This window comes from Bidens hawaiensis, unplaced genomic scaffold (assembly GCF_021521415.1).
Source record: "Bidens hawaiensis isolate Kalapana, Puna unplaced genomic scaffold, B.hawaiensis_p1.1 tig00034712_1, whole genome shotgun sequence".
Taxonomy (NCBI): domain Eukaryota; kingdom Viridiplantae; phylum Streptophyta; class Magnoliopsida; order Asterales; family Asteraceae; genus Bidens; species Bidens hawaiensis.
The window spans coordinates 155055-217095 of record NW_027496031.1 but is presented as its reverse complement, the minus strand read 5'-3'; the positions used below and the strand labels follow the sequence as shown (position 1 = coordinate 217095).

Here is a 62041-nt window from a genome sequence, read left to right as displayed (position 1 = left end):
TTCAAAACTCACCTTTATGCAACACAATAAGAACCTGCGATTAAGACCATAAACAAATATAACAAAATCCACCTTTGATATGTACAAACTGACGTTTGAATGAACAATTTAACTAGAAAAAATCTAACCATCAATAATCATCATAGTAGCCTATTCAATAATCATCGGAACTTAATGAACTTTGTGACAAATCCAGTCACAATATAATGATAATGAACTTCCAAATTCATATCAATTACATAAGATTACATTGGGCAAAATCAAAAACCCTAAAACCGATTTGGGAGAATCAAAGCAAAATTAGGTTAACCCAAAATTAAGAAATGAGGGGAAACGCAGATGAGGAAGTAAATGTTCTTCAAAATTGCTCCTAAAGTAGTGAATGAAGGTGATATGGTGGGATTTTAAAGAGGGTTCAGGTTATGAGATGATAAAGGAAAACTGATAGATCTAAAGTTATAATCTAAACTCATCTATTTAGGGTTAGGGTTAGGGTTAGGGTTAGGGTTAGGGTTATGGACTGAGTAAGGAATAAAAAATCATAGTTATAGACGCGGTTGTTAAAAACCGCTGCTAAAGTTATAATCTCAACCTTTTGACGCAATTATAAACCTTCAAACGCAGTTTGTTGGCACCTGATTAACAATTTTAATGAGAAAGACATTTTTAGACGCGGTTTTAAAATAGCACCGCATCAAAAAAAGAAACCCAACCGCGTCAAAAGTTCGGTTTTCTACTAGTGGATATTGCAAATTTGTAGATGATGTAAGAAATAAATAAAGGTAGTTGGTTTGTTTCTAATAAACACTGGATTAAATGACAATGGCATTTATGATGATCAACCGTAATTAAATGACACCAGATGCAACTAATATTTTTTTAAAGCCATGCAACTCTAAATAAAAAGAAGGGGGAGGGGGGGATACTCTAAGTAAGTAACAAGGGCCCAAAGTATATCAAAGGAAAGAAAATACAAAAAATACAGGGGTTTTCAACTGTTTCCTCAACTTATTACGTCATTGTTGAAGAGGTATGTACCCGCCTTAACATCGAGCGGGGCGGGTCAACCCACAAGATATAGACAAGAGGCTTGAAATCAAGATATTATGAAGGCACAAAGCCAAAACCTATGCGCATGGCGCATATCACATATGCTCACGCATATCACATATGCTCATGCATCACATATGCTCACGCACCATATATGCTCACGCATATCACATCTGCGTGTGGCGCATCCGCGCGTGGCGCATATCACATGCTCACGCATCATACATGCTCACGCATATCACATCCGCGCGTGGCGCATCCGCGCGTGGCGCATATTACATATGCTTGTGCATATCACATCTGCGCATGAAACATCTGCGCGTGAGAATAAAGAGAAGACCCTCGCGCTTCCTCAGGATAGGCGCATATCACACATGCACATAATCAACCCCGTCCTTATCCAAATCAGGATAAGGACAACCTTGATTGTGCACGTCAGACAACCTTCCAGAAGGTATCCTTTTAAGGAATAAGAATATGCTGATGTTGACAGCTGCCAATGAAAGGTGGACAACTCAGCAAAACCCATGTGCTACCACGTGATTGCACATGGGTCAGGTGAAATACCTGGGTCAGAGAATAATCAATGAAAAAGCACCAGGTGTCCCAAGGACACGTGGCGCAAAGCAACAGGAGGAGGCCAAAAAGGCCCTAATGGGATCTGAGCCCAATCATTGGAAACCCTAGCACTATAAATACCACACCACCTCCACAAGGAGAGTGAAGCAATACTAGCAATACTAAGCAACAGTAAGCAAGAACAAGCTAGAAAATACATTCCAATTCCTTACTCACACTCAGATTATTATTATCTTCTCCTACAATCTCTTATTCTCACACCGGAGGGTTACCCCAAAGAGGACCCCTCTGTCCCTTTCTGAGGGGTGAGTTTACGGTGCTGTTCATTTTGTAGGTGGAAGAATTCAGTCTCCGGAGAACCATCGGTGAAATAGCATAATCATACCCGAGGAAAGTCGATCGTCTCCCAGTGTGCGATCCACGTTTCTTCAATTGTTTTCTCAATATTAAAGCCTCACCAACTTTGTCGATCCATTTTCAAACGTTTCTCTATGAGCAAGCACAAGAATGAACTTGCTTTGATTTCTCCTGCCAATTGAAAGAGTTTTATAAAATTATTTCATTTCTTGTCTTCTATATTATTTACAAAGTAACCAACAGTACTATTTGGATCAACTTCTCCTTTCTTTTTGTGAACCCTTACTTCTTCGGAATCTCTAGAAGCACCACCACCAAAAAAATATAAGCATTGATTTTAAATCTAGAGGTTAATTGTACTCTGACAACTTTACGTAAGACAGAGTTTGTTTGTTTAGGGTGATAGTGGCGGAATTTTAACTCATTCCAACGCCACAACATTAAATTATGGTGTGATTAGAAATTATTAGTCTAAGATACATTTTGAAAAACGCTAAATCCAATCACCAATTTTGTTGCAAACATAAGAGTATAAATAATGAAGGGTCGTTTCAATATATAAATTAGGAAAGAAGATCAATAAATATCCATGACTATTAATAATCATTAACGGAACCACAAAATAATAACGTTATAAGTATAAAACTTGGGATTTTATTATAACTTAAAATTTAAATATTTGATTTTTGGTAGTATTCACCGCCACCTTTACGCAACCATTACCCAAATTACCCCTTCCTTCCTATATATATATATATATATATACACCAGTAACCACCTATTAGCTTTAGTTTATTCATTCGTCTACATTCTACATACAATTCTCCTCTTTGTATTAATCTCAAAATCGAGTCTTGCGCTAGCTATGGGTTACGATAACTACCTGTAAGTTCCTGGTTTCTTGTTTTTACGGTGTTAATTCTAGGGTTAGATTATATTATTTGATGATCAAAGTGCGGCATTAACTAACCGTGTTAAATATTTTGTTAAACTTTTAGGTTTCGTGAGCCGTTGATGGATAACAACAACAACAACATTAATCATCATCAACTCCCTCTCAATGACAATAATAATAATATTGAAGATGAATTGAAAAGTACTGGCAAAGTCATGTTCAAGAACCCTTGACGCCTGTGGTTTTTAACGAATCCGATTCAAAAGCCAAGACTTGTACTAAAATTAGGTTGATCAAGAAGAGCACCGGCAATTCAGATAGTGGAGGCAGTGGAAAGAGGAAGAGGCTTTCCGGTGGTGACGGTCCCAAGAAGAGCGGCCGGTCCAAGAATAATAATAATAATAATAAACGGAGCGGCGATACTGCAGAATTGAAGGAGATGTGGGATGCTGTTGTTGGAGGCAATTTAATGGTATATATATAACATTACATTGATCACATTTATTTTGTTTTTATTTCAAATAATTAGGTTGCTATTTTATGATGATAACATTGTAAGTTTTTGATATGCAGGATGATGATAACTTCATAGACGACAGTGGTGTCGATCCAGTAGACTGTTATGTTGAAGAAGAAGAAGAAGAAGAAGATAACGAAATCAATGATCTTTTCAAGATGTGCAAGAAAAAGAAGAAAGCGGTGAAAAGTAGTATGGAGATTGCACTGCTTGTTGAAAATGTGATGGCTGAACTTGAACTCGTAGCAGAAGAAGATGCAAATCTAAATAGGCAGTCAAAGCCAGCAATTAACAAACTCATCAAGCTTCCTTTTCTAGTTCAAGTACTATCCAAGTAAGTTATATATGTTTTATTTGCATATATAAGTCTTAAATGTTTCATTATAATGTGCTTATTTAATTTGCTATATATATATAATGCAGGAAACCACTTCAACTTGAGTTCTTGGATCATGGAATTCTAACTCTTTTGAGAAAATGGCTTGAAGTCCTCCCGGATGGAAGCTTGCCCAATATTAACATTCGTTCGGCAATATTAAACATCCTAACCGAGGTATGCTATAAATATATAACCATGATTTATCTAAGTAACGGTTAATTATTATATGCTTTTATATATGTTCGTGTAATCAAATACTTTTTTTGATTTTATCATGCAGTTCCCAATTGATTTAGAGCAGTTTGATAGAAGAGAACAGTTGAAGAACAGTGGAATAGGAAAGGTTAGTCTTATTATTATTATTATTATTATTATTATTATTATTATTATTATTATTATTCTTTTTTGGTACCAGTTATTTTTTCCTTTTTGGTGGTATGGCTAAACATAACTTATATATTATTATTGTCTTTAATCAGGCTGTTATGTTCTTGTCAAAATTTGATGAAGAGACCCCATCCAATAGAAAGCTTGCTAGAGAGTTGATTTACAAATGTTAATTGATTGACACTAACATTTACATGTAAATAATACAGAGTCGACCGTTATTTAATATAAGCACAAGATTGAAGACCTGAAGAACCTCGAGGATGACAGAATCCTCATTCGCCCGCGGCCATCAATGAAAAAGTATGCATAAAAATATTGTTAACAGAATCAAGATTCAAATTAATTTATGTTTATTGTAAGTTTACTGATATGTTTTTTAATACTCACCAGGCCTATGAATAAAGCTATAGGGATGCAGTTTACAGATTATGACTTGGATTTGGCTGAATATTCTCAGTAAGTTATTTTATTTCTAATACATATTATAGTTGCTACACATGGCTTGCACTTGTTCCCTGTTTCTGATTATTTGGATGTAACTGCAGAAAAGCAAAGGCTGGAAATTCATTTCATGTACCGAGGCTCGAAGCCGTGCCACTTGATTTTATGGTGCGTCAGCAATCAAAGATTGATCCAGATGAAGTTAGAGCCCAGGCTAAACAGGCTGCGCACAATCAGCAGCATCGACTCAAGGTTTATACTTTATACTGATTCAATAAATTACATCATTAGTAATGACTATAATATATATTATTAATGTGCATAGTATAATAATATCTTTGTCTGTGATGACAGCTGAACAAGAAGCTGCAACAGTTAAAAACACAAAAAAGGAAGCAACTTCAAGCTACTACGCTTAGTGCGGAGGGTCGAGGAATGGTCAAATACCTGTAAACCGAAATCGAGGAGCACGAGTTTCTAGTGTTGGTGCCAAACTGAAGGTTTGTTGCTGCAGACAAGAAGAGAAGACCTATGCATATTAATAGTCAATCTCTATGTTGATCTTCAATTGTGTATTATGATGAATTGCATTATTTTCTAGTTTTTTGAAGTTAACAGTGAAGATTTTTTTGTAACATGCATATTGACACCATATATGAAGCATATATTAATTCTTGTACTATCTTTATTAAAACAAAAGAATGTTGTGCATTTTATTATTAACTTTTTATGTTTTGTGTTGTGGTCAATTAAAGATCCTAGTATAAGTAAGGTGTTAATATCTAAATCTTGAATTGTTTTTTGCTATTTAAATAATGTCTTTCCATTTCATTTATACATCCTGATGTTTTGTGGAAATAGTGATTTTTCTCGTCATATGGTTAAGGTTTCTAGTCTTGTAATACATGAAGCTTTAGATCTAGCTAGGACTAGGATTGGTGGATGATTGTGTTAGCCGATCTAAAAAAGTGCATGAGACGAAATGAACTTGGATCATTAATGCGTAACAAAGAATGTATGATATATGATAAATTACATATACTCACTGATAGAAAGTTGTTTTTTGTGTTAGTTAATCATATTTTCGCATAAAGTAAAATTGTTGAGAAGAAATTAATTTGGGGACACCATGGCTCTTAGCCCGATCACCTCGGTAGGCTTGAAATATTTGAAAAATGATTATACCCAATTATTTTTTAAGTATGCTTTTATTTAAAAAAAAGTAAAAAATAAAAATAAAAATTTCACAATCTAAACCATAACCCAATAAACTCATTTAAAATTTTTATTGTTGAAATCCAATAACAAAAAACCTTTTCACTTAAGGCCCAAACATTTTTCTTTGCTTTTGGCCCAAAAACTCCAATGATTATGGAGAACATGCTTGATTTTTTATACACTTTAACTAACTTTCATAATTTTTTTAACAATCTAAACTTCTAAAACACATCAAGTTATTTCCAACTAATATTTTGAAAGATTAGTTGTTGATATGCCAATTTAACATCTTTTATTTGATCCGACAAGTCTAATCTTAAAAGCCGGTCAGTCAACATACAAGCAACTAACATTGTGTTATCATTTTCCTATTACATATAAACCAAATGACTACTCTAGGCAATGTGTCACACGGGCTATGTGAAAAATAAAAAAGAAAGAAAAACGATTATATGAATCGTATGATAATAGAAGAAAATATATCTTCATACGAGTTGTATGAGAGACAAATCGTAGTTGGCTAGCAAAGAAGTAACTAATTTTGTTTTGTGTGAAAATAAAAATAAAAAAAATAAAATAAAATTGAAAACAAACACTAGGCTTTGCACACAACCTTTTGTATCAATCTTAAGGATTAAGGAACATACAACAGAAGGCGCAGCCTGAAACCAAGGACGGGTAGACTGCAATAATACAGAAATCGCCGCCGGTATGTAATTGTTTATTATTATTATTATTATTATTATTATTATTATTATTATTATTATCACTCACTTTTGCATTTTATTTGCCTTTAATTTGCCCTAATATCTTCCCTATGGACAATATGAACCGTTTCTTTGTGTTATCAATTAGGGCACCAACAGAAAATTAATCAACTTTATTATGTGATTCCAAATTCAATTCAATGTTACGGCGTTTAATTTTACAGAAATCACATTATTATCTTCAATTTTATCAACTAGGGTTTTTTTTTCTTCAATTATTTAATAAAATATTGTAGTAATTGTAGATGTATTGTTTGTGAATTGATTGGTCGTTTGTAAATTGGTAACATAGTTATCATCCTTTTCTTAACGCCCGAGGCTCTTTAACTTTTTATCAGTTGCAGGTTAGAAGCACAGTTAGTTGCATTATAGCTGATTATAGTTATATCAGGTTATTAATATAGAGTTTTGTTTTGAAAACTGTTAAGGACATTTTTTCCGTCTTTCTAGAAAACGGGCTTTGGAATATAGTTTTATTAAAGGTAATCGTGATTCTTGAATGTGGATGCTTAAGTGCAGTAGTACTTACTGGCACTGTTGCCAATCTCTAATTCAAAGACTACACCCATGGTTATTAAAAGCCCTCGCTTCTTGCGCCTAGGCCCATTTTTCAATAAATGCGCTTCTAGTTCCTAGGCGACACTTCAGGAGTGCTATTGAAACTTAGATCTAGGAGAGGCCAAAGGCATTATATTGTTACATTTTGTTATTCAAGTTTTGGTATTGCATTTGAATCTTTACTTTATTAGAACTTTTGGTACTGGTTAGATGATATTAAATGTTATATAATAGTTTTTGTTTATTTTATTTGAAGATTAGTACGATTTTTCATATACATAATATATTTTTAATTATTTACTTAAGTGCGCTTTTTTTCCTCAGGCCCTCGCTTTTTTTTCTCCTTGCGCCTAGGCCCCAAGTAAGGCCTATTCGCCTTGAGTGCACGTAGCACATTTGATAACTATGGCTACACTCTGTGCTTGCTTTAAATCTAGTGCATTGGTTATGCTTTGTCTTCAAACCTGTTTCATTTCTGCATTTTCCAAATATTGATCTTCAATGTGTGTGTATTGCATATCATATCTGGTTTGTTGGAGCTTGTAGGAAGTTACAGATGTCTATTTTGGAGCTTTGATGCTATATAGGCTTAGAATATATTTTGGTCTAGTTAGTTAAGTTAAATAATGCTGAAACTTTGAAAGATTCTTAACTTCTTGTAACCATTCTGTTTTGCTTTTACTTTCTCATTTTGTTAAAGACACTTATGTTAAGCTCGGCTAAACTAGGGAGAGTTATGTACAATTGAGAAATTGTTTGTTGTATCCTTTCTTGCTTACCTAAATTTGCTAGTAACTTGGTGCACATACAATGCAGATATTGGATATCTGTTTAACGCGTCCTGTGAACTAGCTAATTAGGGGAGCATTAGTGGAACTCCCCATTTCTAAAAAAAAGTTAATAGAGAGAGCAGAAGCTAGCAATGGCTGCTTTGCTGTCAAGTGATCCAATGCATTTTGGAATGTACGATGGTGGGCCATATAGACATTTTGATGATAAAATGGAAGAACATGGTGGCCGGTGGTACTTTTCACGAAAAGAAATTGAAGAAAACTCACCATCTAGACCAGATGGCATCGATTTGAAGAAGGAAACGTATCTACGCAAATCATATTGCACGTTCTTGCAAGACTTGGGCATGAGGCTTAAAGTGTAAGCTTTTTTATTCTTTGTTTTCTGACTTTCTCTTTAGTTATTATTTTTATTCATGTGCTTTTCTTTATTTGTTGGTAATCAATGAAAAATGCAATTTAGTGCTATAAGGTCTATTATTGTATGCCTGGGAATATACAAAAACAAATTGACGAATGAATCATACAGAACATAGTTTAATTTGAAATCCAAGTAATCATAGAAATCTAAATCTTGAAACTGCATTTGTAAGTCCAGAAGGGGAATTGTTGGGTTGACTCAATTACCCTCCCACCCTTGGATTAAAAAGCGTTAGGCGAACAAAAGCGAAGAGGTCCCTAGCCGAGGCGAAAAGCGGAAAGCGCAAAAGCGAACTCTTTTTGAACAAGAGACGACCATATTTTAAAAAAATATTTAATTATTTATAATCAACATATTTATATACAAACCACCAAGGTTTAAAAAGGCGGAAACAAGCCTCGAGGCATTTTCTGTTAGACTCTCGAGGCGTAAGCCTCGAGGCAGACCGAGGCGTAAGCCTCGGAACATAATTAAAAAAAATAAAAAAAATATATATATAATCTATAAAAATCACACTTTTAATACTAAAAAATTAAAAATGTATATATAATATAAATAAATAATGTTAGTTTTATAAGTTTTAGGTCACATACCATAATGGTATTTCCCTTACGTATATTATTATTATTATTATAATTATTATTAGCTTTTATATAGCTGTTAAACTGTGATCTTATTATTAATATTATTATAATTAGTAGTAGTTTTTATATAACTGTTAAACTTTGATTTCCTTTATTTTGCTCCATACACATGTACTTAGAGCCGAGGGTCTCTCTGGAAGCCACCTCTTTATTCCTTTGGATAGAGGTACGGTGTGCCTACATCCCACCCTCCCCAGACCCTACTTATAGCTTGGCTGTCGGTGGGATTTTACTGGGCATGATTGATTGATTGATTGATTATAAGTTTTATGTAAAATTTTATAAGTTTATGGATCGAATATAAACTAGTGAAGATAAACGGGCTAAATGTTAAGGTACACACACTAATTTTACACTTTTTATGTAAAAGTTTACAACCTTTAGAGACTAAATGTAAACTTGTATTAGATAGAAGGTTACATCTTAAAATACCGATACTTTATTAAACCTAAAAGGCTAAAACGGTTCTTCACGCAGCTTCTACTTATTCATGCAGCCACTTCCGGCATGCTTCCGGCGCCGGAATTAGCCGTCGGTGTTGGGTTCGTAGGCCTTGTTGGCCCGGTTTATTATATGAAGTCAAAAGAGGAGACGGGTGTGGGCGGTCGGGCCCAAGCCCGGCCCGGTTTAGATTTCTTGCATAATAATTTACTAACCCTAGTTCAGTCTCTATATAAACAACATTATGTACTTGTAATATTGGTCACTCAATAAAGAAATACCTAGTTGCCACCCGTGGACGTAGGTCAGTTTAGACCGAACCACGTTAAATCCTCGTGTTCGTTTATTGCTTTCGTGTGTGCGTTTAATCCTAACAAGTGGTATCAGAGCTTAGGTTCGGATCGCACGAAGAACACGGTGAACCAGTTCCGCGTGTCGCCGCCGCACCAGTGATCGGGGCTAGGGTTCCGCCGCGTTACCGCTAACTGCTGCTAGGGTTTCGCTGCCACCAGTTGCCACAGGTCAGATTCAGGTTGTCGATCTAGGTTTTCGGTGTTGGCAGCTAGCCGACGTATCCAGCGATCGACCGGAAGGTTGAAAAGAAGGCAGAAGTTTTGCGAGTCGAGATCCTACTTTGCAAAGTACGAGTCAATAACAACGAATCAAGATCCTATTTTCGTTGAAGAACAGTTTCAAGTCAGAAGAAATTTAAAGAAACTTAGAACCAGTGCCAACCGCGTTTGTCAGGTTTATCGTTTCAGTTTAAAGTTTCGGTTTCTGATTTACAGTTCGTTATTCCGCTGCACGTTTAAAATAGGTTGATTTTTTAACAGAGTTCAGTAGAACAATCGTTAAGTTCAGGCTCGTGTTGCTGTGTCTGTCTCTGTTGTTTTTATCCAGTTTTTCGTTTTAGTCATTGTTATGGCAGAAGACGGAAAGGTTTCGATACAGAAGTTTGACGGACAGAAGTTCGGTTGGTGGAAGATGCAGATTGAGGCACTACTTTGTCAGAAAGACTTGGATGTAGTGCTTGAGGATGAAAAACCAGAAAAGTTGTCAGAAGTTAGACAAGAAAGCTAGGGCTTGTATTACTTTGTCGTTGTCGGAAGATGTGGCGTTTAACATCATGAAAGAAACCACAGCCCGTGGTATGATGGACGCACTATCCAACATGTATGAAAAGCCTTCGGCAGCGAATAAGGTCTATCTTATCAGAGAGCTAGTGACAACTCGAACGAAAGAGGGTGGGTCAGTTACAACTCATATCAATAATCTTAATTCGATCTTGTCCCGCTTAGTGTCAGTTGACATTAAGTTTGATGATGAAGTTCAAGGCCTCTTGTTATTATCCTCTTTGCCCGACAGTTGGTCGCAAACAGTGACTGCAGTTTGTAGTTCGTCTACAAATATTACTTTCGATGGGATTCGAGATCTGATTCTGGGAGAAGATTCAAGACGCAGAAGTTCAGGTGAATCATCAGGCAATATGCTAGTCACAGAAGGTAGAGGTAGGGGAAAACAGCGAGGCAGTGGGAGCAGGAAGAGGAGTCAGTTTAAGACTCGTAAGGATATTGAATGTTGGGGTTGTAAAGAGAAAGGACACTTCAGGAATCAGTGTCCGAATGGTAAGAAAGAGGTGAACGTTACAGAAGACGACACAGATGACGGGGTCAGTAGTGATGAGGCTTTGGTTTGTAGTGTTGAGAGTAGCGTTGATGCTTGGGTGATGGATTCTGGTGCATCGTTTCATGCCACTCACTGTAGTGAAACGATGAAGAATCTTAAATTTGGGGATTTTGGAAAGGTTCGACTAGCGAATGATGATATTTTAGAGGTTACGGGTATGGGAGACGTTGATTTGATAACTTCAGCCGGTACTTCTTGGACTTTGAAAGACGTGAGGGTTATTCCAAGTTTGAAGAAACGTTTGATATCAGTTGGGCAGTTGGATGACCAAGGGCACGACGTTAAGTTCGGGAATGGGCAGTGGAAAGTAGTCAAAGGGAATCTCGTGGTTGCTCGTGGCAAGAAAATGGGTTCGTTGTATATGGTCGATATGTCACCGAAAGGAGTGGATCCAGTTTTGGTGAAAGACAAAGTCCGGTTCACAGAATCTCGTGGGCAGAAGAAGGTTCGTTTTGCAAGTAACAAACCCAGAGCCAAAGTGAAGATTCAGGATGAACGAGCTAGGAAGGTTAAATCAGTTGGGGGACATCGTGACAGTGGGAGCACAGGTCGTGTTTCAGTTACAGTTCCAGGTCGACAGTGGATTAAGAAAACCAGTATTCCAGCTGTAAAAGTCTCTCCAATGAATTACTTGCTGAATATGGAGAGTGTTTGTTCTCAGGTTATCTCAGGATCCGGTAGTTCGTTACAGTGGGAGCCGGTAGGGACAGAGAACGGGTCAGGGGCAGTTTCAGCCATGACTGACGTGTTGGAGCTCCGGGGAGCTTCAACGGGCCTTCAGGTTAATTGATGAGAAGGCGGTGGCAACTAGAAGAAGTTTAATGTTCAGATTACAGAAGTACAATCAGGAGTGCAGACGAGAGTACTCAAGGCCTCCGAGTGGGAGATTGTTGGGTTCGTAGGCCTTGTTGGCCCGGTTTATTATATGAAGTCAAAAGAGGAGACGGGTGTGGGCGGTCGGGCCCAAGCCCGGCCCGGTTTAAATTTCTTGCATAATAATTTACTAACCCTAGTTCAGTCTCTATATAAACAACATTATGTACTTGTAATATTGGTCACTCAATAAAGAAATACCTAGTTGCCACCCGTGGGCGTAGGTCAGTTTAGACCGAACCACGTTAAATCCTCGTGTTCGTTTATTGCTTTCGTGTGTGTGTTCGGTTTCGTGTGTGCGTTTAATCCTAACAGCCGGAAGTCGAGAAGTGCCTTGTAGCTCTATTAATATACCATATTCAACAAAAAAAAGTCCAAGAAATAAAAAAATTTGGCATATTTTACAACTTCTAGTGAGGCTTAAGCCTCACCGCCTCGGACCGCCTCACAAAGGTCGAGGCTTAGGTTTCAGTATACCCTTATGAGGCTAAGCCTCTTAAGGCGTTTTTCTACCGAGGCTGCCGAGGCGTAAGCCTCGAGGCGCGCCTCGGAACGCCTTTTTAAACCATGCAAACCACATTATAATATATATTAAACGTCTAAAACATCAACATATATATATTCCAAAATTCCAAAAGTAGCGTAGAACAAGTTTTCGAGTACCACATTACTCGCCCAAAATATCAAAGTAGCATAAAAACAAGTTATGAAGTACCAAATTACTCGAAAGTGTTTAAAAAAACACTACTCAAAAGTGTTTTAACTTTCAAAAGTTTATAGCCAAATGTGAAAAGTCTAGAAATGGCTAATTATAAAGGTTAAGTTGAAATGGGCTAGTTGGTCGCTTTTTGTACATGAAGCCTTCGTCTCCCCGCTTTTTTGCTACGCACAAAAGCGCAGAAAGCGTTCGCCTTTTGAATTGGCTTCGCCTTGGGTAGGCAAAAGCGTCGAGGTGCTCGCGTTGGGTCGCTTCTCGCCTCACCTTACCTTGAGCGCGCTTTTTTAAACCAAGCTCCCACCCACTTTGCTACCTCGAGTATATATGCTCTATGATTGAAGTTCTTGATGTGAAACAACGCAATTTGGATCATGAAGATTTGGAGATTGCATTTGATTGTTAAGAGTTGGCTAAAATATGTAATGTGAAGGCAAGCAGACAACAGCTTCATTATATTTTTGGTTACGGGCTTTATCTGTTATTCTGTTTATAGCATCCACCTAAGTTTTTTTTCTGGTAGTACAGTGGTAGGATGAGATCCATATGTGTGTTGAAGCTTATGCATATAGTATACTTATATCGGCCATATTTAGGAGTTTGCAGCTGTCAAGTATTCTTGGATCACGACTGTAGTTCTGCCTTTTCATATTCTTACCTTCATACTCGTTATCATGATCTTGCAATAACTTTGGACTCTTCATTATTCATTACACAGTATTTTGATACGGCTTTGACGTCTTAGTGTCTCAAAATGTCATCTTCAGTCAACTGAAATTAGCAGTTTAAATGTTGTTGCTTGTAATTTTTGTGTGATGCATTGACATTAATTGCTATTATTTAGTTTACCATGGGCAAATGCTAACTAGACTCCAATATTAATGCTTTATTTCCTTGAGGCGGAAAATTTTCTGTTGAATGAGGATATTTAGAACCATGAAATTCACACCTTATTATCTAATGTCTATATTCTTTCTGAAATCCAAAGAATAGTACTTTTTACAAAGACTGTAAATACAAGCTTCACCTGATAATTGTTAGGTTTGCAGTCTAGGAGGTTGTGATATTGTTAATTTTTTTATATATACTGCTTTTAATATATAGACATGTTGTGCTTTCCTATTTGAAAATAATAGTAATACACGGATTGTATTGGATATTGTGATGCAGGCCTCAGGTAACCATTGCTACCGCTATAATCTTTTGTCACCGTTTCTTTCTTCGTCAATCACATGCAAAGAATGACAGGAGGGTGAGTTGTACTAGTGCTTCATCTTATATTTTGCTTCTGTTATTGAATTTGATAACATATTTGGCATACAAATTGAGGACAATAACAGAATACAGTTACTGATTATTTCACATTTTTGGATTGCAGACAATTGCAACTGTCTGCATGTTTCTTGCAGGCAAGGTTGAAGAAACTCCTCGTCCATTGAAAGATGTAATCCTTGTTTCATATGAAATCAATAACAAAAAGGATCCCGAGGCTATACAAAGAATCAAACAGAAGGTATTATTAACTTCACTAAAGTAACTCGCTTATTAGCTCTTCAAGTTTCTCTGTATGTATGTGTAAACTCACACACAAACACAGACTGTTATTTTTCAGTTGGTTCTTATTATATTTTTGTGAAGCAGGAGGTGTACGAACAGCAAAAGGAACTGATATTAATCGGGGAGCGAGTCGTTCTTGCAACTCTTGGTTTCGATTTTAACGTGCACCATCCATATAAACCACTAGTAGAAGCGATAAAGAAGTTCAAAGTTGCCCAAAATGCCCTTGCTCAAGTTGCTTGGAATTTTGTCAATGATGGGTATGCATGCTGATGTAATTTCTTAATTTGTGGTTTCTCTCTCTCTCTCTGTGCCTATTTTGACATGCAAAAGAGGCATGCAGGCTTCGGACATCTCTCTGCTTGCAATTTAAACCCCACCACATTGCCGCCGGTGCCATTTTTCTTGCAGCCAAGTTCCTCAAAGTTAAACTCCCTTCCGATGGTGAAAAAGTTTGGTGGCAGGAGTTTGATGTCACTCCCCGCCAATTAGAGGGTCCGTGTTTCCTTTTTCCTTTTTAAAAAATAACTATCACATATATTTAGAATTTCTTTTAGAACTGTCATATATATTTTTAGTTCTGAAGAGGCCCATACCCACATATATGTGTGTGTAATATATATACAATCAGGATCATTTCAGAATTTTCAAATAGTTTAAGCACTTTAAGAACTCTTAAGAATCGAGCATTTTAGTTATGTATATTATATATTTAATATTATTTGAGGGTACTTATGTCATTTATTATATGAAATTTAAGTACACGTATGTAAACTTGTGATAACATATACGTAATCATTAATTTACATATAATAAATGATAAAGTTACACTCCAATACTATTAAATATATAAAATAAATACAAATGATTGGTTGTTAAGAGTTTTTAAATTATTTGGAAGTTTTTGAATGAACCTGATTCTATATCCATTATCTTTTTAGATGATTTTCTTTTCTGAAATTATTGTTATTTTTTGCAGAGGTCAGTAACCAAATGTTGGAACTTTATGAACAAAACCGAGTGGCGCCTTCTCAAACCAGTGAAGTTGTTGACGGGAGTACAGGTGGCGGGGTTACACAAAAGGGCCCAACCCGGTCACTTCCGGTTGGCGAAGATGGCCCAAGCAACAGCAATTCCCGGCCCGGCACCTCATCAAGGCCGACTCCTGACCCACCGAGCCAGAAAACAAGCAGAGACATTGAAGTCAATGAAAGTCAACAAGAGCATTACGTGGCAGAAGATGGTGACAGGCCGGACGGGCCCGAGGAACCTCAAGAAAGAAGGGAATCAGTGGAACCATCAAAGGAGAAACACCCTGGAAGGAATCTGGATTACAAAGGGCAGACACCTCAAGATGCTATTAAAAGACTTGATAAAGATAAAGTTAAAGCAGCTCTTGAGAAAAGAAGAAAATCCCGTGTCGGTGACATGGTTCGAAAAACCGATTTCATGGATGAAGATGATTTAATCGAGAGAGCATTAGAAGACGGAATAGAGTTGGCTGCTGAGTCCGAGAAAAGCAAACAAGACAGGAAACATAATTGGTCAAAATCTGTGAATCAGGTGGATGTTGATGTAGAAGATGGTCAGTATCATTCTTCAGTCAAGGGACAGTCATCAAGAAGTCAAGATTTTGACCACCCGAGAAGTCAAGATTTTGACCCGGTGGAAGAAGGGGAAGTTGGGATGATGGATGATGAATACAGGTCAAGGTCACCTAAGTCTGGCAACAGGAAAAGGAAAGGCGGTGGGCCCGGGACGCCACCGGATAAAAGGAGGAGAAACTGAAACCAGTCAGCAGATCTTATTATTTATTGAATCTTGGTGGATATTATCTATATAATGATTCTTGTTTTTAAGAGAACATGTGCTTAAAACTAAATTTTGGTTTCTTTGTGTTTTTGGTCTTTAAAATCAGACCATTTTACCAACATTAATATGAGCTTCTCATTCCTATTCACCAACTACCTTTGTATCCTGTTATTTACGGTTGTTGTATACTTGTTCATCTCAAAAACATAGTACAAAGTTGTAACAAGGTATATATATTCACTCAATATGTAACATACAAAAATAAGTTTCAAGTATACTTTTATTGAAACAAATTTAAGAGAAGACAGCCATCATCTGAAAATACATGTTAATGTTATGAATCTACAATTTAACTCAAAAGTGACAGGAAGATCTCTACCATGAAAATATTACTCAAACTAACTAAATCACATTAATTGGCATCATCAAAATTTAGATGGGTTATTTCAGAAAATATGAATCATGCTATTAATATTATTTTGATTATTATCGCCTCTAGTTTTGTCTGGCAAACCCCAGTGCAAGTAAATCTTGATTCGTGCCTATGAAGTCGTAGTTACCTCCTGTGTTCAAATCAAAACTGATGGTCCCGCTACCACCACCACCACCGCTGCCACCACTACCCTCGGTTTTGATCTTCATTTCTTCTTTGACTGTAACCGGTATGATCTTACCAAGGTTAATATTGGTAATGTTTTCTTCCCTGTTTTGTTCTCCATTAAGATTCTGCATGAGATCCGAGAGGGCTAAGTTAAAGTTGGTTAGCTCGGCTCGTGTTGCTTCAAGATTGCCGGATGAATTCATGTCAAGTGACAGGCTTTTTTGAGCATTTTCTAATATTCCTTGCAAGTATTTTCCCTGAGTCTCTATTCTCATTTGGAGTTTCTTTTGTACCTGGATCCACATTTTGTGAAATGACTAAAGTACCCTCCACGAAGACAGTTTTGATGGGACAAAGGGAGTAAAAGATATATACCTCAAACTGTTCTTGTAACCTCTTTTGTGCTTCAATTTGGCATATTAGAGCATCTGCAATGGGGATATCTCTGTATGCAGAAAATAAATATAAGTAATATAATAAAATAAAATAAAATACGGGTGACTTCGCATTGAGATTACATTAAGATTGTATTTTATGTAACTGAACAAATGAGATCAGTGTGTACCCGGCTGGTTCATGGTTAGTTCTTAAGGAATTAGAGCTCGTGCCCGTTGAATGCATATTGAACGGTTCGTACGAATCACCTAAATTATATGAATAATAATAATAATTTCAGTAAAGGAAGTTGTGAAAATGTAGTGAAATTGATGACGATCAAAATATGGTGTAATTCTCACCGCTGTTTTCGTTATTCAGATCGCCATTGTTTAGCTTCTTCGCCTGCTGCCCGAGTCTATATTTCTATATACATCAAGAACAAAACATGAAAGATTAGTGAAGACTTTGACTTCCAAAATAAAACAAGGTAAGTTTGACTTTTGAGTTCAAAATTTTTTCACTTCAAAATCGACAAGATTCGGTTAGTTTCGTGTGGGAAAGATGATAAACTACATTTCATTATGTAAAAAAGAATGTTAGAATTGAATCATTTTAAGTTCCAACAGAAGGAATTCATGTCAAATTTGAATTTGTAAAGTCATATAATTGAATTTTGAAAAGTAAAAGTTAAAACTCTTACCTGCAAATGGCTCTTCAAATGGTACAATGTCAACCCCTTCAAGCCCATTAATCTCAACACTGATTTTGGTGTTGCTTCTGAAAAAACCCACATTAGCTTGAATCAGATGAAAATTACAAGTAGATGTCAAACCAAAAGTCAACACCCCATATTAGTAGTTTAGATTTATAGGGCTTTCTTTTTGCAGATAACTTTTTACATGTCTTAATTGGTAGATTAGCACTTATAAAGCCACTTTAACATCAAACATCTTGTTGGTTTTAAGGTTTTTATGCAATTTAAATAAGACTTTTGCATATAAAGATTCTTAATCACATGTATCAAGATTCTTTAACAAAGAAATCAAGATTTTATCAAGATCAAAACTTTATCAAAGAAATCAAGTTTTTTGTTTATCAAGATCAAAACTTTATATTGTTTCTTTGTTAACAAAGAAACAATCTTGGATTGTGGGCATTGGGAAACTTGTGATCAAGATGAAGAATCTCATCAAAGTTATCAAATTCAAGATTTTGACCATTTGTCACTATTTGGCTCAAAAAAACATGAAGAAACACATTAAGGCTGAGGGGTGTGGGGCGCTAACCTGGGCGCGAGAGCCCCTCCGCTCGCGCCTCCAGGCGCTAACCCCACACCACCGGGGCGCGAACCGGGGCGCGAACGGGGCGCGAGCGCGAGCCCCCAGGCAGGCGTGAGTGTGGTCGCGGGAGAAGAGAGAGAAAAAGCTGGTGTGGATGCCCAAAAGAGCCGTTGAGCTCGGAATTAATAAAAAAAAAACCTTAAAAACCTCTATATAATACCCCAAATTACTCCCATTTCAACCATATCAAAACACAATTTCACCTTACAAACTCCTATATAATATCCCAAACTCCTATATAATACCCAAAAATGTCTGGAAATTGGTACCCGTTTGATTCAGATTATATTGACGACGATTTATGGTCGTCACCAGACCAACCGATGTTTTATTCGGGGCCGCAAGAAACATCCGGCTTTCAACCATCCAACATACAACCGTCTCCTAACTTTGTTGTTCCAGAGACACAAGAATCACACGGTGATGCTACGGGAGCAAGAAGACGCGTCCACCGGAAAAAACCACTTGCAACGGACGGGCCGGGACCGGCTTCGACTCCGAGGACGAAACGGAAAACCACTCCGTGGTCATCGGATGAGAAGGAAGCCTTGTGTCGGGCTTGGATAGTCATTTCTGAGGATCGGCGTTGCGGTAATTGTTTTAACGTTTTTAAAAATGATTTTTAATAAAAAAGTTAAATAAAAAAGTTAACTAGAAATCTAATTTAATTATTCATTTTGCAGCCGACTACCAAAAAAGCAAGATTTTTTGGACAAAGGTTAGGGAGACGTTCTATACGCTCGTTGGGAGTACAGAGCGAAACGCCGATATGATTTCGGGTCGGTGGTCCGAAATCAGAAAATTTGTCGGCTTGTTTACTAATCTTTTCAACAGGAACGCCGGTCGTATGAGACCAAGTGGCAGTGATGATTTGGCGGTTTACAATTTCACGGTCGAAGAGTGGAGGCAGGAGTGTTTGCGGAGGTATGGGATGGTGAAGACGTGGGACGATTTAAAGTTGTGGGAGAGGTTGAAAAGGTGTTCCAAGTGGGTTGAGCTGGTGGCGCCGGACCTTGATGCGGAAGTAGGGCCGAAACGGACTAAAACTAGTTCGTCTGGAGCGTATAGCACTTCCGCCGGGTCGGATTGCTGCGTTGGATTCGACCTAAACATTGCGGGGGAGGAAACGTCTTCACCGCCGAGGAGGCGGCCATTGGGAAGGGACGCCAAGGGGAAAAAACCGGCTGAGGGGGGAGCCGTAAACATCGCCGATCTTGTTGAATCCCTCAATAAATTCAACAAAACCATGGAGGTGGTCTCTAATGACAAAAAGGAACAAAGTCGAATGAGAGATTTGGACTTCCTTACAAGAGACTTCAGTAACCTAAATCCGGTCGATCAAATGCTGATGGAAAAGCAAAAGGAACGTATCCGAAAGAGGTTGATCGAAGAAGACCAAGCCGAAGAATAAGAATAATGTTTTTTTTTAGTACTTTAATTTTTATTTTATTTTTAGATATTAATGTGTTTTTTTAATTAATGTGTGTTTTTTTAAATAATTTATGAGTTTTTTTAATAATACGTTTTTTTAATACATTTAAAAAAAATAAAAAAAAATCCGCTGGAGCCCCTGCTGGAGCCCCTCCACACCAGGGCCGGGGGCTCCAACACCCCCCTTATCCAGTTTCTCTCTCTGCCACACGTCATAATATTATTGGCTGGAGCCCCCACTTGAGCCCCCATTAGAGCCCCCCACACCCCTTGGATTGTGGGCATTGGGAAACTTGTGATCAAGATGAAGAATCTCATCAAAGTTATCAAATTCAAGATTTTGACCATTTGTCACTTTTTGGCTCAAAAAAACATGAAGAAACACATTAATAAATATGACCAATGATGAATGAAAGAAAAGAAAAAGCAAAGAAACTAACTGTCAGGGCCACCAAGTTTAGTAACAGCATCAACAAATCTATCATGAAGATCAGCAGTCCATCTGAGCCTTGGTTTTGGGTCTCTAGTCATGACCACACCACCAGTCTCAAACTCGTAGCAACCGGCACCACCGCCACCCATGCCACCACCACCAGCATACCTCCCATCCATTTTTGAATACAACAACTATCACTATGCCACAACTTTGTGTTCACCAGTGCCCACTAGACAGAACCTTGATTATGCTCTTTTCCCAAAAATTCAACTTCTCCCGCTAACTATTTTCTTTATTTGTTTACTCCTTTTTTTCCTTGTCCTCTTTGGGAATTTTGTTTATTTATGGATGGGTTCTTTCTTTTGTACAACAAAGACACAGAGAAAGAAGCAACCATGGAATGAATTCCCCACACTCAAAAGCCAAAAGTGCTAAAGCCTTCAAACACATATATATATATATATATGTATATGTGTGTGTATCTATCTATCTATATAAATTCTTTGAGAACCAATTCAAGTTAAGTTGAGTTTTGTTAAATACAAATGAGAATCTTAGAAAACAATGGTTTTGAAATAAATAAACTAAGAAGTTGTTACATTACATGTGCCATGTGCAATTAATGTAAGTCAAGGTTTGTTAAGTATATAATCCATCCATTAGTTTTAATGAGTTTGCTAAAAGTACCCTTAACTTCTAAAAAGAATATAGGCAGCCCCTACTTTTGCCACCTTGAAGTCACACACTCACACCCTCCACTGAATGTTTTGTGATTGACAAATGACCCTTATACCTTTTTTGGTCTTGGCTAGGTGGATCAAAGGCATCAAAACTAATATCTTACTTTGTTGGTGTTGATTTTGGTCATTTGAAATGCCACATGTTGTGGTTTTTCCATCTATAGTTTTGTATTATTCATTGGAGCCTACCTTAATCTACCTTAAATAGATAATTGACTAAAAATGAAAATAAAACACTCAAATGTTAATAGGATTTTATGTGTCGTTTCGAAATACGGTATCACTTTAACGTTTGAGTACTTGTGGAATCAAGGGATATGAACACATTATATTAGCAAGCGGGTGAGTGACACTGATTCTGTTTTCGAATAATGACACAAGTAAAAATATAAGAGATTTTTATAACCGTACATTATCAACATTTACACTATTATGATACAACCAAAAGTTGTTTCGGGTGTTCACACAAATTCGGATGGTACGATTTTTTTTTCCAAATCAATTTAGGGTATAATTTTATTAAGATTAGTTAGAAAGGGAAGTTAGTCGATTTCATTTTAAGATAGGCCTACGCGAGGCGATGTCTAAAATGGGTTTTCTATTTCGAATCACAAAAGTTAGGGGTGTTTTTATGTTAATGTGACAAACTTGTGGGTCATTACTGTATTTTACATAACTCAGAAAACAAGGCATGTCACGGTTGGTTTATTAAAATTAGAAATAAGTTATATTTTATTCTCTTGGTAAACTTTCAATTTTAAGTCATAAAAACCTATCATTTTCATCTAAATAACTTTAAACGATTTATTAACAACTTATTTCACTTCAAAAAAAGTAAATACATAGATTTCTTTTTCATAAAAACTTACTATTTACTTTTCAAACACACAAAAGATAATTTATTCTAATAATTATTCCCAAAACACTCTAAATTGACTTGAGACATTAAAATAAGACAATTATAACATGTATATATACCACTGATATGATGATATATATATTTAATAATATTGAATCTTAAACTATGGGTCTAAGTGGAATTTTTTTGCCAAATATGATCACCTTGGATGGTCCCTATACTTTGGTGTGATTCACTTTTTCCCCATATTTCAAAAGTATGGTATATTAACAATAGACATCTAAGTGTCATCCTAAGTGAACCAATCCGATTGTGACTCCATTGCAAAAGTCACTAGAACTTGATTCTCTTGGAACATTATCTTTCTTTCTAGTTTCATTCGAGCTAGCCTCTTATCATTTATCTCATTATCACATTATATTAATTTTAGACATTTAGAACTAGATTGAGTCACTTGACCGGTAATTATCATCATTATATATAAGGTTAAAGTTATAATACAAAGGGAGACAAAAATAAGAAGTGTAAGAAGGATTTGTGATCATACAAAAAACCCCTCAACAAATAATTAAAAAATCATAACTCAAAATATAATTAAAAAAACAAAAAATTAAAAAACTAAAATGTTTCCCCCGTAATTTCTGTTCCACAAAAAAAACAACGAAAAGACACGATGTCGAGAAAAAAAGACACAATGCCGAAAATGAACAAACAACACAATGGTAATTAAAAAAGACACAATATGCTGCAAAATTTAACAAAATGCTAAACAAAATATAATATAATTTTGAGTACCATAACACAATATCAAGAAAGAATACACAATCAATAACGGAAACAAACATAAGAAGTGTAAGAAGGATTTGTACCCATACAAAAAACCTCTCAACAAATAATTAAAAAATCATAACTCAAAATATAATTAAAAAAACAAAAAAATAAAAAAACTAAAATGTTTCTCCCGTAATTTCTGTTCACAAAAAAAAACAACGAAAAGACACGATGTCGAGAAAAAAAGCCGAAAATGAACAAACAACACAATGATAATTAAAAAAGACACAATATGCTGCAAAATTTAACAAAATGCTAAACAAAATATAACATAATTTTGAGTACCATAACACAATATCAAGAAAGAATACACAATCAATAACGAAAACAAACATAAAACACAATGATAAATAAAAAGACACAATGATCTTTTTTCCTCAACATTGTGTCTTTTTCAAGTTTTTTTTTTGGAACAAGGAAGACGGTGGAAACATTTTTGCGTTTTTATATTTTTCATTATATTTTGAGTTATGATTTTTTTTGTTAATTTTTCGTTATTTTTTTGAGAGTTTTTTTTTCTTCTAAAAATCATTCTTATCTTTCTCATTTTTGTTTCTTTTTTTTAGAATAATTTGACCCATTTATAGTTAGTAATAATACGGAATACATTTTATGTTACAATTTCTTTATTATTACTTATTATGTTTGTTCTTTCGTATTCCATTCTAGTTCCTTACTTCCTTAATGGCGTCGCCTTTACTTTTCAACAAAGAAATAACTTCTAAGACCGTTTATTTTAATAAAGAAATGATATATAATCTTAATCACACGAAAAGAATCTTAGCAAACAGAAAGAATCAGATGATGGAATTGATTCTCTTTTGACAAATTTATTTGTTTTTACTTTTGTTTAAAAAACAAAGTTGTTTTAAGTGAATTTTCATCTTATTATTATGATATGTATAATGATTTAACTCAAAATATTCACGTTAGTGACACGTATGCAGGAGCTCTAACAAACTTTCCTTTAAAATGTGAATTGGTTTCATTAAAACAAATTAAGTAAAGAAAATTGAAAAAGGTAGGTGATAATGTGATATGACTATGGGTAATTGACTTAAAAAAAATATATCAAAATTTTTCATCCTCTCTCTCTTTCTAGCGAGTTATTGTGGCCAATGTTTTAAAAACCGGTATTCTACCTGTACCGGATTAGACTAAAAAATGGTATAACTGGTTGAATCGGATTATACCGGGAGGTTCAACCGGTTAAATATTTTATCTTATAATTTCCTATAAATGTAATTTTAATTCAAAAATAACCCAAAACTATATGATTACATAACAAAAAATAAATAAAAGTTAATCCATATTAAAAAAATAATGCAAAAACACTCAATTTAAAAAAAAAATAGTCCTAAAGTTTACACATTTGAATGTTAATTGTTGTGTTAAAAGTAATTTTGAAAAAATATATGCCGCACAAATCTAAAATTTCTCGGACTTAAAACCGGTTTATCGGTAAAACCGGTATTTTAGACAAAAAGCGCTGGTACGATGTTTAACCAAACCGGTGAAAAATACTTGACTCAAAATACCGGCATGTTGTGTGAAATCCGGTTTAACCGGTTCAATTGGCCGGTTTGAACCGGTTTTTAAATCATTGATTGTGGTTGCATCCTCTTTCTTAGATCATCATTTATGGTGAGAGGCATTGATGTCTATCCACAGTGTCACGTAGGCACTGAGCCATCAAAGTCCCACCCAATGATTCCCCTCTATGGTGAGGGGGCATCGAAGTCCCTTTAGTTTTTTATTTTTTTATAAAACAAAAAAAAACAAAAAATTTATTAAATACATAATAATAAAAATCAAACTAAATTGAAATTAAATAAATATAAATAAAAAAAGCATAAAAAAACAGAACTATATTCGTCGTCCTCGTTTGAGTATTTTGCCATTATCCTTGCTTTTTTTCTCATAAACGCCCGTGTGGGCCCATCTAGATGCGAGAGATCTTTTGCGAGGAGCTTGAAATCATTTTCTCGTTGCCGCTCCTAGTTAGCTTTCTATCTTTCTTCATGCATGGCTTGGTATTCTGCATGCATCGCTTTTCTTTCTTCATACATTATATTGATTTCATTCTTTGAGTGTTTTTTCACATCGGCAAACTCTTTAAGTGCAAGCTCCAAGTTTTCAAAACGTGCGCTCGCATCGGAACTCATCGAGGATGTCGTTCTAGACGAAGATCCCCCACCTCTAGCCGCCGCCTTGGCCTTTTCTCTTCCTACCGGACTTGGCAACTCATCCGGTTCATCAAATAGAAAAATGGGATCAATCTCGATTAAGTTAAATTGAGAACGAGCATCCGACCACGCTTGAGACGGCGATTGATTGGCCGAAGTAGACGTTCTTTGACCGTTTGGACGGTCGCAGTGAAGATGTCGGAATCGGATGCCGCTTTGGCGAGCTTGTGCATTTTCTCCAAATCTCCAACTTACCGAAATCGTGACCATTAAGGGACTTGTATTGTTTTAAGCAAGTCTCAATGAGGTCGACATTGTTCGTGCCGCTTCCTTTATTGCTTGTAACGCGATTGTGAATTTTGAAGGAGTTGTTCATTTTTTTAGCATTGCCTTCCATTTGTTGGGGACGGAATCATCCCCGCGGTAACGACCTTGACCCATTTTATCAAAGAACTTAGTACGTATTTCTTCACAAAATTTCGTGGTGTGTTTACCGTCACCTACGATACATATAAAAACTTAGTATTAGTAAACAAAAAAAATAAATAAAACACGAAATATATATAAATAATTTGATGATTTACTTGAATTGAGTCTTCGGATGAGTCGATCCATGCTTGCGTCAACGCCGCTTCCTCTTCATTTTTCCACTTTTTTCTTTCAACCATTTCGGTAGTTGTTTGACCGACATCAACCTTCTTTTTATGGTTTCGTCTGCGACGAATGTGCGGTTCGTCTACTTGGGTTTCGGGAACTTGAGTTTGGGGTGTTTGGGTTGGTGGAAGCACAAACGGCATTGGCATTCGATAGAACATATCGTTGGGAAACGGTTGTATGATTGGAGGCATTACAGTATATGTTGGTTGGTATAGAAAGGGTTGTTAGGGTCATTATTGTTTGCGAGCACACTAGCCCACCACCTTTGAGACGGATCCTACGGGTTCGGGTTTGAGCTCGAGCTTGTGTTCGGGTTTGGGTTTGAGCTTGAGCTTGTGTTTGGGTTTAGGTTTATGAAATGATCCATGGTAGAAAGTTGAAAGAATTTAAAGTAGAATTTGTGAGTTGTTTGAGTGAAATTTGAGATTTGATTGAGTAAAAATTAGATATATAATTTGTATTATATAGAAAATAATTAAATTAATTTTTTTAAGTTTACGTTATGTATTCGTTGAAGAGGGGGGCCCACCTTCACCACAAATGCGCCGGTCGTTGGGACGACCTTTGGCTCCGCGCCCCATCATCATAGACGCCCCTCCTTTCACTCAACCACGCCCCATAGTGGGTGGTCTTAGACCATCCCCATTAGCAAACTAGTGTTAGTTTGAAACACTATTTAAAAATAAATAAAATTAAAAAATGCTTTAAAATTGGCCGAACCATTCGGAATATCAATCTAGTTTGCCCACCCAACTTGCAGCCACATGTCTCTAGATTATTGGTTCTCATTTGAATTTATTTTTTCTTTTCTTTTCATACTAATTAATTTTAAGTCTAAAAATGTTTTTCTTTAATAACTTTTAATTAATAAGTTTTTAAAAAAATCTAAAAACATAGTCATTGTTTAGTTTTTTTTTTGAACAAACTGGTATAAATTTTATTAAAAAAACTTTAGATCGCAAAATAAAAATATTTAGGCAAAAATTTGACGATGATGAATAATTATGTACTTTTTTTATCATTTCTAAGTGTAATTTTATATTTATGCTACAATTGTAATTTTGTTATTTACTTTATTTAAGTGTGTTTGGTGAATATAATATTTTTAAAATATTTTTATATTAAATTTATATTGTTTATTTTTAAATAAAGAAGTTATTTTTTATATTTTTAAACACTTTTAATAATTAAACAACAATTATTAATAAAAAACAATTATAAAATTATATTTATTTAATAAAAAATAGTGTGGTTTGGGTTGCTAATAAGTGAGGAAAGTTTGGTTTGGTTGGGTTGGGTAGGTGGAAGAGAGAGAAATTGATTTTATAATAAAAGATTGGTTTGGGTTGGTTTGTGAATGGGGATGTTCTTAGTGCCCTTAACGCCAGCGCACCATCATCGGAATGATGTTTGGTGACAGCCGCTGCACACAATTTTAAACGGAAATATATAAAAAGTGTGTATATTTTCAAAAAACAAAAATGTAAACTATATATATTAAATGGGTAAAAGGAAAATCCCAATACACAACCTTGAAAAGTTGAAAGCATTATAAATAAAAAAAAAAGTTGTTTTAAAATACATCAATCTGAGAGCATTCTCAACCCGTTCTCTATCCCTATTTCTGTAATTACACTAAAAAACACTACATTTCTCTCTCATGTTCAATTAAATAATATTTTTTATACATTTATTATTACAGTTTTCTCTCTCCTCTACTCACAACCAATCCAAAAAATATTAAAAAATAAATAGGGGTAACAATGTTTCCCCAAATTTACAAAAAATCACTACATTTCTCTCTTCACCCTATAATTTACACTCACAATCACTCACAACCTCACCCTATAATTTGCAAACTTTCCTCACATAATTATAGAGAATGAGATGAGAATGCTCTGAGTACCACATTTTATAGGGTGCGATCGATGTAAAAAAAGGAATGTAAGTTTCCTTTCCCTTTTATTAAAAGCATAACTTCTCTCTTTCACTTTAATAATGATGAGTAACTCCTGGGAAACTTTTCAAGGAGTATCAAGTTAATTATCAACTATCAAGTGCAAATTCGATCACTACTTATAAAAATTAATAAGTGATTTTTGTTGAATAAGAATTTTATTTTAATACATGATAAAATAAATGCTTATAACGTGAGAAAGTTAAAAGATAAGTTCATTGTTCAAGCACTAAATTGCGTCAAGGTTCTAACCGACACAAATGATATATACGGGTTGACACAACATTCATACCTGAATTCAAGATTCTCAGCTCACTGCACCCTATAAAAATACTTGTTTAAACCCCGGTCTAGACTTGATTTTCTTCAAAGACTTTAAAACTATAATTTTACAAACAAAAATGCAAATTTATATCATTACATAATCTGACACGTCAATTTAATTTATAACACAAAACACATGTAAAATATAAAATTAAACCAGTTAAACGGGTCAATTCCCACAAACCCAGCGGGTTAATACAAATACGTCCCGTTTAGCAAGGATGTTTTGACAAATTTGAGATGTGTAGGCCAGTTTGAGAGAAGACAAGTATGATGTAGACGAGAAACATCGGGAGGAAATATCGGTGAGGAATCTAAAACATATATTATACATTTGAATTCGAATGAATAATAATAATAATAATAAAAAAGTTGGAATAATAATAATAAAATGTACGGGTACCCGACGTTACTTATTTGACCGTTAAAAATAATAATAATAATAATAATAATAATAATAATAAAGTGTAAGTTTGGAATAAAGGGGGAGGACACGTGGCAATGAGGCCGGGAAAGACGGATAGCAGCAGAATATTCGACCATCTGGCCCCACTTTCGACGACAAAATGGGAGGACCAGAGATATTCACGCCATCTTAACATATTAATCATTAAACTTCCTTAGCTGTATCTATCTATACTTCTTTCTATACATTCATACAAACACAACACATAATAATAATAATTTTTAATGTTCCTTCGAGACGTGTTAAGATAAGGTGCCATGCCATGTGCAATTAATGTAACTTAGGGTCTGTTAATTACATGCAAGATGTTCTTTGATTATGTTTTCTATTTGACGTTTTTAAACCAACATCCTTTCATTGGTAAATAATTCTTAATTAAAAAAAAACAAATTTCATTCTCTACATCAATTATAAAGTTATAATAAAATTGACATTACATCTCATTCCATTAAAAGGTATCAACTTTATTTACTCACTTTTCTCATTCCCCATGTTTAATGACTCGCCATCATATCTATTCTTCATATTCTTTGTGTGGAACTAATAAAAGTAACTTTAACTAAACAAAGGTAGATATGTGAAATATGAAATACGTTTTTTTTCTAAAAGATACGCTTGTGAGTTGTGACTTTGCTAAAAGTCAAGTCACTTTGTGAAACTTCAAGACTTATTGGGATTTATTTTTTGTTTTAGGTTGTTTTAAGAAAACAAAATGGTTTCTAGGTTTCTGACATGACATGTTTTGGAAATTAGGTTTTCAGCTATCTCATATGAGATAGCTGATCTCAATTCCAACTCAGCAATTTATTCAAGTGGCATGTCATGTAAGCAATAAGAGTGTGCGGATGTTGACTTATTTAGAGTGCAAGGAGTCATAACTTTCTGCATTATATAAAACAACCTTGAATGCAAGATTAATGGGGGAGATTAAGACGTGTTCATTCTGTTTCTTATGAATAAAAAACCAAACAAACTTTCTAAAACTTGGTAAAGAAGAAATGATGTGCTTTTAATTTTGTATTTCCATTTATTTCTAACTTGTACTAGGTTTCTTTAACTCTAGAAAAGAGAATATAGGCAACCCCTACTATTGCTACCTTGAGGTCACACCCTCCACTGAATTTTGTGTGATTCACAAATGACCACTATACCCTTTGGTCTTAGCCAGTTGGATCAAACTAATATTCTACCTTAAGTCGGTGTTCATTTGGTCACTTGAAAAGGCACATGTTGTGGTTTCGCCAACCCCCCGTACCACTCTCTCTCACACACGTATTTTGTTGAACATTTTAAAGGCCATTTCCACATTTTATGTTTATACCATTGATTCTATATCCTTAGACAACAATTACTACCATCAATGCAAGTAATTGTAGGTGACTAGTTATGTCATCTTGGTAAAGCTAGCCAAATGATCCGTAAGTCCATATTAAAAGGTTATTTCTAGTATATACATATTTAAACGTTGCGTGTTTATTTTTAATCAAATGAATAAGACTTTATAGAGAAACACACTTGATCTCTCGTGAAGCATTATCTATCTGGCTTAAATATTCAGGCTAAAGTGTTATCAATTTTCTTAATTAACACCATAATATACATAACCGACATACTCAGAGATTTGGCAAGCAACCCACATAAAAACAACTCGAAATATGAACAATATCATGTAGAGTATTAGAGTTAATTATATTAGAGGTTGTGATCTGATTCACATTAGATTAATTTTGTAATTATCGTTATTAAATTTTATAAGTTGTTAATAAATAATACATTATCTGGTACTAGCTTTTGTATCCATCAATAACATGTTAAGGTTATTTTTGTTTTGTTCTCTTCTGGCTTCTTACTAATATCGCAGTGTTTTTAGTGTATCGCCTTTACCTTTTAACAAATAAACAAATAAATTGTGATTATACTAATGAAGATGCCATACATAATTTTAATCATAGGAAAAGAATCTTAGCAAACCGAAAGAATCAAATGATGGAATTGATTCTCTTTTACATGATTTATTTGTTTTATTGTCTTTGTAATCATAAAACTGTTTCAATGAGAATTTTCATCTTATTACTAGACAGAAATATAATATAATAATAAAAAAATCTTTATATTTCAAAAACATATATGGAAACTATAAATATTCGATGAGGTGAAAATAAAATCCCAACACGTAATATTAAAAATGAGTTAATGGCCTTTTTCGTCCCTGTGGTTTGCTACTTTCGTCACTTCAGTCCAAAATTTTTAATTTTGTCAATTTAGTCCTCATAGTTTTAAATATTAGTCAATTACGTCTCATCCGCCTAACGGCATCCAGCTATGCCGTTAGTTTAAGGGTATTTTTGTCTTTCTCCTTTTAATTTTGAGTTAATTGTCATTTTAGTCCCTGTGGTTTGATATTTTTGCCAATTCAGTCCAAAGTTTGAAAATTTGTCAATTTAATGTTCAGTTTAATTCAGTTTTTTTATTTTTTATTTTTTTGTTTATAACCCTGAAGAGCATAACTCAAGCCCAAAACCATCGAGTAACCTCAAATACTAGTATGCATTTACTCTGTTGACAACAGTAATTATACCCTCCGCTTATATTTAGTTTCTAGAAATTTCCTAAAATCTTCTCCATGGTGGAATTCAATGGTAAAGTGGTCAAGGTAATTCCCTGAAATCGAATTATACAGAAAAAACTAAAAATTGTTTTGTTGATTAATGTATAATAGTTGATTACGACCCAGATTTTCGTTATGATATGTTAATCTCTAAACCCTAAATATTATGCATTCATCAAAGAAATGATTTTTAGTTTTTTCCGTATAATTCGGTTTCACAGAATTGCTTTGACCACTTTACCATTGAATTCCACCACGGGGGAGAGTTTAGGAACCGTCTAGAAACTAAATACGAGAGGAGGGGCTATGATTACTGTTGTCGACAGAGTAAATGCAGACTTGTTTTGGGCTTGGATAATGCTCTCTAGGGATATAGAAAAAAAAACTGATTTAAATTGACAAAATTTCAAACTTTGGACTGAATTGGCAAAAGTATCAAACCACAGGGACGAAAATGACCAATAACTCAAAATAAAAAGGAGAAAGACAAAAATACCTTTAAACTAACGGCATAGCTGGATACCGTTAGACGGATAGGACGTAATTGGCTAATATTTAAAACTATGAGGACTAAATTGACAAAAATACAAATTTTGGACTGAAGTGGCAAAAGTAGCAAACCACATGAACGAAAATGGCCATTAACTCTTTAAAAATACATTAAAAAAATACCTTTTAAAGGGTGCAATATGTGGGTAAAGTTTAAATACAAAGAAGACAGAATTACAAATTTTGTCCTTTAAAAAAAGCCAAATTGCAGTTCGTGTCATTTTTTTAGTTTCTTTGCAGGCGGTGTCCTTTAAACATTTTTTTCCAACACGTTATGTCCTTTACACTAACAGGGTTAAAAAAACTCAGTTAAATACCCTCACGTGAGACGCACACGTAATATTAAAAATGATTTAAAAATACATTAAAAAATACCTTTTAAAGGGTGCAATATGTGGGTAAAGTTTAAATACAAAGAAGACATAAATACAAATTTTGTCCTTTAAAGAAAGCCAAATTACGGTTCGTGTCCTTTTTTAGTTTCTTTGCAGGCGATGTCCTTTAAACATTTTTTTCCTACACGTTATGTCCTTTACGCTAACAGGGTTAAAAAAAACTCAGTTAAATACCTTCACGTGAGACGCGTGTGAGGGCATTTTTGTCTTTTCAAAACAAATTCATATACTCATATTAATAATAATAACAATAAATTCACATACACAAACACACACACACACCACTTTCCCTATCTAAATCTTCTTCACCCTTCTCTTCTCTCAACAACAATGGAGGCCCTGTAACTTCCGTCATCATCACTTTGGGCACTCAACAGCTGGTTCACCTCCACTGTTTTCACATCCAATCTACCAGACAACAACAACAATAATAATAATAATCAACAACAACAAGAACAACAAGATCCACAAACCCAGATCCAGTTAACCCCGCCGGAATCCAGTTTTCTGATCAAACTCCGACGAACGACTACGATTCCGACGAGTTTGAACCAAATCTCGCCTGAGAATATAACGCCGACGAGTTCGATAGTTTGGACGAGGTGTACAATCCTGGTTTTGGTTTGATTTGATTATTATTGTAGTGATTATTAAGGGCTAATATGTAAGACCAAGCTTCGGAACAGTACCCGCCAACCGAGATGAATGGTGCCATCCATATGATGCAGTGATTGGGGGTTAAATTAGGGTTTGATGGATTAGGGTTTAATATTTGGGGTTTAAAGTTAAACCCTAGAAGTTTTGAAATTGGATTGAGGAATGGTGAGGTGGTGGATTTTAGGAACTGGGTTTTGGTTTGATTTGAATTTGGGAAGATGAATGAGATTGAAATTGCGATGAAGATGAGTAGAATTGAAAGGAAACAAGAAGATTTCATAATGGGTGTTCAGATCTGGCCCGAAAAAAATGGTAGTGGTTCTGATGGCCGGAAATCGGAGGTGATGGTTCAGGTGGCCGGAAACGGAGGTGGTGGTTTAGGTGGCCAGAAACCGGAGGTGGGATTGGTGGTGGATTTTAGGGTTTTGTAAGTGGTGGGAGGTGTTATAAATTTGCAGGTACAAGTGAAAAGACAAAAATGCCCTCACATGCGCCTCATGTGAGGGTATTTAACTGAGTTTTTCTAACCCAGATAGCGTAAAGGACATAACGTGTAGAAAAAATGTTTAAAGGACACCGCCTGCAAAGAAACTAAAAAAAAGGACACGAACCGTAATTTGGCTTTTTTTAAAGGACAAAATTTGTAATTCTGTCTACAAAGAATACAAATATAAGAAGTGTGTGGAGGATCTGTAACCATACAAAAAACTCCTTAAAAACAAATTAAAAAAAGATAATAAAAAAGTTATAACAACTCAACATTTAAAATAAAAAACGGAAAAATTTAAAAAACTAAAATGTTTCCGTCATCATTCCCGTTCAAAAAACTAAATCAAAGAAAAATATAAAAATTGACCGAAAGCACAATGTCGAGATCAAATCAAACAAAAGACACAATTATAACTAAAAAAAGACACAATAGATCGCAAAATATAACACAATGTCGAACAAAATATAGCACAATGTTAAGTATACAACACAATATAAAGAAAAAAAGACGCAATGTCAAAGAAAAAAGACACAACAAATGACAAAAAAAACACAAAACACAAAACACAATGATAAACAAAAACATACAATGATCTTTTCACTCATCATGTGGTTTTTTTTTTGAACAAGAAAGTCGGTGGAAACATTTTTGTGATTTTACTTTTTTCGTTTTTTATTAAATTTAGAGTTATAATTTTTTTATTTTTTTAAATGGTGTTTTTGTGTAGCTATAAATCATTCTCATCATTTTCATTTTTATTTCCCTTTATAAGATAACTTAACCCGCAATATGTTGGACTTAATCGGGCTTGTTTATGTGTGAAAAGTGAAAAAAACGGGTTGGGCCGCCGGTGCAAAAGAAATTTGTAACTTGCTGGGGTTTGGATTAGGGGTGTTCATCGGGTCAACTCGATCGGGTTTCGGGTTAATCGGGTCGGGTTAGTCGGGTTTTCCTTAAAAAATATCTAACCCGTTGTAACATCTGCCCCGAATCCGACCCGACCCAGGTACCCGTTTTTCTGACCGATCTCTTTCTGTTTTGATTTAAACTTTATTTTTAATCTTGTATTTGTTTTGTGTTCCTTCCCGCCCTTATCTCTTCCTTCCCGCCGTCCTGTCCCTCTTCTTCTCTGATTCTTTCCGCCTTCCTCTCTCTTTCTTTCCGCCTCCTTTTCTTTCCGCCGTCCCGTCCCTTCTCTTTGCTTGCCCTTTGGTTCTTCCCGCCTAAGGATGTCTGTGCGTTTCCTACACGCAAGATCCCTCAGGAAGCCTGCGTGTTGTCCAGCGTGTTGACCTGCTGTTCCTGCTTGCGAGTGGCGAAATCTTCCCGCAGTGTGCTAAGGACTGGAGTTCTTCCCGCAGTGCGCTAAGAACTGGAGTTCTTCCCGCAGTGTGCTAAGAACTGGAGTTCTTCCCGCAGCACGCTTAGAAATGTAGTCCTTCCCGCGTCGCGTTGAGGTTGGTTCTGTCTGCCTTCACGCACTCTTGACTCTGTGTCTGCCTTTGCGCCCGATGCCTTCTCGCGCTTAACCCTTGTGTCTTTCTGTTTATTCTAGCCGTTTGCTTTTGTATCTTTTTGAGCTGTTGACCTAATCTGCTTTATGTCTGAAAAGCCACTTTCGGCGCTGCATGCGCACCAACCCTATTGGTTGGTAGAAAAAGTGACTGACATAATCTTTTGAGATTTGCTTTTCCTGTTCCTTTTTCTGACCCCTCCCATGCCTGTTTACTGTTCCCTGTCAGCCTTTTCTCTTTTTCCCTGCTGCCATATCTTTTGATATCTTTTGCTTTTGGAACCTTTTTGCTTTTGTTATCTTTTGTTTGATCCTGTTGAAGATCTTTTCCCCTTTTTCTGGATTGTTGTCTCCTAGGGTTTCCCTATAAATGATAATATTATTCTCATAACACTTCACACACAAACACATTTACTCTCTTGTTTCTCTCTTGCTCCTTTGCTCTCTGCCGTTGTTCTCTTGCCGTCTCTCTCTGCCTCCGTCTTCCTTCCTGCTTTCCGGTAATATATTATATATAATAATTTACTTATTAATTATGCTAACTTATAATCAAGACATAAAACCAATCGTTAAAACAATAATCTTGTTTATAGGTTAACTTTGCTTGTTTGGTTCTTGCTTTATCTTTCTATCATCACCATTTATCAAGTGAGTAATCTCGTACCTAATCCCTTTTTAGTTTTAATGTTTTTGGGATGTTCATGTGTTCATACAAACTTGAGTCTTAAACCTGTTTATGAACTTTAGTCGCGCAGTATCCCATGTGTTATGGATTATTTACTTGGCTGTTATTTGTATGTGTGTATCATCAACCGCTTTGGTCGGCCTATTCCGAAGCTCTCATGGATCCATTGCTAGACACGGGAGACCTATCGTTTATGATTTCTCTTTTGTTTACACTTGCACAGTTTTCTTGTTTTTGTACTCAATTTGGAGTACGGATTGAACTATGAATCTAAGGCTTGGTCACAATCTGATCTCACCCTTGTTAAATACCAGACTAACATATGTTGCGCGCAGATTTATGGTTATCTATGATTATCTATTAAACTTGATTTCTCACCAACACGCAAGTGTTTGACGTTTATTTTAACACATGTTCAGGTTTGCAGTAGCTGTTTAGGAGCTTGTGGACACGTAGGAAGTTTTCTTTTGTTTTGGACCTAGCTTAAAATGTAACAAGACAAGTATATGTTGCTCGAATATTATAATTTAATATATATTGATTTAAGTTGATTTATGTTATCTATGTTTACGCTGCGCGTGTGCGTATGAATGTGTATTAATAAATATTGACACCAAATAGTGTCACGAGTAATGTAACAATATGTGGCGCCCGATGTATAATCCGCCTTTGGTCGGGGTGTTACAGATTGGTATCAGAGCTCGTTGACTTTAGGATAGGTGGTTAGACGTAACGGCCTAGAATACCTAAGAGTCCCTTCTCGCGCATGAGAGAAATCTCATGTTTACGCGCTTATTGTTAATTACTCGTTATTTATAAATATGCTCGCACCTGCGCAGTATATGATTTTATGTTTTATTTCGCGATATTTCGATTTTTGTTGAATTTCGATTTTTATTGATTTTACTTACATATTCGTTTGTTGGATTTGAAAATCCGAAAAGTCATGGTGATACATGAATAGTTGGTTTTCAATTTCCATTTACGATTATGTTTTGAGGTTGGAGACTTGAAAAGTCATGGTGATACATGAATTGTCAACCTCCAATACTCATTTTCTTGTATATTTTACGTTGAAGATTGAAAAGTCATGGTGATACATGAATCGTCAATCTCCAATACTCGTTTGCTCGTATATTTTAAATTGGGAATTCGGAAAGTCATGGTGATACATGAATTGTCGATTCTTGATTCGAACTTGTTACCTTTATTAAGTCTGCATTTAGGGTCATTTATTTTACTTTAACCTTTGACAGTAACTAACTCCGTGAAACCAAGCTTTTCGAGGTTATACTTTGCGCTAAAACCAAGATATTAACTAAAATTTAAAACTTTTATAGAATGCCTCCGCTATCAGCCCGTTATCAGAGGAGAGAAGCCTCGCGCAGGCGTAGGCAGCAACGTTCCCAGGAAATGGCCGCCGCAATAACCCAAGCTTTGAGCCAAAACAATGCCAACACCTTCAGTTATAACATTAAGACTTTCAATGCGGGTAACCCTCCAAAGTTCACAGGTCTTGAAGGAGCCACCGTGATGCTCCAATGGCTTGAGAAAATTGAAAACACTTTCCTCCACACCCAATGCCCTCCAGACAGACGAACCCTATATGCCTCTAGTGTCCTGGAATCAAGGGCGCTTACTTGGTGGAATGGAGTAGCTCATGCGCGTGGCGCAGAGGCTGCTTCTAGCATGCTCTGGGAGGAATTCAAGGAAATCTTGACGCGAGAATTCTGCCCTCCCAACGAAGTTAAGCGCCTGGAGGAGGAATTTTGGAATCTTAAGCAGTACAGCGGTGAAGCGCGCGAGTACGCGACGCGCTTCCATGAACTAAGCCTGCTTGTCCCTCACCTTGTTACCCCTTCACGCCGAGCCATAGAGAAATTCCTTGGGGGTCTCCCCATGGAAATCCAAGATTCTGTATGGGCCAGAAACCCAGTAACCCTCTCTGACGCCATAGAGTTGGCCGCTGTGCTCAGCGACAACCATGTCAGAGCAGGAACCCTGTTCCTGCGGGGGACTGAGAAGACCAAACCTACCAAAACTGTCCCTGAACCCGCAGAAACCAAACCAGAACCTTCAAACCGTAACCACCTCAAACGTAGGCACAAATCCAGTCATCAAACCTACGCGCTTACCAACCCGCTTGTTGTCCAGCAACCCGCCTACCAACCTATAGTATACGCTCCTAACCCACTGTCGACCTACCCAGCACCTCCTGTAGCCCACAACTATGCCTTAACCAATCCAGCACTCCCTGCCCCGCCAACCAAGAAACCCTATACAGGAAACCAACCCTTTTGCCCAACCTGTAGATTCCACCACCCGCCTCAAGTCCCGTGTCGACAATGTAACCGATGAAGCCGCGTTGGTCACGCTGCTGAGAACTGTAGAGTCCCTTCCGCCAACCCCATCGCACAAATACCACCAACCTACCCGCAGAACCCTCAACTAACATACCCTACACGACCCAGGTCGTGCTATAACTGCGGTGATCCCAGTCATTTCCGGAACGCGTGCCCAAGACTACAAGTTCAGATTACGCAAGCGAATCCGGTGAACCAGATCTCTAACCAAGTAACGCGTGGACGAGCTTTTAACATAACCGCGCACCAAGCGCAAGCGAATAATGACGTAGTTAATGGTACATTTTTGCTTAACGGATTTTATGCTTCTATACTTTTTGATACTGGCGCCGATAGAAGTTTTATCTCTCGCGCCTTTGAGCAGAAGCTTGCGCGACCGCGCGATAACTTAAAAGAAGATTTTTCAGTTGAATTGGCTAATGGTGAAACTATTTTAATTAACTCAGTGATTAAAGATTGCACGCTTAACCTTAACGAAAACGATTTTCTGATCGACCTCATCCCCATGCCTCTTGGAAGCTTTGATGTTATTATTGGTATGGACTGGCTCTCGCGTAATCGCGCCGAAGTTATTTGCGCCAAGAAGATGATTCGCATTCCTCGAGAAAATGGTGATCTTCACATCTATGGCGAGAAACCCTCCCGCGGTCTTAAACTTATGTCTTGCGCCGAAGCCCAAAGACTCATGCGGAAGAAATGTGTCGCATTCTTAGCACATGTGGTCGAACCTGCTGAAGAAAAGAAGCTTCGCGATATCCCTGTTGTGCGTGACTTCCCTGAAGTCTTTCCTGATGATCTTCCTGGTATCCCTCCCGCTCGTGAAGTCGAGTTCCGTATTGATCTTGTCCCTGGTGCTTCCCCCGTAGCCAAATCTCCTTATCGTCTTGCACCCGCTGAAATGCAAGAATTGGCAAGCCAACTTCAAGAGTTGACTGCTAAAGGATTCATTCGCCCTAGCTCTTCGCCCTGGGGTGCTCCGGTGTTGTTCGTTAAAAAGAAAGATGGTACGTTTCGCATGTGTATTGATTACCGCGAGTTGAACAAACTCACCATTAAGAACCGGTATCCCTTACCGCGTATTGACGACCTCTTCGATCAACTCCAAGGTGCCTCTTGTTTTTCCAAGATCGATCTCCGTTCCGGATATCACCAGTTGCGTATCCGTGATGAAGATGTTCCGAAGACTGCCTTTCGAACCTGCTATGGCCATTTTGAATTCTTGGTCATGTCCTTCGGTTTAACCAACGCACCCGCCGTTTTCATGGATCTAATGAATCGGGTGTGTAGGCCTTTCTTGGATAAATTCGTGATTGTGTTTATCGATGACGTTCTGATTTATTCTAAGACTAAGGCCGAGCATGAGCAACATCTTCGATTGGTGTTGCAAAAGCTTAGAGCCGAGCAACTCTTTGCCAAGCTCTCCAAGTGTGAATTTTGGTCGGATGAAGTACAGTTTCTTGGTCATGTTGTAAACAAGATGGGCATTCATGTCGACCCATCCAAGATTGAAGCAATCAAGAACTGGATTACGCCGTCTTCTCCTACCGAGATCCGTTCTTTTCTGGGCTTAGCTGGTTATTACCGGCGCTTCATCTCGAACTTCTCAAAGATCGCTTTGCCTTTAACAGCTCTAACGCACAAAGACAAACCGTATGTTTGGGGCTCGAAGCAAGAAGAAGCCTTTCTGACACTCAAGCGATTGTTGTGTGAAGCTCCTGTTCTCGCGCTACCTGAGGGTAATGATGATTTTGTCGTGTATTGCGATGCTTCCAACCAAGGTCTCGGCTGTGTTCTTATGCAACGAGGCAAGGTCATCGCTTACGCATCAAGGCAACTTAAAATTCACGAGAAGAATTATACAACTCATGACCTCGAACTTGGTGCAGTTGTATTTGCCTTGAAAATCTGGAGACACTACCTCTATGGTACTAAGTGTATCCTTTACACTGACCATAAAAGCCTTCAGCATATCTTTGACCAAAAGGAACTTAACATGAGACAACGCCGATGGAACGAACTCATCAGCGATTACGATTGTGAGATCCGGTATCACCCTGGGAAGGCTAATGTGGTAGCTGATGCGCTCAGCCGAAAACCCTGCCAGCTTAACTGTATCTTGCCGCGCACGCAGCTTCACTTTGCGCCGATTCAAAGCAATCTTGAATCAAGCATTCGTGACGCGCAGCGCGCATCCATCAGCAGTGGCAACCTTCGCGCCGAGTTAGCGTGTGGCGCGGAAGCGCATCTTGTCCCTAATCTGAGTGGAATTCTTTGCTATCTCAATCGCATCTGGATTCCCAAAGATGAAAACCTCCGATCTGTCCTACTGAGTGAAGCGCATAAAACTCGGTATTCCATTCATCCCGGCGCTGATAAAATGTACAAGGATTTGCGCATGACTTATTGGTGGCCTGGTATGAAGAAGGATATTGCTATGTTCGTAGCTAAATGCCTGACTTGTTCTAAGGTAAAAGCTGAACATCAACGCCCCTCTGGTTTGCTCGTACAACTAGAAATTCGTTCGTGGAAATGGGAATGTATAGCGATGGACTTTGTCACCAAGTTACCTTTGACCGCGAGCAAACATGATAGCATTTGGGTAATAGTGGACCGATTAACTAAGTCTGCTCATTTTCTGCCCATTCGTGAGACCTACCGTGTTGAGCAACTCGCGCAGCTTTATGTCAAGGAGATTGTCTGCCGCCATGGTACTCCTTTGAGCATCATATCCGATCGCGATGGCCGTTTTATATCACGCTTTTGGAAATCTCTCCAATCTGCGTTAGGAACTCGCTTGGACATGAGTACTGCATATCATCCTCAGACTGACGGACAGTCTGAGCGAACTATTCAAACCCTTGAGGATATGCTCCGATCTTGTGTTCTTGATTTTGGAGGTAATTGGGATTCACACCTACCTCTGGTCGAGTTCTCTTATAATAACAGCTATCATTCCAGTATTGGTATGGCCCCATTCGAAGCACTTTACGGTCGAAAGTGCCGTTCTCCGATTTGTTGGAGCGAAGTGGGTGATGTGCAAATCACAGGACCCGAACTTGTTCAAGAGACAACCGATAAAATCGCTAAGATCCGTGATCATCTGCTGACTGCCAGAAGCCGACAGAAGAGTTACGCAGATCGCAGGCGAAAGCCTCTCGAATTTCAAGTTGGTGATCTTGTTCTCCTCAAAGTGTCGCCTTGGATAGGTGTTGTCCGCTTTGGGAAGAAAGGTAAGCTTGCTCCTCGATATGTTGGACCATTCAAGATTCTCGCGCGTGTAGGAAAAGTTGCCTACAGACTTGATCTACCGCTCGCGCTCAGCAATGTGCATCCAACGTTCCATGTATCCAATCTCAAGAAGTGTTTAGCCGACGAGAACCTTCACATTCCGCTTGATGAAGTTCAAGTTGACGAATCTATGCATTTCATTGAGAAGCCTGTTGAGATTATGGATCGCGAGGTTAAGCGAACCAAGCGCAGTCGTATCCCTATTGTTAAAGTTCGATGGGAGTCCAAGCGCGGAGCCGAGTTTACATGGGAAAGGGAAGATCAAATGAAGATCAAGTACCCGTACCTTTTCTCTGCGCAACCTACTTCGAGTTAAATTTCGGGACGAAATTTCTTAAAGTAGGGGAGACTGTAACATCTGCCCCGAATCCGACCCGAACCAGGTACCCGTTTTTCTGACCGATCTCTTTCTGTTCTGATTTAAACTTTATTTTTAATCTTGTATTTGTTTTGTGTTCCTTCCCGCCCTTATCTCTTCCTTCCCGCCGTCCTGTCTCTCTTCTTCTCTGATTCTTTCCGCCTTCCTCTCTCTTTCTTTCCGCCTCCTTTTCTTTTCTTTCCGCCGTCCCGTCCCTTCTCTTTGCTTGCCCTTTGGTTCTTCCCGCCTAAGGATGTCTGTGCATTTCCTACACGCAAGATCCCTCAGGAAGCCTGCGTGTTGTCCAGCGTGTTGACCTGCTGTTCCTGCTTGCGAGTGGCGAAATCTTCCCGCAGTGTGCTAAGGACTGGAGTTCTTCCCGCAGTGCGCTAAGGACTGGAGTTCTTCCCGCAGTGCGCTAAGAACTGGAGTTCTTCCCGCAGTGTGCTAAGAACTGGAGTTCTTCCCGCAGCACGCTTAGAAATGTAGTCCTTCCCGCGTCGCGTTGAGGTTGGTTCTGTCTGCCTTCACGCACTCTTGACTCTGTGTCTGCCTTTGCGCCCGATGCCTTCTCGCGCTTAACCCTTGTGTCTTTCTGTTTATTCTAGCCGTTTGCTTTTGTATCTTTTTGAGCTGTTGACCTAATCTGCTTTATGTCTGAAAAGCCACTTTCGGCGCTGCATGCGCACCAACCCTATTGGTTGGTAGAAAAAGTGACTGACATAATCTTTTGAGATTTGCTTTTCCTGTTCCTTTTTCTGACCCCTCCCATGCCTGTTTACTGTTCCCTGTCAGCCTTTTCTCTTTTTCCCTGCTGCCATATCTTTTGATATCTTTTGCTTTGGGAACCTTTTTGCTTTTGTTATCTTTTGCTTGATCCTGTTGAAGATCTTTTCCCCTTTTTCTGGATTGTTGTCTCCTAGGGTTTCCCTATAAATGATAATATTATTCATAACACTTCACACACAAACACATTTACTCTCTTGTTTCTCTCTTGCTCCTTTGCTCTCTGCCGTTGTTCTCTTGCCGTCTCTCTCTGCCTCCGTCTTCCTTCCTGCTTTCCGGTAATATATTATATATAATAATTTACTTATTAATTATGCTAACTTATAATCAAGACATAAAACCAATCGTTAAAACAATAATCTTGTTTATAGGTTAACTTTGCTTGTTTGGTTCTTGCTTTATCTTTCTATCATCACCATTTATCAAGTGAGTAATCTCGTACCTAATCCCTTTTTAGTTTTAATGTTTTTGGGATGTTCATGTGTTCATACAAACTTGAGTCTTAAACCTGTTTATGAACTTTAGTCGCGCAGTATCCCATGTGTTATGGATTATTTACTTGGCTGTTATTTGTATGTGTGTATCATCAACCGCTTTGGTCGGCCTATTCCGAAGCTCTCATGGATCCATTGCTAGACACGGGAGACCTATCGTTTATGATTTCTCTTTTGTTTACACTTGCACAGTTTTCTTGTTTTTGTACTCAATTTGGAGTACGGATTGAACTATGAATCTAAGGCTTGGTCACAATCTGATCTCACCCTTGTTAAATACCAGACTAACATATGTTGCGCGCAGATTTATGGTTATCTATGATTATCTATTAAACTTGATTTCTCACCAACACGCAAGTGTTTGACGTTTATTTTAACACATGTTCAGCTTTGCAGTAGCTGTTTTGGAGCTTGTGGACACGTAGAAAGTTTTCTTTTGTTTTGGACCTAGCTTAAAATGTAACAAGACAAGTATATGTTGCTCGAATATTATAATTTAATATATATTGATTTAAGTTGATTTATGTTATCTATGTTTACGCTGCGCGTGTGCGTATGAATGTGTATTAATAAATATTGACACCAAATAGTGTCACGAGTAATGTAACAATATGTGGCGCCCCGATGTATAATCCGCCTTTGGTCGGGGTGTTACACCCGTAACCCGACCCTATTAAGATTCGGGTTGGTCGGGTTCGGGTTATTCGGGTTTCGGGTTAATCGGGTCTGGTTAGTCGGGTTAATCGGGTTGACCATGCTACTTTATAATTTTAAATTGATTTTTGTGTTTGTAACTTGTAGGCTGCAAAATTTCTCGTTCCACACAATTTTCAACTTTTTTACAAGTAGTTACGTTATAATTACATATAGGCATGTCCGTGTTCGTTCATTTAACTTCAAACGAACACGAACGTTTAATCAAACAAATATGTGTGTTACTGTTCGTTGGTTAAAAAATAAGCATTCTCATGGTCATTTATGTTCGTTTAATTAAAAATCTAAACAAATAGCTCTCGAACATAAATGAACATAATTTAACAAAGATAAACGAACATGAAGAACATATATATATATATATACATATATGTACATACATTAACGAACACAAACATACATAAACGGACATAAATGAACGCATATAAATAGACCCAAACAAACAAATATAAAACATATTAGGGTGATACAATTTCTTAATGCAAATAAGAATTAATAATTTTCTATTAGTATCTAAGCTAACATGAATGAACGTAAACAAACTTAAATGAACGATCTTAAACGAACATTCACGAACATAAATGAACGAGTGAAACATGTGTTCATGTTTGTTCGTTTACACAACTTAAATGAACTTTTCACCAAACGGTTCATGAACAAGAAGAATAATTAACTTCTCTATAAAACTTATATTATTGACTTTTTAGTGCTTATTTCACATTTTTATCATCGTATTTGAAGTTAAGTATCACCACTAATCGGGTTATTCGGGTTAACCCGAAACCCGACTTTTTTCCAGAAATGAACCCGAAACCCGACCCTATTAACAATTCGGCTGAAATAACCCGATTAATACATTTTGACCCTATTAACCCGACCCTAATTAGCTTATTCGGGTTCGGGTCGGGTCGGGTTAATCGGGTTCGAGTATTTTGGACACCCCTAGTTCGAATTATGTGGAATTTGAGTAATTAATTAATTATTTGGGTTATGCTAGTCTAAGTTGGGTCATATAAATATGGTATTTGTCTTATAGTTTAGGGGTGTTTGGAATTCTTTACTTTCATCAACTTATAACTTATAAACTTTTTAAAATGTTAATAAGGTGTATAAGGTGTTTGGCAAACCATAAGACCTTATGGATTTTAACTTACGGAGAAAGCAAAATAAAGGGGCTTTGAAAAATTAGTAATTTCTAACTTATTAACTTAATGGGTATGATTTACATATTACACCCCTCTAACCCTCAAAACTCATTACACTCCTTTCAAAAGAGAGTGTACTTTTTAGTCATTTTGGTTTTTCATAACACATAAGCTAATCCAAACATTTTTTAAAAAACTTCTTTTATAAAATTCATAAGTTAATAAGTCCTTTTAACAAAAAGTCTCTTTTCACTTAAATAAGCAATCCCAAACACACCCTTAATTTTCCTAGTTGATTAGGCCACCGTAGTGGGGCATCATGAAGGTGTAAAAAGCCTTCATAGCGCTGGGTACACCGTCCCCAGGACGCTATGGGCGCTTTGAGCTTCAAAATCTATCTCATCACTTTCTATACGCGTAAAATTTTGATGGTGAGGCTATTATACATGAGAACCAATGAAATTAAAAGAGGAGACACTTCTCTCTTCATATACTATGTTCGGTATTAGAAGAGGGTAAAGTGCTAATTAAAATAGGGGTCATGATCAATGGTTTTTTTACGCCAAAATATATATATATATAGATTAATGATTAAAATAGGTGTCAGTGAGTAAGTTTTAATTTACTTAATTGCTGATAGGGATAACAAATAACTCGAGTTCAAGGGGTATACTTGAAACTCGAAGCATTCGGGACAAGTATACCTGAAGCCTGACAGGTATTGGACTGGTTATGGGATTAGTTTGAAATATTTTCGTGGGTACATGTCGTGTATAGGATTTAATGATGCCTGGCCTGATTACCCGAGAAAACACACTCGGTTACCCGAATTATATAATTATATACTGAATTATAAACCTTGAAAATTTTAATTATTAATTTTATATTTTTTTAGCATTTGTCTAATAACACTTCATTTTTTTATGTCCACTATACGGAGAAAAAAATTAGTTTGTATTTAGATTTGTATTTAAAATATATTTTATATTTTCTATGTTATCGAGTTTATACATAAAGTTATATAAAACTAAAGTAAGATTATTTATTTGTAATAACGTTTATATGTACGTAATGTGTCATATTTTAAATTGTAAAAGCTCTTATATAAATAATATGTATATGATAATCATAATGGTAAAAATATACTTAGAAATTCAAAATGGATTTTTTTTAACAAACTAGTGGGTGTAATTGATACCCTACGGGCGACGGGTAATGGGCCGGGTATGCGTATGGGATTAGCAATACACAGCCAAACCCAATTCATTGTCATCCCTAATCGAAGGAGGTCCCGTTTAAGGTTTTTTGGTTTTATGTGAAGGCTCTTGGAAATTCTTTTCCTTTTGCAATTAGAGGGGTTAGTGCGGAGTTGGTTTACTATTGTTTTGTTTGAGGGAGCACATGACTGTTTTTAATGGCTTCTTTTGAAGCACTGTTTTTTGCATTCACATGTTTCTTGTTTTATATATTTTCAGCTTCTAGTTGATGGTTTATTGAAATTTGTTGTTCGAAAAAAATTTATCTAATAGGTGAATAGAAGTATACTTTAGATCAGAATATGAGAAATAGTCCTTAATCATTGCTACTAATTTAAAACCCCTAATTCTTTTTATACATGGATTTACAATTACATAATCTCTATTATGATTTTGGGTCATATACATATATATTTTTTTTACGTCAAGCTTACTCCTAAGTAATCACATATATTTAAACATTACATGATTTAAATTTTAAAACATCTCTAAAATAAAAGACATCTTAGTGGGACACCAATACCATAAACTATTTCCATTTACTTTTATTAAAAGAATTTTTTCTCTTTTTCTTTTAACAAATGAGTAACTCTTCATAGAAAACTAATAGTTTAAGAAGAACAAAATGTAAATTTAATAATTGCGTACATTTAAATAACTCTTCATAGAAAACTAGTAGTTTAAGAAAAACTAAATGCATATATTTAAATAAGTGATTGCTGTTTAATAACAGTTTGTTTTTAACTGAATAATGTTTATAGTATTGATACATAAAAGTTGAAATAATTTCATCACTTTGCTCAACATGTATCGGTTAGTGTATTATGAATGATGAGTCCTTACTTGATGTCGTGGTTTATCACAGCCATAGAAATTTAGACTGAACTAAAAGAAGCCAAAGTCTCAAACTAAACTTTTTAGTAGCCAAAGACTACTTTTGGTTTTATCTAACACAGAATAAAAATTTAATAATCTCTCATAAATCATTAAAGAATTGAAAATATTAACTATGATGCATACGCTTTAAGACTAACCGTTGAAGAGCAAAGAGGGTGCCACCCTCCTGCCATTTCAGTAAGGTGGGCGCCAAACACCACCATCTTCAAACCCGGCCGCCACCCCTACCTCGCAAAGCATTGGCGCGCCTCAAGGGGAGGAAGTGTGGGGCCAGTCATTTCTTAACCAATAAGATTAATTTTCATACTTTTATATATAAAATAAAAAATTAAATAACAGTTGAGGTATTCGTTAGTTAAAGCTCATTCACAACACAAGTCGATAGATTAGTTAGTTAATACGGAGTATCACAGTATGTAAGTAACAATGATGTGATTTTAAACTAGTTAAAGCTCATCCACAAGGACCACAACACATGCTCAACTGTTATTCTCAATGTTTAAAAAGTCTAAATGAGACTAAAGTCAAGATTTGAATACTTAGATTTTAGACATGTATTTAGACTCCATCATTGATAAGCCATGTTGGGTGTGCGTCAACTATATCCAACAAATCTATATACAATAATCATGATGCTAGAAACGACTATCAAATCACTGATTTGTCAAATAGATACATGAAAGTCGTGTATAAAAGCTAATTATATTTCCCATTGACATCAATGTGACTTTACCCTCATGTGATACAATATCATGGCCATGGGTAACTTCTTCGCGAATTTTAGTTTATAAAATTTACGTGTTTACTATTGAATTAAAAATTCATCCCTCTCCATATGATCTTAGCTCATGAAACACAAAAACTTTTTGAACGGCATATATTTATAAAATTCGTGTAGCTGGTTAGAAAAAGCTAACGAATCAATCAAAAAACAAATTTACATGAAATAAGAGGCTTTATGATTCACTTGGTCCAACTTAGGTTTTTATCCACTTGGTCCAACTTATTTGTGCCTTTTTGTTCCTAGTTGCAATCCAAATTAATGAAAATTGTAAAATAAACTCGAAAATAAGCTTCATTTTCAAGTTGTCTTCTTAATAAAACATCTATGTTTCTGGTCTTATAAATAACCCACCACATAATAAAACAAACTCTTTCCACCAACAATTTCTTCTTATTTGATAAATGAATTTGATCCAACCAAGAATAAACATTCTTAGGTTTATAGTTTTCACTAACTAAGCGAACCTAAGAAAGCACTAACTGGCAATCTTTAGAAGTTATCCCATGACATGTAAAGATATGAAGCGACGTTTTAGTGTCTCTAGAAAAAATGAACATAAGATCACGACACATCTAGCCAGGGCCGACTCTTAAGGAGGATAGGGTGATCGACGGGCCCCGACCCAACACCCGCTAGTAAGGGTAAGCAAGATAAGGGTCGAACCCTTGAAACCCGTTTACCTGACTTGCAAAACCCTTAATTGGACTAGAGTATATAATATGGGTCGGGTTAAGGATATGTAAATTTCACTTTAAATGGTAAAAGAGTTTCAAGGGTCGGACCCCCTTTTCAAACCCTTGACCCGTTTACTAGTTTCTAGATCATTAGATATACATCATATTCGTGATTAATCTGAAATTTATGAGAGATTTGTATATCATATATGATTCATTCGAAATTTCCCAACTACTAAGAAAAATAAAATAAAGGGCCATACTACCGATTGGAAACATATATATGGGAATCACCGAATTATTCTCTAATGTAATTTGTGAATGTGAATATTATTTGTATTAGTTCACATGGTTAATAAACTTTTGAAGTTAGACTTTATTATGTTCTTAAATAAAAGTACAATTGTTCTAATATTCATATATAAAAGTCATATATGAGATATGCAACTAGTAATGTAGAAAATAATATATGATTACTGCTTTAAATGGTAGATGGTTGGACCATTGAAACCCTTATTATATCCAGCCCTCTTATTGTTTAAAGGGTAGGGTCTCGGGTTCACGTTTCTTTCTATAAGGGTAAAGGGTGTTAGGTAAAAAGGTCGAGTCTTACCATTTGAACAGTCCTACCTGCTAGGTCCGAATTTTTTAATAAAATTATATATATTTTTATGAAAAACTATATGATAATTAATGTTTAAACTAAATAGCATTCTCAATATGTGCTCTATAATTATGTAAGCAGGTTTTGTAAATTATATTGTATGTTTATGAGTTATTGTGCATAGGGGAAGAGAGAGAAAACGTTATATGAAAAAGTCAAAATTTGGGTTTCATTGTTCACACCGTATAATTTTTTAATTTACTTTTAAAGTGGTTGTGAGTAGAGGGAAGGAAAAAATTAATCATAAATGTATAAAAATATATTATTTAGCTAAAAGTGAAAAAAAATCTTGTGATTTTTAATGTAATCATATAGATATGGATAAAAAAAGGCTGGGAATATTCTTACATAACCATTAGTTTGGTCAAGTGGTAAATGGGTATAACTCCTAATCAAAAGATTGGGGGTTATAGTATCATTTTAAGATATCTTTAAGCCTATTTATATACAATTAATTTTTTACACAACCCAAATTATGATCAAGTAACTCAATTTAAAAAAAATAAATTGTTTAAACTCAACAAAAGAAAAAACCTTTTTACAAGGCCCAATTCTATTTCACATTTTGCATGAACAAAAAATTTAACAATTTAAGAAGACGGACCTGCATCTAGCCCTTTATTTGAAAAGATTTGTTCTAGTCGGTAATATATCAAGAAAAAACCACCAAACAACAATGTTTACTTTTTTAGAAACACTTTTATTCCTTCTAGTTTGTCATGAAATTTCTGAGAGTTAAGGTAAAATAAATTGTTTTAATAATTATTTCTATTTTAGGATCGGCAAAATCAAATAACTAAAAGTCGTTTTACATTAATGATGAACTATTCACCATAAGATAACACCATTAACTCGGATTTGTTGTCTCATTTTATATGTTTACTTGCTACATGATCATATCATACACAATAATATTTTATCAAAGCAATACAATATTATATTATATAATACTTCCAAGTAAGCGAAAGATAACATACAAAACTGTTGAGAATGATGTAAATTACCGAGTCAACTTAATCATTAATAGTTTAAAAGAGGAAGCAAAGGGTAAATTGGTAATTTGAGTAGTGTTAGGAAAGTGAAACGTGGGAGAAACGACAAAGAGTTATGATGTGGACGAGGAACATCGAGAGGAAACATCGGCGACGAATTTGAAACAAACAACATAACATGACATTTGTTTGCCGACTTTTATTCTTTTTTTTTTATTTTATATAATAAAATAAGGATAATCTAATTGTCATTTAGTGGGTGCAATCTTGACCGTCGGATTAATATGGGGAAAAAAGAAAACAAGTGGGTGGGTGTATAGGTGTTGGGGGAGGTAATTACGGTGCCAGCGTGGATTATTCTCTCCGTGAGTGGAATATTCGTGCGGTCACGTGTCACCACCCTCCTTACGTTGTTATTACATCAAATTCTGTGCATCATTTATAATCATTAAAAATATATATATATATATTCTAACCTAGAGAGTTTTAATATTATGTTATACAAAGACCATACTGCAAGTCATTTGTCTTGCATTCGGGTGATGTTACGTGCATTTAAACTCTTGTGGGGATTTTGTATATGCCACTCAACTCCCTCACAAAAGAATACTTATACTTCTCTGTTTGTTACGTATACAACAGACAGATGTTTAATTAGCAACTCATCTCATCATTCTCTACCAAATCATTACTTCAATAAATCGAGTCTTTCCAAGACATCTTACTGAGGTCTTGTTTCCAATTGAAACTATTTGAAGTTTAAAAGTTTTATAATAGTCGCCTTTGTTAACCAGTTGACCGACTGGAATAAACCCAAACGGACCAATTAACAAAGTTGAGGTGACCCAAATAAACAAACCAAACTACAATTTAGCTTTGTATTGATCAACCATCCTTTAAATAAAAATCAATCGACCATGATTACACTTACACCTTTAATGTAAATCTTAAAAATTTTAAACTCATAATATTATATGAAATTTACTGGGGTTTGTAGAAAATTTGTGTCACTGATTTTACTCCAATAATCTTTTCATACAATAGTCACAGTAACAACTAACAAACATGCTACGTGTGAATCATCAACGTCCCCAAGCCATCATTTTATTATATACAAAGTTATATCCTACAATACTAAATAAAAAAAATATAAAATTAGATATTTATGTTGACCATTATATTAGTTAAACTTATTTTAAACTTATCATGTTCTTCTTATAGAATAAAAAATATCTAAGTGTTAGTTGATAAAATTTTTATACAATTAGAATAGCAATAACTAACCGGAAAAAAAAAAGAAGAGAGAATTACACCAAACAACCTTTGAAGCCTTTTTTTAAGGCAGATTCATCCAAATTCCTTCCAATAAATACAAGTTTGTTAACTCTCTTCTCATCTGGATCCCATGCTTTACCTGGGCACCCATCTAGAGTGGAATGCACACCCTAATACATCAACATTTATGTTTTAATTTATTTATTATAGTCAAACAATACAAAGAATCATAGGTAGTTAGAAATAAAGATAGAACCTGAAAAACATAGCGTGCGTCGGAATCACTGACTGACAAGACGCCTTTCATCCTATAAAGATCGTCTCCTTTTTCCTCGACCAGCCGTTCAAGCCAATCATCAAGCTGGATTGATCATGTGCATTTAAGGTTATTTAAATAAAGAAAATAAAAACGATTTTGAAACATGTGTGTATTAAATATTAATTACCTCGTCAAGGTCCAAAGTTCCTTCAGAAACAATGCTCACACTGGATACAGCTGAATCATGCTTGTGATCATGATGATGCCCTTGGTGACATTCTGTTTAAAAACCAGATTATATTTATATAATTAAATATTAAAATAAACCTGAACGAAGCATGCGTAAAAATGAAAAGGGGGTAGATACCGTGCCCATGTTCGTGAGTGTGATTCTCACAGTGAGAACCATCTGATGGAACTTCAGAATCAATTCTGCATAACCAAAAAGCTAGATATATATAAGCAACAAATGCTATGTTTTTAATAATCAACTGCATAAGCCTTATTGAATATGTGGGAATAATATATCCAATGGACCAAAAAGGCATATAAGAAACAAATAATATGGTGTGAATGTGTGTGCAGACACGTATGTATAAGAGAATAATAGTCGAGTTTGTTTACATAAATATGAAACAAATATCACATAAGCATCACCTGTCAAGATCGTAGCCTCCCACTCCCAACACAAAATCCATATCAACATCGCTAAACTTAGCTTGTTTTATCTGTGCCATTCCATTTATGTGCTGCAAAATGCACAGAATCCAAATTAAAATTTAAATAACACGTTTAAAAGATTGCTTCATGAGTTGAAGAAAAAAATAATGAGATTCAATTAATTCTATATAAGTATGTTACGGACTTATGGTATGTTTAGGAGTGCGTAGCTAATAGTGGTTATTGTTGTTAGTATAGGGATTGTTGTTTAAATAAGGACTAGCCAACTTAACTAAAGTGGTTAAGTTGGTAATTTACTGCACACGGAGCAGAAAGAGAATAGAGACCGCATAATGAAATGGACTCCTCTTCTCTCTCAAATTCATCTTGTTCCATATGTACTAAAAGTAGATATCTCAAAGATCTAAAGTAATGAAATACATCTCAAAGAAACCCATGTGGAGTTTGGCATGTTTTTCCATGTCCCACATTGGTCAGATTGAACCAATATAATGAGTGTCATACAAAAATAAAAGTGGGGGTTCAAAAGGTATTTATGTTGCCTCGCATACCCTCCTTACCCCACCATCTGTCTTCAACGCAAAGATTAGTGGAGGTGTGTGTTGTGTACAACTATATATATAGCGGACGGTTCACCAGAGAACCACAAATAACTAGACGACAAAAAGAACCCTTTCCATTTATATATACACACGGCCACACACACTCACTATTGGTTCAATCACTTTCCAGCGAGGGGGCATGCAAAAAATTTCCAACCTACTTCGTCTGTTGGTGATACCAAAAGCGTGATACTTGGTCTGTTGGTGATACCAAAAGCGTGATAAGAGTATAAAACTCTTAATGATACTGATTATTTCATAGAAGATCCTGATTCCTGAATAAGGGGGCCTTTGGATTTGGAATTAAAATTGTCCAAAAAAAAGGAATTTTAAAGAAATTGGAATCTATAAAAGAATTTCGAATTAAGTGACAAATTAATCATAAATGAATTGGAATATATCACTACGGTCATCTCCTAGTTGTTGAACTTGATATCAGTCCCTACTGTCTAGGTTTGCATTTTTGAAGCGACCAGATTGTTGATTCCGGTATCTTTACAGGGTTATCACTGCCTCGCTGGTAGGTACTTAAAAGGCACGGAAGTGATCTCCCATACAGGTTTATTTTCCTCACTTGTTTGCTGTAACCCTTCCATGCTGGAGTTAGTTAAAGATGTTCATGCTCATTTTTGTTGCACTTGATTCAAGTTCCTACTCTCCAGGTTACCTACTGATGCTATTTGGTTACAGTCATAAACAACACCTCATAGGTGACCTCCTAATGAAAACAAACTATATGATAAAATGATTCCTGTATTTATTTAGTTTCAGTTCCACACCATGACACCAAGTATAAGTCATTTACAAGTATGACTATAAGATAAAGAAAACTAATCTAGTATTCATTTACTGTAAAGTGAAAAAACAGAACTTCTTGGCACTGACATGCAAGACTAAAAAACCGTTTTACCATCAACCAATCTTACATATCCCTTGCTTAATCAATTTGAAACCTTAGCCTGCTATATACAAATTAAATCCATGCACTTCCAAGTTCCAATTATGCCGACAATTAAACCATTACACTACAAGGAAGTTCAATGACTTAAACCAAACTTACTTAAATGTTGACTAAGCTCCAGTGCAAGTGACACCTAAACCCAATCCTACCATGCTATATTCTACTGAAATCCATCAGTGTTGTCAAATGTGACAGTAATTAACAAGTTAGAAGGGTATTAGAGTCTTTCACTTTTGTAATTAGTATGTACTTTTTATATAGTGGTTAAAGATTTTTAGTGTTGGCACAAACAGGGGTCTGTGAGAATTGGGATTTAGTTTACTGAGAAAAAAACATGTAATCAGTTTGCAGTTTCTTGCATTCAGTTTTGAACTTCGTATCAGATATCTGTTCTAGAGACATAAGAAAACTCAACCTTTATTTTCTTTGTCAAAGCCTCCAAGTCAGCATCGCTTACCAAATCTACCTGCAATATTATCAAACATAAAAAAATAACAGTCTGGATATAAATGATTAAGCAAATGTATAACTGATCCACAAAACAAAGTAAAAGAAGTGCCTTGTTGAGAATAATGCGATCTGCATATGCAACTTGTTCCACTGTTTCGTTTACCACAAATCTCGGTTTCACCTCATTCAGATGCTGCATAGCATGCTTAGAGTCGACCAGAGTAACAACTCCATCAAGTTTCACATAACGAGAACTTGCTCGTCGGTGCAAAATGTTTCAATCACTGGTCCAGGTTTTGCAAGGCCTGCAAATGTATGTAACAAAGGGTATACATTCATTTGACTGCCACAAGAGATAAAACTAACACATTTATGAGTTCAAAATGAAATTAAAACAGTTGAAAAAAACAGTAATGAAAATTCATTCTGGTCATTAGACATGTAACAAACTGCATAGTTCGTACCTGTCGTTTCAATCACTATATGATCAAACTTGTCTCGCCTCTTTTTAACCAACTCCAAAAGTATTGTGACAAGCTCACCGTGCACAGTACAACATAAACAACCATTATTGACCATCACAATATCCTCTTTGGCAGATGAATGGCTAGCCACCAAAGAACCATCAATGTCCACCTCCCCAAACTGCAACAGCATACATAATTATATATAACATAGAATAAAAACCGGAACACTAAAACTAGTGGTGCAAACTAGCCGAGCTACTCGAGATCGGATCGAAGAAAAAGCTCTATACGAGCCAAAATTTTTCAAGCTCTAGCTGAGCCAGAGCCTCAAATAAAGCTTGTCTAGTAATCGAGCCCAAGCTAGAGTCTTGTATAGGAAGCTCTTTTAGGCTCGTCAAGCCTTGTGTATTTTTAAGTCTTACTTATTATGGACTTCTATGTATTAATTTCACAATGCACAACTGAGCTTGAGCCGAGCTTTGGCTCGATTAAGTTACTACACGAGCTTGATCCGAGATTAGGCTCGCTTAAGGTTCTTCCCAAAATGTATAAAAACACATATAAACTAATTCATAAATCATAAACGAACAGAGCACGAGCTCGAAAAAGACTCACGAGACGAGCACGAGGTTTAGAAAAAGAGCTTGAAACAAGCCAGCTCTTTCACAGTCCGAACTAAAACAGGGGATAGTTTTGAATGCACAAGTAATGCAGTAATAACATGAACTCAATTTGTAAATTAACTGAATTCGTATACCTCATTTTCGATGACAGCAATCCGCTTGCCATGTTGAGCTGTGAGTATATGATTCAACAGAGTAGTCTGCAATTCAATTCAATTATATAATATTTAATAATGAGGGAAGGAATTGAATAATTACGGACCTTTCCAGAACCTAGAAAGCCAGTGATGATTGTGGCGGGAACGCGATTGTCCAAATTCAACGCCGAAGCTTCGTAGTTAGAAACGGAGCACAAGGTTCGAGGATACGGATGCTTCTGGTGGTGAAATAGGACGTGCTAGTAGGAGGATCCAGCGACAGACGCCGTAATACGGTGGCCATTTCTTGCCAACGACGGTGATTCAGGTATGTTTAAACCCTAGCCCAGGGTTTAGTTTTTAAGTTAAGTAACCAGAAATAGAAAAGTTTTCATGTAATCCAGTTATTAACTTTTTTTAACCAAAGGCGTTTTTAGTTAATAACATCTTTATTGTTAAAAAATCAACATTAACCAGAAAAAAAAATTAATAAAGAATAAGAATTGTGAAGAAACAAACCTCATTAGATTTAACCTACTATCTCATCCAAAGATGGATTGATATCTAAGTCGACCCTTAATAGGCCCAGCTTAATATTTCCCGATGATATTACTATTAACGGTTGTGAGTTCCAACGGTGATGACCTGCAAAACTGAACACCGTGATCTCGTTACGAGAAGGGAAATACGAGGGTCTTCTCATAACCACCTTCCAGCGTGAGAATCAGTATGATAAATAGCGAATATTTATATTAGAAAGCGAGAGAGTGGATCCTTTTACCGTTAAACCTCATCTTGTTTCCTCCGCGACGGATCTGTGCCCTCCTGCGGAGAATACCTTTTCTGTGGGTGTCTCCTTGCGGATGACTTATTGTTTGCATGGTGTGTATGGTATCTTGCCTCCACAAATTGCTAAGTTTCTTTTACCATTATCGTGCCTGATGAAATGGAACAGGATACAATGTAACTTGGCTATAGATAGTTATAACTTTAACCTATTAAAAAGGTAGGTGCAGCAAGCTAGCTTGAAATGAAATCCGAACTCATTAAGGTTCGCACCTTTCTTTATGAAATTAGTTGTTATTGAGGCATTAATCAATAACTAGATGATTGCCTTCCGCGTTATGTTGTGAGAGATCTGTTTTAAACTCGATTTGTTACGATACTGACATTCACTATATTATATAATATATAAATATACAATCAATGGGTTGGACTTAACTCTTGAACAACTATAATATACAATCAATGTCAAATTTTCATGAGAGAATTATACCAAGGCTATGTGTAGTGAGCTAACTAAAAACCTCTAGTTAAAGCGTCATGTAAAATGTTATGTAGACAGGAATCCATTAACTAGCCATTCCAGTCTTGGTTGGGTGGTAAATGTTCTTACCTTTGGGAGTAAAGACCAGAGTTCAAACCTTGGCGTCATAGTAGATTATTTCTGGTGTAGTTTAGATTTAGGAATAAGGATAGATGGGTATGTGTGTGTGTAGCATTTATAAAAACACACAAACAAACAAAAAACTTTTTAACTATGCGTTGTGGACTTATGGGCTAAGTAGAGTTTAAACAGAAAAAAAAAAGTTAGATTGATGCATGAGGGGTGAATCCCACATATTCTAGCCCTCTTGGGCATTAAACACGCTAATGAATTCGGGGAAAAATACTGGTGCCCACCCTCCCAACCCCTTTGACGCCCATGTTGCTTGGAGAGGCATGGGTTAACTCCTTTTTGTTTTTTTTTTCTTTTGTTTAACAAGGTGTTGATTGGCCATTAGCCACAAAGCGTCCAGACCTATAAACAATTAGTTGAGGTGGGTTGGCCATTAGCCACAAAGCGTCCAGACCTATAAACAATTAGTTGAGGTGGGTTGGCCATTAGCCACAAAGCGTCCCGACCTAAGACAAATTGTTTAGCCATCGGTCCATCACCTTATTTTCCTATGTGTATGCGCCTATCTCTTATTCCTAAAATCATGTTAAGTATTAAGTTTTTGAACACAAATTGCAACTGAAGCATTCTGGCTAAGAGCATGGAACGTCACGCATGTTGCTCTCATCAACAAAAAAAAAAAAAAATCTTATTCGCATATATTACTGTATAGCAAGTGATAGCACCATAAGACTCATCGACTTGATATCTTGTGAAATGTTAATATGATATATAAAACAAGTCATACATATATTCTTTTCTTTAATTTAATGTATATTTATGCCATCACTCAACATCACTACATGCTATAAAGTACACCTATCAAACAAATGAGGAAAAAAAACAAGAAAAAAAAAACCGGGTTATACCACCTATGAAATTGAACATTACAAAGCCAAACTAAAACTCTCGATAGTTCCCCTCCCACAGCTATTTATTTCATACACCAATTTTTAAACCCCATCCCACCACCTAACTTTTCAAATTTGTTCTCAATCACAAAAAATGTCCGAAGAGACAAATGTTGTAGCCACCACACCACCACGATCCATTGAGCACGATGAAAACGGATACTCAGTTAATGTAAACACATTGGAGGACGATGAAAGTGAACACTCGATGGATGTAAAAGCCATAGAGACATTGGCGGAGAAGAGTGAAACCGAGACAGAAGATTACGAGGAATATGAAGATAAACCCACAAAGGGGGAGGTTATAAGTTGGTGTCTTTATGAACTTTGTTCGTATTTTACGCACACAGTTCTTCTTACTGTTGTGTTTCCACTCATCATCAGTCAGAGTTTTAGTAACCCGCCACCAGAACCAGCTCGGGGGTGGTACAAGAATGGTAAAGGTCTTTTTTGCACGAAAAAGGAAACCATGTTGTAAGTCTCGTATTCTTTTTGAATTTTATAAGTGTTCGAACAATCATTTTAAAACAAAACGCACAATCATTTTAAAACAAAACGTCCCAATTCCATTTAATATAACTTTGTTCAATCTTGCAAATTATTATTTTTGAATTTTTTTGTTGGATTAGGTGATTTAAAGAAAAAGGTGGTTTTAAAAGAAAAAAAGTGGTTTTAAACGATTGACTAGAGTTTAAATGGTTTTAGGTAATTTGTTATCTCAGACACGGATTACAATACACATCCATGTGGAGTCTAATATCTAAAATAGTGGACTACGCAACGTTTCCAGATGGTAAATGTCGGTAAAAGGACCTTGCGTAATCCATTATATAGCGGATTTCACATGGACGACACGTGTTGAACAATTGAATGATGGGGACAGACACATGGAATGTATGCTAACTTGTACAGATGATCCGCTATATGATGTAGTAAATTACCTAAAACCACTTAAATTCTTGTCAACCATCTAAAACTAATTTTTTTCCAATAATTCACCTAAATAGGCAAAAAATTATATGATTTTCATGCTTGATTGCAGTTTACAATTTACGAAAATCAACACAACATAAGATCTAACGATCCTCGTATAAGTTTTATTACTTTTTATTTTCTTTTTCTTCTTTTAAAAATGTGAAAATTATGTAAAAATAATATTTTATGTGCTTCTTTGGTTATGCCAAAATAATATCCCACGTATAACTATGGCTTATGTGATACTCCGTATTTGATTAGTGTATCTACTTTTATTCAACTATCAAACCTGTCACCAAAACTTCACTATTTTTTGTGATTATCTAAAAGAAGAAATAGTAACATAACAATAGATTATAGATATAAAATTTTGACTAGATCATCTAAATTCTGAACAACACATGTTTGATTCAATTCAGGTTTGAAGCATTAACATACGGCAGAATAGGCAATTTGAAATTCTCTCCACTAGAATGGACTTCAATCTCTTGGTTCTGCGGTCTAATACTCGCCGGACCGCTACTCGCTTACATCTCCATCCACCTCGACCACCGTCCAAACTCCCAGCTCATAACCGCCATCGCCACGGCCATAGGCGCCAGCTTCTGCCTCCCAGCTGGCGCCATCAAAACCGTATGGATCATGCCACCCTACGTCGCTGCCATTGTCGCCTCCAACGCGGTCGGCTCAGCCTTCCACAACCGCCACCTCGGTCTCATGGTCCGAGGCTTTGTAGGCGCCACTATTCGAAAACTCCAATTCCCTAACCGCCAAGCTGTCTCCAGCTGGCTCTCACTTTACGCGACGGCTGGCGGCTTCCTAGGAGCAGCCGCCATCGCGTCATTTACGTACTACATGCTACGTAACTCCGAAGGGTTTGTTAGCCTATGGGTTGTTTCAATATTTAGTGGTATACTATGGTTTGCGGGAATTGCACATATTATCACAGCAGTCAGATCACACGGAAAAGAATCATTACTTAATAGTAACACTAGAGTGTCCTCTAGATACTTTATTTCAATTTTTAACTACCCACATGCGGCTGGAAGTCTTGTTGGTGTTTTTCTTTCCTCGTTTTCGACAATGAGTATATTTGCTGGCGGCGTACTTTACATTGTCGGACAACTTTGTACACCTCCGAAAGATGTAATATTCCTTTGGTTAACTTATTTCTTTTTTTCAGTTTTAGCCCTTCCATTATTACACCCTTTACAAAAACTTATTAAATCAGACGCCGTTAAAATGCAAATATTCGGTTTCTTGTTATCCACGTTAACTTCCGGGATGGGGTTTTACTACCGTAACGAAAACTGGCATAATAATCACGTGTTGTTTCTTGCGGCAGCGCAAAGTGTGGCTTCGGGTGTGCTACACGCGCATAGTCGGATATTGTTAATGGATTGTGCGCCTTCGGGTAAAGAAGGTGTGTTCGCGGCTTGGTTTTCATGGGTTCGGATGCTTGGGGCGTTTGTTGGGTTTGCTATTGGTACGAGTGGTGTAGGGAATATTAATAGGTCATTTGGGGCGGCGTTTGTGGCGGCGGTTGTTGGTATTGTGGCTTTGATTTTTAGTAATGTTAGTAGTTATGGTGGAGCTGTGGCGGCTGGTCATGTTCAGAGGCGGTTTGAGGTGGAGTCTCCGGTTCGAAGATCAAGTGATGTGGTTAAGGTTGGAGGGAAAGGGGATTTGGAGGGAAGACAAGATAGAAGCATGGAAGTTTGATTTTATGTGATGTGTTTGGTTTTTGTTGTATGGAAATATATGTGGTTTGTTGGATATTGGGTTCTGTTTGTTTTTGTATTTCTAATTCTTTGTTAACAAATAATCCAGGGATGCTTCATCATATATATGGCTTTTGTTGCATGACCATTTTGTACTTTTATGTAATTCAATCAGTTTTGTTTGGTGGTAACGTATTCAGTTAATTGAAGGATGTCCAAACGCAATGGAAGTATGGAACAAACATTTAGAAAAAAAAAGAAAAAAAGGTTCTTTAGTTACTTTTAGATAGCATTTGGTATGTAGTAATGACAGGAGGAATGAAATGATTCATTACGTGAGAATGAAGAAGTGGTGTTTGGTTGCGTAATGGATGATTCCATTCCATTGAGACCCGGCCCGGGCGTCGACCCGGACGCCTCACCGGGTCAAAGGTCGGACCGACCCGGGAGGGCGGACCGGTGTTGACCCGGATGACGTCATAAATAATATATATATATATATATATATATATATATATATATAGGATCAGAATCATAAGAGAACATTTTTGAAATTGAGAACCATGAGAACCATTTTGGACCACAAAAAACCCAAAAATAAAAAAAATCATAAAATAAAAAAAAAACACAAAAATGAAAAAAGTAAAAAAAACCAAAATTCTTATTTTAACATCCCGGTTTCATAAAAAAAAACTCGGTTTAGCCGGAATATATACACATATGTATAATATATACATATATGTACATTTACATGATTTTTTATACACATGTGTATAATTTAAGATAAATGACACTGTACATATGTGTATATTACGTAACTAAAGTGTAGGTTCCTGAACGGATCGTACACGAGATATCCCGATACACTCAGGTGCGGAATCCCTGCGTATATCGTTACGGGTATAGAAACACAAAACACAAACACACGAAACCGAAACACGTTATATTAATAACTCGAACACACGTGATGTAAATATCACAGTTACAGACTCTCGACTTCACGTCACTTGACTCACGTAACACTCGAACAACCTAAAACGATCAATCTTAAACATAAGCCGTAGCTTATATTTATATACACGACAACTTCGCCTCAGGCGAAGTTGTCTATAACTTCGCTCGTTCAACAAGTTCGCCTAAGCAAACTTGCTGACAACTTCGCTTGTTCAACAAGTTCGCCTAAGCGAACTTGTTGACAACTTCGCTCATACATAAACATAAACATAATCATAAACATAATTACATTACAGACTCGATTACAAACGCTAGACTATGAACTACTGACATATATGTACCAACAGACTCCCCCTTGGCAGTAGCTTCATATCTTGATCTTCAAAGCTTGAGTCTTGTAATCTTGTATCTTTACGCGTGCACTCCTTCTCTAACACACACCGTGACTACTCGCTGATACTTCCTTGCTTCATCCTTCCAAGCAGGAATATAGAATATCTTCTTATCATTCAACACTTGTAGATCAGCTTTCGATAAGTTAACAAGATGCATCGGATCATAAACCCTCAGCACTTCTTGTTCGTCTTCGTCTTCCATCACGACTTCAGCAGTCTGGCAATCTACATACCACCATTTCAGATTCTTCAATACATCTTGAGGCATAGTCTTCATTGGAACCTCCTTGATGCATCGAATCGGTTTGTACTTTATCACCATCCATGGCTTGCCATCTGCTCTCATTCCCCTCTCTGTATCCTCCACGAGCTTTCCCTTCTGTGGCTTTAGTAGTTCAAACTTCTTCTCTTTTATACATTCTTTCCACACGATCTTCTCAAATACCCTTGCCATATTGTCGTCACTTCTATTTATCAGGCCCAACCTGGCCAAATCCTTTACCTCGCATTCCGGCAACGTGTTGAAAGATCTCAACATTCTTTTGAAGTATTGAATACCATCATAACGCTTCACCACAAACAA

The 62041-nt window shown here is 36.3% G+C and overlaps 3 protein-coding genes and 2 pseudogenes across 5 annotated transcripts; 3 read left to right on the top strand and 2 right to left on the bottom strand.

The window, feature by feature from the left end:
- The first annotated feature begins 2851 nt into the window (after window positions 1-2851).
- On the top strand, window positions 2852-5143 carry LOC143586587 (protein IWS1 homolog 1-like; annotated as a pseudogene).
- Window positions 5144-7888: 2745 nt separating this feature from the next.
- On the top strand, window positions 7889-16246 carry LOC143586588 (cyclin-T1-3-like). Of its 2 annotated transcripts, none has more exons than XM_077068101.1 (6): window positions 7889-8303; window positions 13893-13974; window positions 14101-14235; window positions 14361-14539; window positions 14623-14774; window positions 15259-16246. In XM_077068101.1, exons 1-6 carry the CDS (start codon window positions 8074-8076, stop codon window positions 16065-16067), a joined length of 1587 nt encoding a protein of 528 aa, XP_076924216.1. In that variant the 5' UTR covers window positions 7889-8073; the 3' UTR covers window positions 16068-16246. The 2 variants fall into 2 exon arrangements, with proteins under 2 accessions (XP_076924216.1, XP_076924217.1); XM_077068102.1 differs by having other exon boundaries at window positions 14364-14539; window positions 15259-16244.
- On the bottom strand, window positions 16131-20453 carry LOC143586589 (myb family transcription factor PHL11-like). Its single transcript, XM_077068103.1, has 7 exons — window positions 20282-20453; window positions 17771-17847; window positions 17430-17493; window positions 17258-17336; window positions 17068-17137; window positions 16316-16985; window positions 16131-16243 (listed from the first exon to the last, which is right to left on the bottom strand). The coding sequence occupies exons 1-6, from the start codon at window positions 20451-20453 to the stop codon at window positions 16587-16589; spliced, it is 861 nt and encodes a 286-aa protein (XP_076924218.1). The 3' UTR covers window positions 16131-16243; window positions 16316-16586.
- Window positions 20454-50840: 30387 nt separating this feature from the next.
- On the bottom strand, window positions 50841-56499 carry LOC143586585 (uncharacterized; annotated as a pseudogene). The gene is made up of 11 exons (XR_013144732.1): window positions 56461-56499; window positions 55190-55324; window positions 55062-55127; window positions 54302-54482; window positions 53947-54142; window positions 53803-53853; window positions 51801-51892; window positions 51511-51575; window positions 51331-51422; window positions 51141-51245; window positions 50841-51054 (listed from the first exon to the last, which is right to left on the bottom strand). The product of XR_013144732.1 is annotated as an uncharacterized LOC143586585 (transcript).
- Window positions 56500-57165: 666 nt separating this feature from the next.
- LOC143586592 (uncharacterized) lies at window positions 57166-60230 on the top strand. The gene is made up of 2 exons (XM_077068105.1): window positions 57166-57887; window positions 58808-60230. Exons 1-2 carry the CDS (start codon window positions 57508-57510, stop codon window positions 60108-60110), a joined length of 1683 nt encoding a protein of 560 aa, XP_076924220.1. The 5' UTR covers window positions 57166-57507; the 3' UTR covers window positions 60111-60230.
- Window positions 60231-62041: the final 1811 nt, after the last annotated feature.

What these genes read in the sequence shown, in the direction of transcription:
- LOC143586588 (XM_077068101.1), top strand. Translation starts at nt 8,074, where the DNA reads ATGGCTGCTTTGCTGTCAAGTGATCCAATGCATTTTGGAATGTACGAT. An exon ending in TTGGGCATGAGGCTTAAAGT is followed by an intron (nt 8,304 to 13,892) that starts GTAAGCTTTTTT and finishes ATTGTGATGCAG; the next exon opens with GCCTCAGGTAACCATTGCTA. An exon ending in TACAAAGAATCAAACAGAAG is followed by an intron (nt 14,236 to 14,360) that starts GTATTATTAACT and finishes ATTTTTGTGAAG; the next exon opens with CAGGAGGTGTACGAACAGCA.
- LOC143586589 (XM_077068103.1), bottom strand. Translation starts at nt 20,453, where the DNA reads ATGGATGGGAGGTATGCTGGTGGTGGTGGCATGGGTGGCGGTGGTGCC. An exon ending in ACTAACCATGAACCAGCCGG is followed by an intron (nt 17,138 to 17,257) that starts GTACACACTGAT and finishes TTCTGCATACAG; the next exon opens with AGATATCCCCATTGCAGATG. An exon ending in GGTTACAAGAACAGTTTGAG is followed by an intron (nt 16,986 to 17,067) that starts GTATATATCTTT and finishes ATGTGGATCCAG; the next exon opens with GTACAAAAGAAACTCCAAAT.
- LOC143586592 (XM_077068105.1), top strand. Translation starts at nt 57,508, where the DNA reads ATGTCCGAAGAGACAAATGTTGTAGCCACCACACCACCACGATCCATT. An exon ending in ACGAAAAAGGAAACCATGTT is followed by an intron (nt 57,888 to 58,807) that starts GTAAGTCTCGTA and finishes GATTCAATTCAG; the next exon opens with GTTTGAAGCATTAACATACG.